The sequence below is a fragment of the Nicotiana tomentosiformis genome, chromosome 7, assembly GCF_000390325.3.
Source record: "Nicotiana tomentosiformis chromosome 7, ASM39032v3, whole genome shotgun sequence".
NCBI classification, from domain to species: Eukaryota; Viridiplantae; Streptophyta; class Magnoliopsida; order Solanales; family Solanaceae; genus Nicotiana; species Nicotiana tomentosiformis.
The window spans coordinates 98,515,686-98,587,774 of NC_090818.1; the positions used below are offsets into that span (position 1 = coordinate 98,515,686).

At 39.0% G+C, this 72,089-nt stretch overlaps 1 protein-coding gene across 3 annotated transcripts; it reads right to left on the reverse strand.

Annotated features, from left to right (window-relative positions):
- Window positions 1-2,875: 2,875 nt before the first annotated feature.
- Window positions 2,876-59,418, reverse strand: LOC104112568 (sister chromatid cohesion protein SCC4). 3 transcript variants are annotated; one of them, XM_070181764.1, is made up of 13 exons: window positions 59,028-59,418; window positions 58,776-58,927; window positions 58,272-58,413; window positions 35,677-35,793; window positions 34,946-35,432; window positions 33,977-34,015; window positions 31,311-31,432; window positions 23,570-23,716; window positions 22,361-22,450; window positions 22,160-22,284; window positions 17,550-17,755; window positions 3,374-3,498; window positions 2,876-3,266 (listed from the first exon to the last, which is right to left on the reverse strand). In XM_070181764.1, the coding sequence occupies exons 1-13, from the start codon at window positions 59,238-59,240 to the stop codon at window positions 3,078-3,080; spliced, it is 2,154 nt and encodes a 717-aa protein (XP_070037865.1). In that variant the 5' UTR covers window positions 59,241-59,418; the 3' UTR covers window positions 2,876-3,077. The 3 variants fall into 3 exon arrangements, 2 of the variants coding, with proteins under 2 accessions (XP_070037865.1, XP_070037864.1); XM_070181763.1 differs by having other exon boundaries at window positions 34,946-35,438; window positions 59,028-59,417; XR_011409878.1 differs by lacking the exon at window positions 2,876-3,266 and adding an exon at window positions 3,577-3,911 and having other exon boundaries at window positions 34,946-35,438.
- Window positions 59,419-72,089: the final 12,671 nt, after the last annotated feature.

The window sequence follows — 72,089 nt, forward strand, 5'->3', positions numbered from 1 at the left end:
GTATTAAGATTTGAGAGTTCGATTATATTGTATAGTGAGTTTTATATTGATACAATTCAATTGTTTTTTATTTGAACATATACTTCGATTTATGACATTGACAATTTAAAATAGCTTTCTACCTTATATATATATATATATATATATATATATATATATATATATATATATATATATATATAAAAGCATGAATACAAAGTTGATGTACCAAAATAGCCCTAAATATTGATCGATTTTTATATTTGGTATTGTATAGAATTGTAAAATTTAATAATGTTATCTGACTAGAATCCTAAAACTTTATGGTGTGTGTCTAAAATTGCTGATTAAGAATGTTTTACTCCTTTTTTTTTAATTAAATTCAAACCACGAAAATGAACTCTATAATGCATTCCCTATTGAACTTGAATTAGAGCACAAACTATGAACTATGAATACGAACTCTAATTCCTATTTCACTGGAACTCTAAAATATTTCATATTTCGGTATTAGTATTTGAGTGAAAATAATTTTCTTCATTCAATGGGATTTAGACTTAAAGGTCATCTGTAAATTCTTTAATGAATATTAGTTTTAAAGTGTGGTGCTGCAGAAAGAAGTTAGCAAAACTCAGTAACTTCTCAAAGTTAGTGTATTTTTCTTTGAAATCGAAATGAGACCGAAAACATGTGTTTTTTACTCTTTCTTTGACATCTTTTTGTGCATGCAATTGATAGGTTTTCATGAGTTTTAATTTTGTTGTCGAATTTTAGTTCATTTATTTACAAAAATATTTTCAGTGTTGTTGTCAAATCTTTTACCATGCATGGATACAATGTTGATAGATCAAAATCCTCCAAAATTTTATTTTATTTTCAAATAAGATAATTGCCCGTAGATCAGAATTAAATTCCTAATATAAATTTGTATGGAATTCTAATACCAATCAAGGTGTCCTACTCATTATTGAAATTCTAAAGCGCCCTATATATACCAATTTTACATAGATAAGAACATTTGGTGCCATCTTTTACCATTATATATATGTCTATTATAAAAGCATGAACACAGTATTGAGAGACTAAAATAGCCTTAAAATTTCGATAAACTTATCATAAATCAATTGGTTATATTGGTAAAAAACACACTAAACTAATTATGAAGTTTTAAATAAATACGGACACTAAATTTCTTAGGTAACAAGAAAATCATCGTTGGGTTATAACACTATATCAAATAGGTCCCAGTTTGCAATACTTCAAATTTGAAAAACGACGTAGTTTTCCAAAATAAAACTTTATATCCACTCCTAAATTTGATTAGTTTGAACTTTGAAGCCTCCAGATTCCATACCTCTCCATGACATCCACTTGCTCTAAGATTTTTTCTTCTTTTCACTATTTTGTAAACTAGGCGTGATGGTAAAATATCCATCTATATATATATATATATATATATATATATATATATATATATATATATATTGATTGATGTTATTATATTAACTTATAATTATCGATATTATTATAACTACAATCAGACATTAACTACAACTCTAATAAGTTGGTTATTAAATGTTGAGCGATTATTATATCCTTTGAAAGCTAATTTATTTCTTCCAAAAAATAATTTCATATTGGATAAAATGGTAATATTTGAGATTTTTCCTAATACCTAGGAATTTAAATTCAACTAAAATGGAATCTTAAGACTAAACCTATTTGGCTGATTTTTCGGAATTTAATTAGTCAACGACTTCTATTGTTCTTAAAAAGTCGGCCAATTCAAAGCAATTTAAAATAATAGTCGGACTAAAAGTTTCCTAATTCCAACACGAAATAATAATTAAATTATAAAATTTAAATACTTCATTAGTCTAGCTTAATTGCAGGTCTTGTGATAAATTTGAAAATATTATTTCGTCGGTTTCAATTTATGTAAACCTATTTGATTGGACACGAAATTTAAGAAAAAAGAGAAGATTTTTGAACTTGCGGAGTGAAATAAGGCATATATAAATTGTGTGTGTATAAATCATTGCATAAAAATAAATTTTTTTTAAATATAAAAAAGAATTAATATTTTTGGCACGGACTAAAACGAAAGTAAGTTCTCATAAATTGAAACAGGAACATCAGTTTAACACCAAAAGCACAGAGCTCCACACGTGACGTGAGCAAGCTTGAGCCTTGGATATATATGGTTTTAGATTTTGAGTCAAACTTTGAGTCAGAGCTTTCAATTTTGAGTTACCCGAGAAAACCTATTAAGTATGTCATTATATGTAAATATATACTCCCTCCATTCCAATTTACGTAAACCCGTTTGATTGGGCACAAAATTTAAGAAAAAATGAAAAACTTTTGAAATTTATGGTCCTAAACAAGTTAAAAAGGGGCTCAAAATATTTGTGTGTTTATAAAAGTTTCTCATCAAGGGTAGAATTATAAGTTTAAACTAAATTGTTTTCAAATTTAGAAAGATGTCATTCTTTTTGGAACAAACCAAAAAAGAAATAGGTTCACATAAACTGGAACAGAGAGTAGTTTTTGTTGTGCAGCAGAGTTCATGTATAGTATAATTGTGTAAACGTTTTCATTTTTTATAACAAACGACCCCTCAGCGTATCTCCGAACCAAACGACCCCTCAGCGTTTTCATTTTTTGATAACAAACGTCAGGTTAATGCTTTCCTCCGTTTATCAAAGTAGCCAGCGACCTAACATTATATTGCGACATTCAAACATGGGATCCTTCTTACATCCAAATTTGTTTAAAATATAGACCATCAAATCATAAGCCAAGACTCATCTAATGGCTTGACAGATTGAGTGAAAGATGACTAGTCCATGCGCAATCAAGATGGAAGAGGATAAGAAGAAACCAGACAAAAAGATTGAACTTGAGAAACTATGAACTGTATACAATAAAGAAAGGTAAACTATCACAATTGGACATCCCCAAAGGCCAGACGTTTTAGTGTATCACTGCACACATCCCTGGAGGAGGAAAAGAGAAGGAAAGAAACGAAGCACACACTCGTCTCTTTCTTTAGTTAACACTTGAAGTAAGACGTACAAATTTACAGGTAAAAAAAGCTACGATTTTCTCTTTCTCAGTCTTCCCATATCAAAATCCATAAGCCTTGTTGATGACGACATAGGAGAAGTTGCTGACAGACCAATGGATTCAGGAATATCCAGATCAACTCTCATAGAAGGGCCTGATATTGCTCGTTTAATATCAATCTCGCTCAGCTGATGGGCTTCAGTTTTTACTTTGGCAATCTGAGTCATGTCAGATAAGTAAATAAGTAATACCTTAAGCTGTCACATTCACAGCCCATTTAATCAGATAAGTTAAGTTTCAGAATAAAAAGTGTAGAAGCTTTTACCAGTTCAATGTGGTGACAGGACGAACAAGCATCAGCAATTCTTTTTTGTAGATCTTCTACTTTCTTTGTTTGGTAATCAAGATTCTCCACTTCATTCCCTTTCTCACCCAGTTGCTGGTATAGAGCTGCACAAGAAAAAAGTAAAAATCAACCAACTAAAATTACATAAAGGCACCAAGAGAAGGGATTTAAGAGATTTTTGCCTTAAATCCAAATAATGTCCTGCAAGAAACTTGTACTAGCAAACTGCACTCTCTGTAGCCACATCTAACAACATCATCCTACCCTCGAAAAGATGAGTGATGTACCACAGTGCAATTATATTAGTGAATCTCAGGCCAAATTATTCTTGCAATATATTTTTGCAGAAAACAGCAGGACTTGCACGATTTCTTTGACTTTGAATGACTTCTGGAGTACTCCATCCTTTATTGGCATCCAGAATAATATCCAATTCATTGTGGACTCTTACCATAATACAAGAAAACTATATGGGTTTACTTTCGCTTTTCGCTGTACAACTTTTCCTTTTCTATTCCTACAAAGATGAAGAAAAATATGTTTCTCTCATCTGATAATAAACAACAATTTTAACCAATACCAAGTCAAAGGACAATTTACTATTGGTGTATATTAGTGTAGTTTAGTTGCGGTAAGAAGAAGATGCTCCAGAAATGTGCCTTTGTGTTTGATAGCTTTACAAATTTAGACCGAAAGAAATACTCGATTACTTCATATTATACAACGTCTATGACATAACATGACCATTTATTCATTATCAGACTGGAGGCCGAGTTGGGTAGCTAACATACGACTAAGTCCACTGAGTATGCAATCTTGAAATCGAATGGGAGGGGATGAAATTACAAACAGGGCATACCTAAATTCATTCAATATATAAGTACTAATATGTGAAGTGCCTTACGTTTCTTCAAATTTTTTGTTGTATCAATATCCTTCAATAACAACAACAACAACAACACTATGCCTCAGTTCCAAACAAGTTGGGATCGGCTATATGAATCCTTGCTGATCGGGTTTCTCTATTTAAATTTATCTCAGGCCAATAATACACACAACATGAATAAAAATAAAAAGTTCTAGAAATTCTCTATATTTTCTACTGGCATACAAATATATAACAAGACTGAAAACCCCTAGCAAGCATAGGACCTAAAGTAAGTGTATTAACACGACTAAAGCATATTCCTAACTAACCGGTAACGCCTATATATATCTTTTTCTTCTATTATGTCACATCTATCACTAAGTTTACTTGGATTCCAAGAGATTGTAGGTTTTTCGAGACAGCTTTGAGATAACTTCCTTCCATGAAGTTTTAGGTCTACCTCGTCCCTTTTTAATACCTTCATTTTACCATGATCTCATACTTACAAACCAATGCATGACTAAACCATCTTAAATGTGTACTACTTGCACCTTCTGAAAAATGTGGCCATTTTTTAACCTTGTCTAATCATGTATGACAATACATCCATCCTAACATCCGCATCTTCACAATACTCATTTAGAGAATGTGTTGGACTTTAGCCGATAACATTCACTTCCACACAAAATTTCTGGCCTTATAGTTGTTTTATAGAACTTAACTTTAATATGCATCATTTTATCACATAACACTCCAATAGCACTTCTCCAGTTTAACCATTCAACTTTGATTCTATGTGTAACATTGTCCTCTATCGTTCGGTTCTCTTGGAACGAGCCTATATATCTGAATTGTTTACCGTTAGGCATCTCAATCCAATCTAGTCTCACCTCTAAACTAGCAATGCATATATTCAGTCTTATTTCTGCTTATCCTAAGAACCATACTCTGTACAATGCTTCTCCATAGTTCAAGCTTTTGGTTGACACCTTCACCGGTTTCGTCAATAGCATAATATCATCTGTACATGGCATACACTATTGGAACCCATCCTGTATAATGTTGGTTAGCTCATTCATAATTTGCGAGAAAAAGTACGGGCTCGATGCGGATCCCAAATGTAAACCCATGGTTATGGAGCACTCCTTCGTATCTCCTACTACGTTCTCATGCTAATGACTACTCTTTCATACAATGTCGTTTATGACATTTATATATTTAATATGAATTGCTTTCTTCTCCAACATCCACCAAACAACCTTTCTTAGTACTCTATTGTATCCTCTACTAGGTCGATCAATACCGTTATGTAAATCTTCTTGCTCTCATAATAATCCTCCATCAATACTCTTATCAAGAATATAGCCATCATTGTAAATCTACCGGGCATAAATCCAAACCAGTTTTAGCCACCATTGTAAATCTACCGGGCATAAATCCAAACCAGTTTTCTATTACTCTTATAGTGCTCCCAAGTCTACGCTCTATCACTCTTCCCCAGAGTTTCGTGGTGTGACTCAATTTAATGCTACGATAGTTCGCACAACTTAGAACATCTCCTTTGTTTTTATAAATTGGAATAGGGGTAGCCTTTCTCCACTTATTGGGCATCCTACCATTTCTTAGTATAGCATTAAAGAGCTTGGGGTAAGCCATCCTACTCCAAGGCATTTCCAAACCTCTATGGAGTTACCATCTGGAGCACAGGCTTTGGTACTCATATTTCTCATGCCATCTTATACTTCTATCAACCTTATTCTACAAGTGTAGCTACAGTGTCTATCATGCACATATAGATCCAAAAGTTTATCCTTGTGGTTCAAGTCGAATAATTGATAAAAATAGCCTCTCCATCTCTCTGTGGTCTCATTATCTCATGTCAACACTTGTTGAGAATCTTTCTTTAGTAACTCTCTTAATAGCCTCCCCCTTATCGTGTCCATGGTTTTGATACAAGCTATCTAGGGCTTCCTCTTGAGCTATTTTAGTAGCCTTCTTAGCTCTCTTATACTCTTCAAAAACTTATCAATCTTCTGTTTCTGGTAAGCTCTTATAGCACTCTCCTTTACCTCTAATAACTCTTTGCGCATCCTAATTCCAGCGCTAGGATTCTCGTGGCCAAGGTTCCTAATCATTAGCCGCATCAAACACTTCATTTGCTACATTTTGATGCAACTTGGCAATTTCTTCCACAGGATGTCCGCCTCCCCCCTCAAAGTTTCATGCTCCATCCTCCTGTGGTTTTCTTGAAAAACTAACTAGTTAGCACGCTTGAATGCACACCATCAAATTCTCAGTTGTTTGCAGGCCGTCTCCTTTCTCACTCTACTCATATGCTTTACATACAAAACCACCAACTTATGTTGGGTGGTCATCATTTTTCCTGGTATAGCCTTATAATCCATACATGTTGTTCTATCACGTCTTCTAGTAGGATAAAATCTATTTGATTATTATTACCCCCACCGAATCAGTTCGGGTTCATGCCGGGTCGTTCTACTACGGAAGCTATCCACCTAATTAGGAGGTTGGTGGAACAGTACAGAGATAGGAAGAGGGACTTGCACATGGTGTTTATTGACCTAGAGAAGGCGTATGACAAGGTCCCTAGGGACGTTCTTTGGAGATGTCTGGAAGTGAAAGGTGTACTAGTAGCTTATATTAGGGCGATTAAAGATATGTATGATGGAGCTAAGACTCTGGTTAGGACTGTGGGAGGTGACTCAGAGCCTTTTCCGGTGGTTATGGGGTTACACCAAGGATCTGCGCTCAATCCGTTCTTATTTGCCCTGGCGATGGACGCACTGACACACCATATTCAAGGGAGGTGCCTTGGTGTATGCTGTTCGCGGATGATATAGTTCTGATTGATGAAACGCGATGCGACGTTAACGAGAGAATGGAGGTATGGAGGCAGGCCCTGGAGTCTAAAGGTTTAAAGTTGAGTAGGACCAAGACGGAATATTTGGAGTGTAAGTTCAGGGACGTGTCGGGGGAAGCGGATGTGGAAGTGAGGCTTGACTCACAAGTCATCCCTAAGAGAGAGTTTCAAGTACCTAGGGTCTACTATCCAGGGAGATGGGGAGATCGACGTGTCACGCACCGTATCGGGGTGGGGTGGATGAAATGGAGGTTAACGTCTGGAGTCCTGTGTGACAAGAATGTGCCACCGAAACTTAAAAGTAAGTTCTACAGAGCGGTGGTTAGACCGGCCATGTTGTATGGGGCTGAGTGTTGGCCAGTCAAGATTTCACATACCCAGAAGATGAAAGTAGCAGAAATGAAGATGTTGAGATAGATGTGCGGGCACACTAGGATGGATAAGATTAGGAATGAGGATACTCGGGAGAGGGTCGGCGTGGCTCTCGTGGATGACAAGATGCGGGAAGCGAGGCTTAGATGGTCCGGGTACGTGCGGAGGAGGAGCCTAGATGCTCCGGTTAGGAGGTGTGAGCGGTTGGCTCTGGCAGGTACAAGAAGAGGTAGAGGGCGGCCTAAAAAGTATTGGAGCGAGGTGATCAGGCAGGACATGGCGCGACTTCAGATTTCCGAGGTCATGGCCCTTGATAGGAAGGTGTGAAGGTCGAGCATTAGGGTTGTAGGTTAGGGGGTAGTCGAGCGTTTCTCCTCGCTGCGCCGGCTAGTCTGATAGTGTTTTGTCTAGGGCTGCTAGCGGTTTTTATTGTGTTTCACATTTTTTTCTGTCTTTCACATTTTGGCCTTTCCATTTATTTGTTGTATTTTACGATGCTGATACTATTTTTCTGGTTTCTGTTGTTACGGATCTATTGTCTCTGAGTCGAGGGTCTCCCAGAAACAGCCTCTCTATCCCTTCGGGGTAGGGGTAAGGTATGCATGCACTCTACCCTCCCCAGACCCCACTAGTGGGATTCTACTGGGTTGTTGTATTATTACCCCCACTCTCAAATATTATCAGGTGACAATCAAGATACCCTTTGATTAATATTTATTTCAATTAGGAAACAAAAAAGAATATTTTTCTATCACCTTGAGGTATCAATTAAAGGGGAAATTCATGAAGCATGCACAATTTCTCCACCATCAAAACAAGAGATTAAATACAATAGAAGTTTATACAATATCAGGTGCTTGACTCAAAAACTATGGGGGGGGAGGGATAGCAAGAGCCCTCGACTAGGAATGGCAATGGGGTAGGACAAGAGATTACTAGTGCAAGGCAAGTGAACTACAACCAAAATTTTAAATGGGACATAGTAGGAAACGTGCCGATTCGAGTATAGATTAAAATTACACAAGCTTCAGATAAATAAATTTTAATCAGACGTGTTAGACAAGAAAAAGTGGTGGGACGGAAGTTGTATCTCTTTCTTCTCTATTCTTTCCCCTCTAATATTTCTGATCATGTTATCATGCTATCCTTCGTCCCTTTGAATCCTTCAAATCATTTGAAAAAGTTATTTTTATTATTATCAGGGTGTATTTCTTTATTTCTTTTTCTCCTCCAAGAAGATCAGAACTGAAAATGCTTGGTTCATTTAATTTTTCTTGGTATATTTTTTTAAAATTAGCAAAAAGAAGAGGAAAAGCATGAACTAAAGGATTGCCTATCATATTTCTTTTGGATGCACATTGACATTAAGAACTTTAAGCCTGTTGGTTTGTGTAACGCAATCTATAAAATCATTAAACACTTCCTTGATAAAGTTATTAGTCCTTACCAATCTAGTTTTCTAAAAAATAGAAGCTCATCAGACAATGCCATTATTATTGTTGATGACCTAATTAAGTAAATAAAAGTGAGTTCTCTCTAACAGCTTAAGCTTTTAGATGAGATGGTCACACACTTCAATATGGTACAAGATCAGGCAGAGGTCCTGGGTTCGAGTCTCACCGCCATCCAATATCAAGAAGAATTTTCACGTGCTTGGCTCATCAAAAAGAATTAAGCCTGTATGTGAGGGGCGTGTTGAAGACATAATTAAGTAAATAAAAGGTGCTCTCTCTAACAGTTTAAGCTTTTAGATGAGATGGTCACACACTTCAATAATTATCCAAGAGCTTATTACTCATTTCAAAAAGAAGACAGGTAGAAATTCTATCTGATCCTAAAGATAGACCTTGAAGAAGCATTCGATAGACTTTGAATGGTCTTTCATCTACCGAATGCTTCACTTCTTTAATCTTCCTGAAAAAATGTCTAGACTTATTATCTCTTGTGTTACAACTAGCTCTATCTCTATTCTTATTAATGGAGGTCATGCTACTTGCTTCAATCCTACAAGAGGAATCCGGCAAGGGGATCCCATGTCACCATATATTTTTATTTTGTGCATGGAGATGCTTTCACATAACATTTGCCACTAAGTCGATATTGCCAAGTGGGATCCTGTAAAGATTAATACTACTGGTCCAGAGATATCTCATTTATTCTTTGCCAATGGTCCAGAGATATCTCATTTATTCTTTGCCAATGATCTTACTCTGGTAGCTAGGACTAACAAAAAGACTGTCAAAATTATTCAGCATTTACTAGATCTTTTCTGCAATTTTTCGGGGAAAAAATCAATGTTACCAAATCCAAGATCATTTTCTCCCATACACTACGCCCCATACAACATAGTCGGTCTGACCACCACTTTGTAGAACTTACCTTTAACTTTTAATGGCACATTCTTATCACACAGGACACTGACCTCCATTTCATCCACCCTGCTCTGATACGATGTGTGACATCCTCATTAGTCTCCCATTTTATTGTATTGCTTAGCCAGGGTACTTGAAACTCTTTCATGGGGATGACTTGTGTACCTAGCTCACATCCATGTACGCTACCTGGGTCACGCTGCTAAACTTACACTCCAAATATTTTGTCTTGGTCCTACTCAACTTGAAACCTTTAGACTCAAGGATCTGTCTCCAAATCCTCAGTCTCTCATTAACACCACATCAACAACAACAACAACATACCCAGTATTATCCCACATTGTGGGGTCTGGGGAGGGTAGTGTGTACGCAGACCTTACCCCTACCTTTGTGAAGGTAGAGAGGTTGTTTCCAATAGACACTCTGCTCAGAAAAACATAAGCACCACATTAATTAAGAGATAGACAAGGAGGGACAATACCAAAAAGCCATGTAAAGGCAGCATAAAAACAACACGATAATAAGATGATCAAAATGAAAGAAAACGACGGGTAGTCAAAGAAACCTACTACCAACAGAATGCGAGAGTGCGTACTAATACTACCGGTATGAACAATCTAGACAACCTACCCTACTACCCTAATCCTCGACCTCCACACCTTCCTATCAAGGGTCATGCCCTCGTCAGCTGAAGCTGCGTCATGTCTTGCCTAATCATCTCTCGCCACTTCTTCGGCCTACCTCTACCTCTCCATAGTCCCTCCAATGTCAACCTTTCACACCTCACCGGGGCATCTGTGCTCCTCCTCCTCACATGTCCAAACCACCTAAGCCTTGCTTCCTGCATCTTGTCCTCAATAGGGGCCACACCCACCATGTCGCGAACAACCTCATTCATAATCCTATCTAACATGTTGTGCCTGCACATCCATCTCTGCTACCTTCATCTTCTAGACATGAGCGATCTTCACAGGCCAACACTCAGCTCCAAACAACATAGTCGGCCTGACCACCATTCTGTAGAACTTACCTTTAAGTTTTTGTGGCACCTTCTTGTCACACAAAACACCAGAAGCGAGTTTCCATTTCATTCATCCTGCCCCAATGCGATATGTGACATCTTCATCAATCTCCCCATCCCCCTGAATAATAGACTCAAGGTACTTAAAACTCCCTCTCCTAGGAATGAATTGCGAGTCCAGCCTCACATCTACTTCCCCTCCCTGAGTCTCACCACTGAACTTACACTCCAAGTATTCTGTCGTGGTCCTACTCAGCTTGAAACCCTTAGACTCCAGGGTCTGCCTCCACACCTCTAACCTCGCGTTCATACCGCCTCGCGTCTCGTCAATCAATACAATATCATCTGCAAATAACATGCACCACGACACCTCCCCTTGGATGTGGCGCGTCAGAACGTCCATCGCCGGGGCAAACAAAAAAGGGCTGAGTGCGGACCCCTGGTGCAACCCCATCATGACCGGAATATGGTCTGAGTCCCCTCCCACCATCCTCACTCGGGTTTTTGCTCCATCATACATGTCCTGAATCATCCTAATGTAGGCAACATGTATACCTCTAGCCTCCAAACATCTCCACAAAACCTCCCTCGGGACTTTATCGTACGTCTTTTCTAAGTCGATGAACACCATATGCAAGTCCCTTTTCCTCTCGATATACTACTCCATCAAACTCCTAAACAAGGTGAATGGCCTCAGTAGTCGAGCACCCCGACATAAACTCGAATTGGTTCTCGGAAATAGACACACTCCTCCTCACCCTTAGCTCCACCACCCACTCCCAGACTTTCATAGTATGGCTAAGCAGCTTGATACCCCCATAGTTATTGCAATTTTGGACATCACTCTTGTTCTTGTATAAAGGAACCATCGTGCTCCACCTCCACTCCTCGGGCATCTTTTTCGTTCTAAAAATGGCATTAAATAACCTAGTGAGCCACTCCAAGCCCACCTTGCCCACTCTTCCAAAACTCCACCGGGATTTCATCCGGCCCGGTCGCTTTGCCCCTGCTCATCTTACGCATAGCCCCCTCAACCTCCTCAACTCTAATCCGCCTACAATACCCAAAGTCGCAACGGCTCCCGGAGAGTTCTAAATCACCCAGTACCATGTTCCTATCCTCCTCTTCATTCAAGAGACTATGGAAGTAGGTCTGCCATCTCCGACGGATAAGCCCCCCATCCAACAAAACTTTACCTTCTTCGTCCTTGATCCACTTCACTTGATCCAAGTCACGAGCCTTCCTTCACTCACCTTGGCTAACCTGAACAACCTCTTATCCCCACCTCGGCCCTCGAGTTCTTCATACAAACGACCAAAATCTGCAGTCTTGGCCGCCATAACTGCTAATTTCGTCTCTTTCTTAGCTAACTTATATTGCTCCTTATTCACCCTTCTCTCCTCCTAGTCTACACTTTCTACTAGCTTCAGATACGCCATTTTCTTGGTCTCCACTTTTCCTTGCACCTCTCCATTCCACAACCAGTCTCCTATGTGTCCACCAGAGTAATCTTTCGAGATCCCTAATACCTCTCTAGCGGCTTCCCTAATGCACTGCCAGTCGTGGTCCACATAGCGCTTGCGTCCTCGCTACTCCTCCAAGCTCCCTAGTCATCAACTTAACTCCCAACTCCTGCGCTTTGGCTTCCGTCAAGGCTCCCCACTTGATCCTAGGTTGGCTATACACCGCCCTCTTCCTCCTGTTCCTCGTGATCTCAAGGTCCATGACCATGAGCCTATGAAGGGTCGTGAGGTTCTCACTCGAGATGACTTTGCAATCCGTGCAAAGACCTCTATCGGACTTCCTGCAGAGAAGATAATCAATCTGAGTCACGGCCACCGAACTCCGGAAGGTGACCAAGTGTTCCACCTTCTTCGGGAAACTCAAGTTTGCTATCACCAAATCAAACGCTCTAGCAAAGTCCAACAAAGAAGTTCCTCATCCGTTCCTATCTCCAAAACCGAAGCCACTATACACATCATCATACCCCCTAGACGTCGCTTCAATGTGGCCGTTGAAATCTCCTCCTATGAAAAGTTTCTCAGTATGCGGGCTACCACGCACCATCTCATCCAAATCCTCCCAGAAACGCCTTTTGACTTCCTCGTCCAACCCTGTTTGGGGTGCATTGATTATGTTCAAAATAAATCCTCCAACAACTATCTTAATAGTCATCAGCCTGTCGTTCACATTCTTAAGCTCCACCACTAGATCATGGAGGTCCTCATCAACCAAGATACCTACCCCGTTCCTGCCCCACGTCCTCCCAGAATACCATAGTTTGAACTTGCCCATATCCCGCGCCTTATCTCCTACCCATCTAGTCTCCTGTATACAAGCTGCATTAATCTTTCTTTTTTCAAGAATCATCGCTAACTCTATAGACTTTCCAGTCAAAGTTCCTATGTTCCAAGACCCCATTCTCAGCCTGGAGGCTCTCTTAGCCCTCTTACCCTACCATCGTTCACCAAAGCCACTATAATCTAGGAGACATTACGCAAACACTACCCCGAAAACAAGCGACAAAAATAAAATGAATAATCGAAATATACTCTCCAACTAATATTGACAAAAAACAACTAGAGGTCACAGAGAAAATGGGCAAAGCTATTATGGGATATACTAAATAAAGATTCAAAAGAAAACTATAAACAAGTAGAGAGCAATATAAAACAGGTAGGCAAAGCTATCACTAGTGCAACTAATTTGACACTGATAGGGCCAACACTTAAGTAAAGATTCAAGAACAAAATTAGAAGAGACGATTAATCTAGAATATCAAAGTATCAAAATAACAGGACAAGAGGATACAATTAAGCTAGAATATCAAAATCAAAATACCAGGACAAGAGAGGAATGATAGAACCTGCATGGCAGCCCCTGAAGTTGATGAAAATCTGACCGACGAGGATGGGTCGCGACGAGCTGGCTGGAAGGGACAATCCAAGACACCTGGAGCAGTCGTTCTTGAGCTTCGATCACTGAGAAGAGACGCACGCGCCAGAAAACCACCTAGAAAGAATCTCACGCGCCGGCGCGTGACAGGATCTACGCCGGAAAATTGACTGGTCTTGACGGACTCGGCCGGTGTTTCCCCACACAAACGCAGGAGGCGAAGGGGAGAGAAATAGAAAGGGGAGAAGCGCCGAGATTCAAGGTTTTCAGCGTTGTTAAAGATAGGGTATTCTTTTAATTTCTCTTTTGCTTCTTTTTAAGTATAAAATCTGTTCTCACGGCGCAGAGAGAAAAGAGAGAAGGGTAATCTGCAATTGAAGGTACTACTAGTTGTGGCCCTTTCGAAATACCATGGGATGTCGTTAACACCATATCGCGTCTCGTTAATCAGAACAATGTCATCTGCAAATAACATATACCACGACACCTCCCCTTGAATGTGTTTCATCAGTGCATCCATCATTTTCTCCCATAATTGTCCTGATGATTTAAGGAATTGGATCACCTCCTGTCTTAACATTAAGGAAAGTAATTCCTTTGAAAAATATCTTTGCTTTCCTATCCAGGACCAAAAGCCTAAGGCTAAAGATTATCGGTTCATCATTGATAATATGAGGAAGAGACTTGCTAGTTGGAAAACAAACTTCCTCAACATTGCTAGGAGAACCACCCTTGCCCACTCTACTATCAATAGTATTCCCAACCATGTCATACAATATACCATATTCCTAGAAAGATTCTTCAGACCATTGATAAGATCCAACGAAATTGCATTTGATCAATTGGAATACCGTCACCCAGTCTAAGGAAAAGCGAATGATAAAAATTATGCTTCACTCACCAGTTTGACCTAGAGATTTATCTCACACCCTTGTTCCCTTTGGGCCAAATTACTCATTAGCAAATACGGTAACATTAACTTCAAGTGTAATAATTCCTTCATTTGGCAGGGTATCTTGAAAGGTTGGACTTACTGTAATAAAGGCATCAACTGGTCTATTGGCAATGGAGATAACATAAACCTCTGAACCTCAAGCTGGATGCCCAATTTTCAATCTTTAAGAAGCAGCCTTATTAGTCCTCTGTCTGCCACTGACACTCTTTTAAAAATTAAATACCTAAGGAGTGATGGAAAACAGAATCTTTCGACATTGTCTTTTGACATCCCGGATCACATTACTAATAACATCAAAAAGCTCACTTTCCCATTGTATTCCCATGCCAAGGATACCCCTCACTGGTCACTTTATAGTAATGGCATGTTTAGTGCCAAGTCTGTCTATAGCATCATTAATGCAGGCACAACTTTTAATATTGATTTTCAATGGATCTGGAAACTCTCGCTGCCAAATAAAATAAATTTTTTTCTTTGGCAATGCTACCATAAGAGAGTACCCACCAGATCCTATCTCAACCTTATAGGCATAAATATTGACCCTACTTGCATGGCCTGTAGAAGTAATCCTGAAACTATCAAACACATCTTCATGGATTGCCTCTAGATACTGGAGTCAGTTTGATATTTATTTTAGTAGTGCTCTCCCTAATGGCAGTCATTGGCTAGATATGGTTAGAACTAGTAAGCATATTATAACTGATTCCTTCCCTTCTGTTTTGGGAACCTTTGGATCAATAGAAACAACAATAATATAAATAACCTTTCTAATGATCTCTCTAAGAACATGTTTTGCATGCGCACTTAACAAGTTTAAATTACTCGCAAACAAGCCTACTAATCCGAAGATTCTCAAAACAGTGCAAGTTAAGTGGTTTAACTATTTTAAGTTAAACATTGATGGAACTTTGTCCAGTATTACTAGTATGGGCGGACCAAGGGGAGTCTTCAGGAATCATAATGGAGACTGGATCTTGGAATTCTCTTATAATATGCGACCTCTGAATCACACCCATGCGGAACTTCTTGCTCTCAAGTTTGGCCTATAACTGGCACTAGATCAAAACCTGTTACCTGTGGAGATTGCAACTGAATCGAAGGAGGTACTTCAGCTCCTTGAAAAAATAATCCCCATTTATAACTCTATTTTATATGAGTGCAGGCCGTTAATGCAACTAACATGGAGTCCAGTGATTCGACACAAATTTCGGAAAGATGTTGAAGACATAATTAAGTAAATAAAAGTGTGTTTACTCTAATAGCTTAAACTTTTAGATGAGAAGGTCACACACTTCAATATGATATCAGAGCAGGCAGAGGTTCTGGGTTCGAGCCTCACCGCCACCCAATATCAAAAAGAATTTCCACGTGTTTCTCTCATAAAAAAGAATCAAGCCCGCACGTGACGGGGCGTGTTGAAAACATAATTAAGTAAATAAAAATGTGTTCTCTCTAACAGCTTAAGCTTTTAGATGAGATGGTCGCACACTTCAACAGGAACAAAGTTGCACATCTCTTGGCTAAGGAAGGATCAATGTTGGATATGGGGAACATCAAACACCATTTTGCAACCCCTCCTTACTTCACAAAGGCAACTATCCAGGGTGACAAGCAAGCTAGCTGTGGTTATAATTTAGCTATCCAGCGTTTGTAATAATTTAGCTAGCTTTGATAACCTGTGTGCTCAAAATAGGACTACTACGTCGAATCTTGTCGGTACTGTCTATACTAGGAATGATGATCCCAATGCGACATCTATTTTGTGAAATGTTGCTATCTAGTAATAAATAAAATTAGTTTTACCCCAAAAAAAAACATTTAATAAAATGGTGCAATTGAACCTAATATTGGGGATCGAACAACTTCATAAAACAAAGTACAAAAATCGTGAGTGACCAGTAAGGAGAAGCGGGTGTGTATCTTAGAAGTTAGAAACAACAAAAAATTACTCATAGCAAAAGCAAATCATGGTTGATTACATGAAATGATTGAGAATTTTTAAATTATATTGAATTATTTCACTTAAACACCGAAAATTTAACTTCAAAACAATCAGCATACAATTTCTACTGGATCTTTCCTTTCACTGGTTGAGTTGAAGAGGCCAAAATGAACATAAGTATCAACAAGCATGAATCAAATATGAAAACGGGAACATATTAGCAAGACTTTGTCTACTCAAAGTTCAAATAAAAATTCTAAAAAAAACTTAATAGAATACTGCAAAGTGAAAAATTAGAAGTAAAAATGAAAGAAACACAAATGGGGCAAGGCGGGTCAGGGAAAATCATCAAAAAATGCTAAGCGAGGCAAGGAAAGGCGGGTTAAAACTTTAGTGGGTTAAGGCTTGCCCTACCCCGGGCGGCTCTGTCACGTGCTCATTTACTTCCTACCCTTGACTACACGAAGAGGAAAAGGAGGTTGTGTACATCTGAAAAGGAAAACGTAGTAAGAAAGGAAACTCAAAAAAAAAAAATCTCGGTATGCATATCTCTTCTAGCTAGGAGGAAAAAGAAAGCTCAATAAACAGGGTGAAGACAAAAAGTTGCATCAAGAGGAAAACTTTACTCTTAGAAATATAGAACTATGTTCACTGAACTACACACATAAATAGGCACGCACACACACACACAACGTATTTTGTAGCATATTAAGGATACCATGAACTCTGTTGTTTTGGCCATTCAAAAGAATCATTTAACCAGAACAAAGCACTAGATATCCACAGGTGACTACCCTTATCCAACAGAAAAAGTAGGTCACATGAAATAAATAATCAAGAGTGTGAAACCTGTCAAATTCGATAGTACCCAGATCTGAGTTGGAATATCATTAAGCTTCTTCGCTAATGTAAGAGAGGACCTCAAAATCTCCCTAGCTTGTACAGTGTCAGTGAGGGCAAGTGCTAAATTCCCCAAAACAGTCAAATATTGTGAAACAAGTTGCAAATTTCCCAAAGTATTATGTGTTGTCTGCAAGCCAAACGCAAGTCGATTTCTGCAGTAAGGTAACAAAGCAATAAGAATAGAACAACAGCAACTACTACGACTATTGCGCTTCAATACAAAGCTAGTTGGGCATACGAATCCACAATACCTTTTCACTCTATTCAGACAGATTGTACTCTAATATTGAATAATTTTGAATTTTCTAACACTAAGGGTTCTCTAAATTTTCTACTAACATACAAAAATTCTGGATAGGTTAAAATGGCTCCTATAAGCACTAGGTACTCCTATAGGAGAGTGAAAAATCTTGAGGGGAAGAGAGTTTTATAGAGCTAAATGTCTTCTCACTAACTTGATACTTAACTTGGTATGAAACTTGATACAAATGAGTTACAAGAGAATACTGTAAAAAATATAGAAATATTAAAGGACGATATGTGGTGCAATTACATAGATAGTACAATCCGACCCCTCTTTTTTAGTATTAGCATTCCAATTTGTGTTTCGAGCATGTCTACAAGTTGATATAACTGTTTTTGACTTCTTGGAAGGGTTCTGGCCTCTGGGTGAGACCGGGCTCGGGGTTGTTTCGGAAAAGTTGGGAATCAAAAACAGCAGCTGAAATCTCTGGTGCATGTGATGGTGGACCAAGTGGTCGCGATCACAAAAAGCAAATTGGGGGTGGTTGGCCAGGCTGAGAAGCCTTCACGGTCATGTGAGACCTGCTGCGAACGCGGAGGGTCAATGATTTTGACCTTAGCGAACATGAGCTGTGGCCCGTGCGAAAAAGAAAAACCTAGGTTAACCAAGAGTTTGACTGTCGTGATCGCTTTAGGTATTCTGCGATCAAGGAGAAGACTAAAACAATATAAATTGAACAGTGGAAGTTTCAAATCTCAATTTTATGTCATTTTCAGGAACAACGCAAAGAGCAAATTAGGGGTTGCTGGCCAGGCTGAGAAGCCTTAGATCGCAGAAGACTAAAACAATATAAATTGAACAGTGGAAGTTTCAAATCTCAATTTTATGTCATTTTCAGGAACAACGCAAAGAGCAAATTAGGGGTTGCTGGCCAGGCTGAGAAGCCTTCTAAGTCGCGTGAGATCTGATGCGAACCCCGAGGGTCAATGATTTTGACCTTCGCAAATGCAAGTTGTGGTCTGTGATCCAAAAAACAAAAACCTGGGGTGACGAGGAGTTTGACCCTTGCGATCGCACGAGGTATTCCACGATCAGGGAGAAGACCAGATCAGAACAGTATAAATTGAATAGTGGAAATTTCAAATCCCAATTTTATGCCATTTTCGGAAAAGGAGAGCTTGTGAGTGATTTTTCTTGGACTGATTTCAACCCTAATCTAAGGTAATGATTCTGTAACATCCATTGATGATTGTATTCGAATCAGTGTTTTAAAAAGCGTGGCTGGGAGGCGAGGCATTGTATGTGATATGGTGCGAGGTGTAAGCCTCGAAGCACTGGGTGTAAGCACCATGAGTCTTTAATTATTAATATTTTATAAATTAATATAATAAAAATAAATATTAAAATAAGGTAAAATTACAAAGGAATTTTTAGAAATTTCAAGAAAATTTAAAATAAGTGATAGAACTACTGCATCTTAAAATGCTAATTCGAATCAGCAATTGATAAAAAAAACTAATCCAAAACTGCTTCATAAAAAAATATCAGACTTCGAAAAAAATTGAATAGAAATTCATAAGCTAACTTAAAAGAGCAAAGCAACTTGAAAAGAAAGAAAAGCAAAGAAGGAACCTACAATAAGAAGCATTGAACCAGAGCAAATCATGAAGGATGATGCGTGTTTGTTTTATAGTTTGCAAATTGAAAATTTTTTCATCAACCGATAGAAGACAAAGAGAAGGAATAAAAATTAAGACCAGGAATAAAGTATCTTTTGACCCGTAAGTTTTCAACTTTTTAGCATGTAATAACAAATTGAATTTTGTGTTTTTTGGTATTAAAATAAAGATTATTTTAGCAATTTTGATCTTAATTTGGAAAGGTTTTCTGGTCTTACGCCCCAAATGAAAAACTCGGTCAACGCCTAAGCATACGCCCAGAATAATGGGGCTTACGTCTCAGGATACTTTTACCCCCTCTCCCCTTGGATCGCCCCAATGCGTTTTTACTACGCCCCGCCCCGAGGCTCACCCCAAAAATATCTTTTAAAACATCGTTTCGAATTTGGTTGAATTTTAACCATAGAAACATGTGATTTAAGAGGAGAAATTGGGGATTTGAAACTTAGTTTTCTAAATTAGTAAATTGAGGATTTGAGTGGGTGATTGGACTCTGATTAATAATCTAATAACATTTACCGTTTAAAAAAAAAGAATCTAATAACATTTATGAAATCATGAGCCAATAGATAATCCGATTCTATATATGGTTTCGAGGTTTGATCGGAGTTGACTTTGACCATTGACTTCATTGGGGGCTATTTGGGAGGTGATTTGGGATTTGAGTGCTTGGGGGGACTTGCCGATTTCGAGGTAAGTGAGACTTTCTGTTGGTTGTCGTTGGGTTTATGCAGTCAAAGTTGGTCCGGATGGCCAAGTTGATCGACTTAAGGCCCGTCTTGGTGCCAAAGGATATACTTAGATATTTGGGCTCGATTACAATGATACTTTCTCTCCCGTGGCTAAAATAGCATCAGTCCGCCTTTTTCTATCCATGGTTGTTGTTCGCCATGGGCCTCTCTATCAGCTGGACATTAAAAATGCTTTTCTTCATAGTGACCTTGAGGATGAAGTTTATATGGAGCAACCACCTGGTTTTGTTGCTCAGGGGGAGTCTCGTGGCCTTGTATGTCGCTTGCGCCCACTTTATGGTCTAAAGTAGTCTCCTCGAGCCTGGTTTGGTAAGTTCAGCACAGTTATCCAGGAGTTTAGCATGACCCGTAGTGAAGCTGATCACTCTGTGTTTTATCGGCATTGTCTCTATATTTATCGGGTGGTCTATGTTGACGATATTGTTATTACCGGCAATGATCAGGATGATATTACTAAATTGAAGCAACATCTCTTGCAACACTTTCATACTAAGGATTTGGGCAGATTAAAGTATTTTCTGGGTATTGAGGTCGCTTAGTCTAGCTAAGGCATTGTGATCTCACAACGGAAGTATGCCTTAGACATTTTTGAGGAGACAGAAATGGCAAGCTGTAGACCTGTTGACACTCCGATGGATCCGAATTATAAACTTCTGCCAAGAAAGGGGGGCCGCTTAGCGATCCTGCACGATATAGGCGGTTGGTTGGTAAATTAAATTATCTCACAGTGACTAGACTTAACATTTCCTTTCCTATGAGTGTTGTAAGTCAGTTTATGGATTCACCTTGTGATGGGCATTGGGATGCAGTTGTCCGCATTCTTCGATATATAAAATCGGCTCCAGGCAAAGGGTTATTGTTTGAATATCGAGGCCATGGGCAGATTGTTGAATATTCAAATGTTGATTGGGCAAGATTACCTTCTGATTGACGTTTTGCGTCTGGATATTGTGTTTTAGTAGGAGGCAATTTAGTGTCTTGGAAGAGCAAGAAACAGAATGTAGTTGCTCGGTCTAGTGCAGAAGTAGAATATCGAGCAATGGCTATGGCAACATGTGAGCTAGTTTGGATCAAACAACTGCTCAAGGAGTTAAATTTGGTGAAATCAACCAGATGCAACTTGTGTGCGATAATCAAGTTGCCCTTCATATTGCATCAAATCCGATGTTCCATGAGAGAACTAAACACATTGAGATTGACTGTCACTTCGTCAGAGAAAAGATACTCTTAGGAGATACTGCTACAAAGTTTGTGAAGTCGAACGATCAGCTTGCAAATATGTTCACCAAGTCCCTCACTGGTCCTCGTATTAGTTATATATATAACAAGCTCGATACATATGATTTGTATGCACCGGCTTGAGGAGGAGTGTTAGTTAGTTGTTATGTAAATAAGCATAGTCCTAAATGGAATAGGAGTAGTGTAAGTATTGTATACTATTACAAATAGGGGTACTTGTATCATAGTTAATGTACATCAATAATATAATTTTCCGATTTATTAATTCTCACAGATATGAGGAACTAGCTTGAGAGTCCAAAAGAGCTAGAAGTTGTACATAGTTATACTTGGTTGAATAATTTGTTTTTCTTTTTCGACAAAAAAGAAAAAAGAAGATCGGCTTTCGTTCATAGAGAATCATATTATGTTGTGTATTCTCTACTTTTTGGCATACCACTTGTATATGGGAGACATTATTAATAAAATTATTTTATCTTATAAAAAAGGCTAGTAGTCATTACTGAGCTTTTGTACGGTACTTAAGCATACCATTGCAGAGAAATAGAACATGGCTTGGTTTCCATGAAATAGCCTGAACTCAAAAATCCAAATCAAAACACAAGAATCACCAAAATGAACATTTTTGGTTAAGAGATCTACCTTGCTTCTTGTAGATTTTGCTGCCTCATCAGCAGAAACCCATGAGCAAGAAGGACACTCGTTTTCTCTCGCACTCCGGTGAAAGAATCCATCACTCCTAAAACTGGTCCAATCATATCAAGGGCCTATTGCAGAACAAAAGTTCTCAGCAAACAGAGTTAAAAAAAAAAGTATCTCCATAATAGCAGGAACTGTGCGAACCTTTGCCGAGGATTCAGCATCTCCCATGCAGATGTAAGAGATTGCTGCATAAACACAACACATGGCTTGCATTGATTTGTTCTCACTTAGCTGCACGGAAAAGAATATACTCATAAAAAGGAAAGACATAAGGAAAAAGAAAACCTCTTTCTCAAACTTCCTACGGTTGACCAAATGGATTTAGTAGCATAAATGGGGCAGGAATGGGAGTTAGCAGCCAACCTACAGAGGAAAAGGTGAGAGAAATATGCTCATATCTTTTTCTTAAAGAAGCATCAAGCAGATACAGAACTATCCATAGAAATAGAAGTACTAAAAATGGAATCTTTGACCAAGCCGGTAGAAGTGAAAAAAGGAGAAAATAAACCGGCTGAAGTGAAGAAGGCAACTTTATTTTAACGGTGTTGATCCATTTACATTGTGGTATTCTCCAAGAACTTCCACAAACACTGGTTAGTATCTATTCAAGACTGAAGGTTGAGAGAATTTGTTGAGACCGACGAACATGACAACGCCCTATAGAAACGTCCTCCAGGATTTGTACCTCAAACCCTTGCACAAATAAGAGTATTAACTTTCAACTTCTCCTCATCTCCTTTTAGTGCGGACACCTATGTGTTAATAGGAGTTCAATCTACTTCATCCTTAGATGTACCTTTTAAAAACGAGAGAACTTCCAAGCATTTTCTCAAACTTCTTTTTTAAACATTCACTGTACAAGCAATTTTTCACAATTGAGCTCAAATTAAATACTTTTTTATCAGTAGCTCGGTCTTTTTTCATCAGGATATTTTTTTGAGCTCAAATTAAATTATAAGTTACCTCTATGATCAAAATGCAATTTGTTATCATCTTTTATATGACACAAGCAAAACGCAACAGTTAAATTCTTTATAATATCTGTATTTCACTTTTACAATGGAGTTTTCGAACAGTCAGACTTTGTGATATTACACTTCTGTCCTACAGCAGTACGATGCAAAGAAGTCCATATGCATCAAGAAGCATAAATCCAGATGCATAACTCAAGATAATCTGTCTTCCATAAATCAGTTGTTGGTTAAGTTTATCCACACGAGGGAAAAGGAATATAAGAATAGTGAAACTATCTTATCTCTATCCCAAAAAATAATAAGCACACAGCTGATTTATACTCTTACCAAAAATTACTGGAAGATTCTTTTGATATGGATTCAAATTTATACATACCCTTGAAGCTTCAAGGAAATGACAAATTGCTTCATCATAGCAGCCGACACAATGTGCATACTGTCCTCTAAGCATTTCAATAACACACTCACAAACTTGTAAAATTGTTGGAAAGCGAATATACCAATTTCTCATCTGCATCAATGCCTAAATTAAAACAAAAAGATTCTATTAGCCTTTCCATATATAATTAACGCATGGTATCACATTATATAAAGAAAGGGTGAGAACACAATTAATCACGAGTTCCTGTACAATGTACAAATGGTGTAAAATGAGGCACATATATTTTGTGTGGTTATAAATCATTGCATAAAGGTAAATTGTTTCTAAATGAGGAAAGGGGTCATTCTTTTTGGCACGGACTAAAAAGGAAATAGTTTCACATAAATTGAAACGGAGGGAGTATTAGAAAACGAGGTGACAAAAAAAAAATTGTCAACCTGTATTTTATTTACATTAATGAAAAATAGGTAAAAAGAATTTTAATCATGCATAAAATTTGAAGGGGCAATTTTGTCTTTAACTAAGCATATGCCTGTATTAATAATTTTAGTATAGCTAATACCACGGTTTGCTATGTATTAGCTATATATAGGATAATACCAAATAGGGTATATAACTAATGCTTGTATTAGTTATACATTAGGTTGAAAAACTGTACCAAACAAGGTATTACTAATACACAAAACTAATGCATGCATTATTTTTTCTAATGCACTCTACCAAACGACCTCTAAGTGTATATAGCATTACATATAGAGTCTCACATTGGAAATAGGTAGTATATACTATGTAAAGTATGTGTATAAATAGGGCTCGGAGTAAGAATATAGTTGAGACGCATTATCAATAATAACTTTCGGCTATTTGTCACATGATATCGAAGCATCAGTAAGAAAATGTTGTTGTGCATCACTCCGGCGACATCCCGGAAGAACAGCAGTCAATGTGCAATTGTCCGGTGACTTGCGAAGCTAACTGCGCTGAAATCAGTTTGAGGGATTGTGCAAAATCCAACACCACCACAAGGTTCCCCTATCACCCGCGACCAAACCCCAGTCAGGCGCTCCGGTATAAGACGCCATACGTAATGTCACACACCGCCGGCAGTTAGGGTACCAGCGAGAGTGACACTTCATGCGCCGTCACGTGAGATCTTTTTCCAGCATTTTTCAAGTTTAATTTTTCTTTTGTGGTGGTCGCATGTCTTTTCTAACCTGACCCATTTAGATTTCGTGAGGCAGAAGTCACCGGAACAATGTTTCCGACTATACGGTTGATTTTACAGTTGAAATCTGGCGAGCTCTCTGAATTTTGGTGTTTTTGGTGTTTCTCTCAAAGATTTGTTTACTAATAAGCATCTTAGACCTCTCTTCAATCTAACCATGTCTCTTGGACTTGAAGCTTTTAGTTCCAAGAATATGGGAGTTGGAGATTTAAGTCTTATGATTACTTTAGAATCTTTAATGGAAAGTTCAAACTACTTAGCTTGGGCTTCATCGGTTGAGCTGTAGTGCAAGGTCTAAGGTGTTCAAGATCACTTATACAAAAAAGACTAGCGATTGAGATGAAAAAGCCAAAGCGCATTGGGAGAAAATTGATGCCCAGTTATGGAGTCTCCTATAGCGATCCATTGATTCCAAGTTGATGCTCTTGTTTCGTCCATCTAGACGTATTAATCAGTTTGAGAAAAAGCTCACACTGTGTATACTAATATCTCGTATCTATGATGTAATATCTCAGATGACAAACCTAAAAAAATTTAGAATTGGATATGTCTACTTACTTGGGACAGGTACAGGCAGTTATGGAGGATATTGAGAAGCTGATGCCATTTTTTGCCAGTGTTGGGAAACAACAAGAACAATGACAGAAGATGTTTGCAGTTTTTACACTTGTCGGACTTCCTAATGACCTCGATTCAGTACATGATCAGATTTTAACTAGTCCGAGTGTTCCTACAGTTGATGACGTATTCTCTCGATTACTTCGCATTGCAGCAACACCCAGTGACTCATCACAAACAATTGACTCTTCTGTTCTTGCATCTAAGAAAATCAAACATCTCAGGCTATGGAAAATCGACGATGAGTGGGTCGTTTTGGAAGATCTCGACCCAAGTGTAGTTACTGTAATAAGCTTGGACACACTCAGGACGTATACTATTCTTTGCACGGTCGACCACCTAAAGATGTTCGTGTTGCTCAAACAGACATTGCAGTTAACTTGGGGTTTTCTTTATCTGTAGGAAAATGTAATGAATTCCTTCGGTTTCGAGCAAGTAAGCAGACATCTCCCAAAGTAGCCTTCGTTGCTCAGACTAATGCTTTTGTTGCTCGTATTTCCTTCGCTTGTGTTTCACAATCTAATATTCTTAGACAATAGGTCATGGACCCAGGTGCTTCTGATCAAATTTCTGGTAATAAATCACTTTTGTCAATTGTGGTTTATTCACAGTATCCTCCGACTGTTACTTTAGCCAATGAGTTCCAAACAACAGCAAAAGGAGTTGGACAAGCTACTCCACTATCCTCTGTCACTCTAGATTCCGTTCTTTAAGTCCCTGACTAATCTTTTAGTCTTGCATGTCTGCTTTACATGCGTGTGGTACTTGGAAGCTTGTTTCTCTTCCTTCAGGTAAATCAATGAGAAGTGTGCGAGCAATCTCAATGAGGTGCCTATTCTCTCTCTGCTACCCCATTCTGTTGAGGGGTATACGTACAAGATGTCTGGTGAATTATTCCCTGAGAAATCATAAACTGCTGAAATTGAGAGGATAGTATTAAGGCATTATACTACGAAAGATGCGAATAGAAATGCCAAGGCATGTAACTGGACAAGTTGTGGAGGGATTGAGTGAGTTTAGGTAGTAAAGGCCTTGTGATTCACGCCCGGTGCCAATTGTCTGTCCCGTACTGCGGTCATGCATACAAAAGAAGCATCAATAAAATATATACCACAATGGAGGGCACGAGTCAACCGACTAACAGATGCAAGACTAAAAGGACAGTCAGGGACATAAAAGACAAAATCTAAAGTGACAGAGGATAAAGGATTAGCTTGTCCAACTCCTTTTGCTTTTGTTTGGACTTCATTGGCTAGAGTAACATTCGGAAAATACTGTGAATAAACAATATTTGAAAAAGTGACTTATTACCAGGATATATGATCAGAGGCGCCTAAGTCCATGACCCACTGTCCAAGAGTAGTAGAGTGAGAAACACAAGCAAAGAAATTACCAGCAACAGAAGTATCAGTTGAGCAACAGAGGCTACTTGTGGAGGTGTCTACTTAGTTGCTCGATACTAAAGGAACTCATTATATTCCCCTTCAGATAAAGAAACCCCCTGGTTACCTGTAGTCTCGGTTTGAGCAACATGAGTATTTTTAGGTGGTCAACCATGCAAAGAGTAACACACCTCACGGGTGTGTCCAAGTTTAATACAATAAAAATACTTGGGTCGAGACTTTCCAAAACGGCTTCCTCCTCGTCTATTCTCCATAGTCTGAGATGCCCGATTTTCCACTGTCTGGGATGCGAGAACAGAGGAGTCAGCTGTCTGTGATGAGATCACTGTGTGACTTGGCGCTGCAGCAAGGCGAAGTAATCGAGAGAATAATTCATCAACTGTAGGGACAGTCGGACCAGCAAAAATCCGGTCGCATACTGAATCAAGGTCATTAGGAAGTCCAGCGAGTGTAAGAACTAGAAACATCTTCTATCGTTGCTCTTGTTGTTTTTAAACACCAGCAGGAACTTGCATCAACTTCTCAAATTCCTCCATGACTGCCTATACTTATCCCAAGTAAGTAGACATATTCAATTCTTGTTTCTTCAAAGTTGCCATTTGTGATATCACATCATAGAAATGAGATATGTCATTAGTGTATAAAGTACGAGCCTTTTCCCAAACTAAATGACATGTCTGGAATGGACGAAACAAAGGCATCAACTTGAAATCAATGGATTGCCACAAAATACTACATAACTGAGCATCAATCTTTTCCCAAAGTGCTTTGGCCTTTTCATCTCCCTCACTAGTCTTTTTGATTAAGTGATCTTGAACACCTTGACCTTTACATCACAATTCGGCAGATGAAGGCCCAGCTAAATAATTTGAACACCCAAGTAGTGGTTCAGAAGTAATCATGAAGGCTGAATCTACAACTCCACTGTTTTTGGAACCAAAAGCATCCAAATTGAAAGACATTATTGGATTGAAGTGAGTTCTAATTGACCAAATCCGTGATCAACTTCAAGAAGTCATGAGAATAGCTTCAGAAGATCCCAACAAAACTAGGAAATTGCAAAAAGCACTGCTCAAACTGGACAGAATACTGTTCACGCCGGAAAATTTATTGTAGCTCACCAGAAAATTCCAAAGTTGGAATCTGTAGGAAATAGTACTAGTGGACTCGGAATCACTGTCCAAGTAAGCTGTCCCGAAGAAGTTTTGTCGGAAACTGGCCGGAAGGTGGCTCATGCGCCCGGCGCATGTAGCATATCTCGCCGGAAAATCCCTGTTTGTCCGGCGCGTGAGGGCGCCTGGGGAGGAGATTTCCGGTGGGGTTTGATAGGGTTTAGTCGCAAGACTACGATGGACCTTGTGGTGACGTTGGCTTGTGCACAATACTGATAAATAGTGACTTTGACGCAAACAGTCAACGGAAAAGTTGCACGGTGAACTGTTTCTTCCCGGAATCGGTGGTAGATTACACAGCGACTATTTCGCACTATAGCTTTGATACCATTTGAGAAAAAAAATATATTACTGATATGTTTAACTATAACACAAGGACCCCTATTTATAACAAATACATTAATCCTATTCCATGTGGAACTATACTCATTTAAACAATTACTAACCATCTAACAGAAACAACGGATATTTTCTGGGTCTATCATCTTTAAGAGTTGGTGATGGTAGAAAAATTAGATTCTGGCAAGATACTTGGTTCGGCCCTTCGCCTCTGATGGACACTTACCCTGGACTCTACAGATGCTCTTTATGTCCTAACTCTACCACTGCGCACATCTGGCAAAACTCAGGGTGGTGCGTTATTTTCAGAAGAGATTTCAACGATTGAGAACTAGAGGACTACACACAATTGTCACTTCTCCTTAACGGTGTTCCTCTGGTTTCTAAACCAGATTCCTGTTCCGGAAACCTCACCACAGAGGTATTTTTTCAGTAAGGAGCTACTATTCTGCTTTGTTATCCACTTCTCCCTCTTTAAACCTTGGACGTGGGAAACTATAGGGAAGAACAAGGCCCCCTACAAAGGGCAATCATATTCTTGGCTTGTAGCAGTGAGAAAATGCCTCACTCTTAATAATCTACAAAAGCGAGGCATCTCTCTATGCAAAAGATGTTCACTGCATAAAGTAGAGGACGAGGATGTCAATCACCTCTTTATTCACTGCAAATTAACTAGTCAGATATGGTATTTCTTCTTTACTACTTTGGGCATAAAATGTTCTCCAAGATCTACTGTGGATTTTCTTTTTGTTTGGTGGAAAAGACGTATGTCTAAATCATCCTATAAAATCTGGAACACCATTCCCTTAGTCACCCGGTGGGTTATCTGGAGGGAACAAAATGCTAGAGTTTTTGAAGATAAGATGGAGAATGTGGTTAGCCTCAAACATAAATGTATATTTTTGCATAATTTGGTGTAAAATGAGCTTAGCATACATTTTTGGGTGTAATTTCTTCAGCTTTGCTGGCTATCAATTGTACTTTTAAGTTACCAATTCAAAGAAAAAAGGATGAAAAGCAAGAAACTTAGAAACACAAAGCAGGGGAGCAGGGGAAAAATGGCTTCTATAGTAACTCCGTTCCTCTACATGTTACCAGTCGCTGGTTAGAATACAACAAGAGAAATGCATCAGTTTCTTATAAGCGGGCTAACAAATAGTGTTAAAGACGAAACGCAAAGAACAGTCAATTAAGCCCGGAAAATAAGAGAAAAGAAGAAGATATGTTGAGAACTTGATGATTTGATGACTACAAAGTACACCTATTTATGATTGTTAACCACAAGACAGATATGATATTAGCCCAATGTGGGATAACATCTAACAGAACTTAATATTTCCAATATTCTTACATGCCCACTAAAACTTAGAGCCCGTTTGGATTGGCTGAAAAAAAGTGACTTTTAAGCACAAGTGCTTAAAAGCACTTTTTATGTGCTTGAACTTGTTTTACAAATAAGCAGTTACGTGTTTGGATAGAAGTGCTTAAGCTAAAAAAAACTATTAAAATGTTTGGTAAACAAGTGCTGGTAAGCACTTTTTTCTGTTAAAATGACCGAGATGCCCTAAAGTTGTCAACACTAAAAATAAGCTTATTGATGCATTTTTAATTTTAAATTAACTCAAATGCAGATTTATTTGTGTATCAATTCAATTTAAGTTATAATACTGATTAGATAAGATTATTTTAATTAATATAAAGTACTTATTGGGTAAAGCATTAATTAATAATTGTAATTAAAAAATATACTTAAACTATATAAACAATTCATATAAAATTACCCACAAAGTAAATAAATTAAAGTGAAGTACTTTTAAAAATCGAAGAACCACGTAAAAGTTACTTTCTTGCCTTCTGCTTTCATTTTTGGTTTTGCAAATGAATCAAAAATGGAATTTGAACGAGTTAGAAAGTTTTTGAAGTTGAGAAACAAGTATTGCTAATCAGTTTAAAATACTCCTGAGGTTATGATACCAGTTAGGAAGAAATGGGAAGAAAAAGAGACGGGTTAGAGGTTTTAGTAAGAGAGGGTACTTTGGTAATAATAAAAGTATGTAAGGGATAATAGGGTAAATTACTTGGTCAAACTCAAGCAGCTTTTAAACCCAAAAAAATAAGTTGGGATAAACCAACTTATTGCTTTTGGCTTGTTTTTAGTTTTTTGGCTTAAAAGCACTTGACTTTTTGTCTCTTAAAATGGGAAAAACAACTTCAGCTTGTTTCTTATGAAAGATTGAAAGTAAATGCTAACCATGATAGATGCCGAAGAACCTGTTGGATAGTATCATTGAAAACTTGTTGGAAAAGCTTAAGTCACCTGAATCTTACTGGAAAAGTCTTAGCAGCTAGAATCACATTGAAAAGCTTTGATCACAAGCATTTCGACCAGAAGTTACTTAAATTAGTCGACATGGTAGTTGGATGTGGTGCTACCAGAATTATCACTGCGAGAAAGCGTGGTGCCATTGGAACGGAAAAGACAGTGGTGTCGCTAGAAGAGTTACCAAAAAGAGGAAAAAAGACAGAAAAGCTTTAAGCGGGCATACTGTATAAGGCTGCAGCCAGCAAATGAAAACTACTTAAGTCTCTAACAAGATCGCAGATGATATGTGAGAAAATAAAAGAGAAGATATAATTTTTATTTGATTATTTAATGAATACAAAACAGCTACATAGGTGTTAAACACAAAACACATGATATTGTCCGTTGTGTAGAACATCTAATAAATACGTACTTAACAATTCTAATACTCTAATCTAATTCCAGCATTTTAAACCCTCAACATTCTTGACAAAGCCACTCTTCTCCACTCGTGGAAACCCATGATTTTCACTGGTACAACGTTTTAGTAAGCTACTACATTATTAACCTCATTAAAATTAGTAAGCTGATTACATTTCATTTTTTAATAAATACTCCAGAGAGCTTTAAGATATTGTATGTCAATGAGCAAAATAGACAGAGATAGAAAGCAAACCTCTTGCGCTTCAACAAATTCAGAACGTGTAAGATCAACTGCTACTTTGTTTTCAAGGAAGTGCATTCGGAGCATCAAATAGACACTAGAAATCCAAATGGCAGAGTGTTGCAAATCTACTTCTGGCTCAAGAAAATTGCAGAGAACAGTTGTAAAGCAATGTAAGAAAATACCTATAGCATGACACACTGCAGAAATCACATGTACCAACAATTTAAATAATCACTGACCATATTATGAAATCCCTTTCTTCTCCACAAAATTGAAATTTTGCATGGTGAAGTGGACTATTTGTTAGATGCGTATTGATACGCTAAAAAAATATACAATCATAATGATGTAGAACCAATAAGGAGAGGAAGGAGATAAGGCCGGGAAGGAATGAGAAATGGCAGAACGGGGAAGAATAGAGAGAGCACGAAGAGAAGTACGAGAAGAAGATTGAGAAAAATGAGAGAAAGAAGAGAGAGAAAAAGAGGGAGGACAAAGAGATAGAGCAAGAAACCATAATCATAAAATCAATCTATATAATATTATATAAGTCACCTCAAAACAAAGTACAGGAGGGTCTTATTTGTAAGCTAGAGATTTTAAACAATTTAGAACTCTTGCAACTTAGCAGCGGATAGTCTAGTATACATGTCAAATGGGAGCAACCTGCAAAGGGACAACCCGAAGCCTGTTCAGCCCCCTTCTTAAGGGGCCTCGGTTGGTTAGTGTTCTATAGGGTTCCATGACCTCCCCTCTCCAAGAATCCGCATAAAACTAGTGCCAAACCCCCAGGTTAGAGAGCTCGGAGCGGCCCAGAACACAAAAAATAAACCTTCAAAATTGTCGGATCCCTTGGATGTGCGACTATGACGAAGAACTTTCATCTCATCTATTACAAAGATTGGACTAATGCAAGAAGAATGTATCAAGATATACTCTCAGATACTCTGACTCGCAGGAAGAGTTCTCCATGAATGAAGGTGAAGAAATGTTATGCATTAGTAATATAGTATGTCTCAACTTAAAAGAATCTTCTTTTTTCATATTATTGTTTTATAAAACACAATTAATTAATTTCATGTTCAATAAAATTTGAGATTCTTGTTTTATTTTTGCAGTGTACAACTTATTTTTACAGCATTTGTTTACATAGAAATATAAAGGGCTAGTCCACATTATTCATTTACTTGTGTCATTGCTGGATACCTCTGTTTTAAAAGGCGTTTCTGGGGCGAGCCCCGGGGCAAGGCGTACCAAAAACACCCCGGGGCGATGGTGTGGGGCGAAAGTCTCAAGAGGCGTACGCCCGGGCGTTCGGGGCGCGTGTTTTTAGTAAGGAGTAAGCCTCAGAGACTTTTTCAAATTAAAACAAAATTTGTTGAATTAGTCCTTCATATAATACCCAAATTCTCAAAAGTCAGTTTGGTAATTACTCAAAAGGTTTAAAAAGGAACTCAAAAGTATTAAATTTAAAAGTAAAGACCTTTTTATTGATTTAAGCCCTAATTCATGGTTTTCCCAATTTTTTATCTTGTCCGCTAGTCTGCTAATATCTCCCAAAATCAACGAATATTTAATTTTTTTTACAAATACAAAGAGAACTACATTTTTCTTCATAGCAGCAAATTCAAAATTCAAATTGCAGGTTATTCATCCTTTTTGTTCCTCCATATAGAAAACTTTATTCTTTGACTCAAATTACTTGTGCTTGTAAGTAACGTATAATAGATTGTTTTGATTAGTTTTTTGTGGAGATGGAGCACACATATATATAGTTTTCTTCAATATTTATGCAATTTTACCTGTTTATAAATATTTACTGTCATTATATTATTTTATAAAATATTAAAAACTAAATACCTATGGGGCTTACGCCCCGCTGAGGCATATGTAAAACGCCTCGCCTTACGCCCACGCCTTTTAAAACACTGCGTGGATACTTGAGTTCAATATAACACTTTTTTTGAGAAAAGGGTAACTTTTGAAAAGAATTACACCTGAAGCCTATTTTGTCCAAACCGAGGAACCGAGCCCAAAACCGACCAATCCGAACCTTTTAAAAAACGAAAAAACCGAATTAATTTCGGTTGGGTTTTCAGTTCACCTAATCAAAAACCGAAAACTGAACAAACTAAATTGAACTATTTGAAAACTGAATTGAACCGATTGACACCCACCCGTACTGATATCAAATTGTAGGTTGTAGCATTATTAATAGAAGAAGGGAGAAAAGGCAGGAGAAGGAATGATATTGAGGAGAATGAGAGAGGAATGAGAGAAAGAAGAGAAGGGAGAGAAGAGAACGAGAGAAGGAGAGAGAGATAACCAGAGAAGTTGTAATACCAAATGAGCAAATGTTAATCAAGTCCCATCAAAACAAAGTACATGAAATCCCTATTTATAGGATATGGATTTTAGAATATTAAAACTCTTGAAAATACTATAATTCTATCTCTATCCAAAAAGATAGGGCTCAATAAGACCTTATTTTTAACTATCATTCTTTCTAGCTAGAAGATAGATTGATTATCCTTAATTGATAGACAGGATTTTATTTCTAACTAAAAGAGAAACAAAACCAAAGATAGAAAATAGTGATGATGATATCTAAATGATCTACATCGCTTAAGGAAGATAAACATCAACCCATCTAAGATAGAAACAAGCGCGCTTACCTCTCACTCCATCACTAATCCCAAGCTTTTCTAGCTCCTCTGCATGAATATAACAATTCAGAATTCAGATATAAGAATAGAATCTAAACCAGATGGAATAAAAATAAATTGCTAGAACGCATTCTCGAGCTAAGGGCTGATTTGTGTGTTTTTGCAAAATTTCAAGACAAGTACGAAAACTTACAGGCTCTACCAACAAGAAGATACGATATTGAAATTTAACAGAAAGGTTAATAGTAATTTCCAGTTCCTATCTAAATACGACATCTAGCTAGGCCCAGGGCAAGGACAAAAAATTTACAGTAAACCCCATGAACAAACTGCTAAGACTAGAGAACCTATAGAACAAACTTTAAACAATAGTTGTTTCAGTTCATGGACAATAATGAGTTCACTTCACGCAGTCTTAACCAAAAATGTAATTGCTGGAGGAATGCTCATTTAGATCAGTTGATTCAACATTGTTGATACCTTCTCTAGGATAGGTTTCTATCTTAAATTATAGAAGATCCTCAAGTAACTTAGTTCCAATGTTTAAGAAATTAAGATGGTCAATTAGAATCATGGGAATTACAAACAATTTCAAGATTTAAGGAAGATTTAGAGAAAAAAAAAATTGGCCAAAAATTGAGAGTTTGGAGCACACTAAGTTGACAGTATAATTTAGTAGTACGGCGAGTTGTGACATATTGTACCAACCCGTGATTTGCTAGACCAAAAGCATTCATCGTCGAAGTTTGGTTACATGGTAAAGAATAAAGGTTGGAAAAAAAATCACTTAATCCTCCAAATATGGAAACATGCATGACAGATCTATTACCCCGAAAGTTAAGGTTGCTACCCAAAGCTGCCAAGTGTGATGAAACCCATAGACCAAATTAGGAAACCAAGTACTAACTATACAGAAGGCTGAATGTAAAACAATGTGAAAGATATAGAGCCTAATGCACCCAGCTTCACAGAACCAACCTTGAATAGTTTGCAGGCCAGACTGAATCCTCTTTACACACTCCTTAAAAAGTCCTTTTGGACGGTTAAAAACAACTACTGTAAGGTCTACCAGCGCATAAATAGCACCTTTAGGTAGCCATTCTCCATCAATAGGAGGTGGTGCCAACTCAAGCTTGTCTTCCCAAGTCCGTCTCACACTTCCAAAGTATATCGGTTCAGAAAATTCTTTGCCATTTCCTGTTAAGTTATTAAGTTGCTCCTCAAGGTGAGCTTGTCTTCCAGAGAGAGAAGATCTGTCTCTGTAATTCAAATCAGAACGAGAAAGACTTCCATTGACTGCATCAAGCTCCTTAGTCAGTTCCTTGATCTGTTGTGTCCTCTGTAGATCACACTTCATGGCAGCATCCAATTTGTCAACATGTTGAGCAGCATTCTTGTAGTCGCATATCCGGAGTAGATAAAATACATGCAACAGCTCGTTGTAAAATAGCAAACCAAGGCATTGCTGTCTCTTTTAAATTCGAAAGAAGAAATAGAACATCAGTTGACTTCAAAAGCCCTATTTTCAAAATCAGCATTCATAAAAAGAATTGTATGAAATTGTCTCAGTATTGAATCCATTCAATATGTAGATTCAAAAATGTTCACAAGTGAAGCTATTGTAGTAAAGAAAGGAACAAATGTTCCTATTCTCTGCAAAAGGACTCCACAGCACATACACAGAGAAAGAAGTAAAGCACTGGACTCACTTTTTCTGATTCAATAGATTTCCATATTACATTGCATCTGTTGACAGCATCTTGAACGGAACTTTCATTCTCCCATTGCATGAGGTGCACATGCAAGATTGAAGTTGCAAAAAACATCTAGTACCACGAAGAAGCGAAATAGTGAACACTACAAATAACCAGATCATAAGGATATAGTTAATGACTCATATTGATGACCAAACAAAAGCTAGAAATCATTTGTATCAAAAATATAGGTGTCTGTCCTTGTGATTTAGAACACGAGTCATGGAACAATTACAAACAGACACACCTGGCACTAGGTTCATGATTACACTGGAAGGACTCCAAGTGGATACATGCTTGCTACCATCAGTTTGTTTCCCAACCAACACTTTTAGTTCTTTTTTCATTTCACAACCCATGTTTGGACACTAGAGTACCTCAATTGGAACCAGAAAAGGACAACAAATATATAATAATAAATTTAAGATTAATTACTCTATGTAATAGCAGGAAACGCTGAAATCCCAAAAGCTACAAGAATTAAGAAAAACAAAACGTTCGACCGTCTCCAAGAAGCAGTATGAGGTCAATTTGTGAATTGGAGGACGAAAAGAGAATGAGAGAGAAACCTGTTATTGAGACATTCTGTACAATGTAATGATAATTGAAAAGTCGCGTTGCAACTCATGTAATGTAAATACTTCTAAATATCTGGGCCAGTTCTTCCATGATCATCTATGTTATGACTAATGGAATTTATAGAATTTGCTATATTACACAATCCTTCAAAACCCCCTTTAAGGTGTGGGATACGCACCGCATTTGATCAATTCACTTAAGGTGCATTGACCACAACTACACAAAGAAGCATAGGTTGGTCAGGGTTTTTAGTCACAATCTTTGGGTTACATATATATGCATGTATGTGCATGGCTGCATATAGATATGCACCTATTTAAGTAAAGTAATAGGGATGTTTGCTATTTATCGTGATATACTTGTGCAATAAGATAGGTATTTACACAAATTATTCATATTTCTTTTGGTTCAGTGACTTCTCAATCAAGTATATACACACACATGCATCTCATACTCTATATATACTAGTCGTATCTCAAAACCCATATCCGTACTCTTAACTGCATCCTTGAATCATAAAATTTAGGAAATGACAAATCTGACTTCTAGATCTATATATGTATCGGACGCTTGCACCCGCAGCCAAGTAACATAGAGAATGTGTTCTTAACGGATTCTATTTGTAACTTGCGATGGGATTAGGTTATACAATAAAAGATCTTTTGTTTCATGCACAAGTTATGCATGCATTATAATGCAAGGATTGTAATCCAGTGAATCACATTATTGGATTATTGTAGTTGCTATCGCATATTTGGTTTTTCATACTTAAATCTGGATATATCCATTTAAAATGTGTCTTCTTTAAATTAGATAAAGTTTTGTTTTCAATAATACCTTGACCTATAAAACTAAATCCCGTATCCAATCTAATATTAGTTTCTAGTATCATATGTGACACTACTACTGTTTCAGTTCATATAACCCTATGTGACTTCACACGGAGTTGAAGAAAAATAAAGACTTTTGGAACTTGTGATCTTAAACATGTCAAAGTTTGTGTAGCTATAAGACTTTTGAAACTTGTGGTCTTAAACAATCCATAACATTTGTGTTATTATAAAAGTTTGTCATTAAAGGTAAAATGAAAAATTTAAGTTAAATTGTTTCAAAGCTATGTAGACAAGGTGGGTTTCTTTGATGGTAAGCACCCTCCACTTCCAACCAAGAAGTTGTGAGTTCGAGTCACCCCAAGAGCAAGGTGAGGAGTTCTTGGAGGGAAGGATGCCGAGGGTCTATTGGAAACAGCCTCTCTACCCCAGGGTAGGGGTAAGGTCTGCGTACACACTACCCTCCCCAGACCCCACTAGTGGGATTATACTGGGTTGTTGTTGTTGTTGTTGTTGTTGTTGTTTCAAAGCTAGAAAGGGGTTATTAATATTAAAACGAAATAGGGTCACATAACTAAAACAAAGGGAGTAAAAATAATTAGTATCATAAAATTAAAAATTATATATAATTTTTTTATAAGGAAAAAAAAAATTAGGTATATAATTATAAATTTTAAGTCTATCAAGTAAAAAAAAATTGAAGGAAAATTAAAATTAGGTATATTAAAATATGAGTAACAATAAATAAATCTTGCATTGCTCTTTTTTTTTTTTGATAAGGTAAATTGTATTAATCAAAAGGGAGAAAAAACTCCCGTATACAAGAAGTATACAAAAAGTAGAGAATTTACATCAGAACATGATTCCCTACAAATGACGCCCAATCTTCTACACAAGCAGGGGCTACATGTGTGCACCAAAAAGCGATCAGAGATAAAAGACTATTCTTAAGATGTGAAAACGAAGACTCAATCCCCTCAAAAACTCTCCTATTTCTCTCTCCCCAGACTAACCACATGAGAGCTAACGGGGCGAACTTCCACGCCTTTTGCTTGCTTCTTCTACGGAAACCGGCCCAGCTATATAGCATTTCCATAGTGTTTGGCATCACCCATTGAACACCAAAGAGATTCAGGATTGCCCTTCATAGACCCCAGGACACAGGGCAATGCAGCATAAGATGATCAACTTCTTCCCCTGAGCTTTTACACATGTAGCACCAACTAACATGTGTAATTCCTCTCTTTCGCAGATTTTCAGATGTCAAGATCACTCCCCTCGCTGCTAGCCACGCGAAGAAACACACCTTCGTGGGCGCCTTAGGAATCCAGATCGATGAGTATGGGAAAGTAGCCTACTGTCTCACCAACATACTCTGGTAGAAGGACTTTACGGTGAACAAGCCATCATCACGCAACCCCCATCTCCAAGAATCATAAGATGGATGGGGCATATCTTGCCCGTATAGCAGTGCCAATAAATTTTGGAGCTCCGCAATCTCCCAATCTTGCATGTTCCTTCTAAAAGAGAGGTCCCATACTATCCCCCTTCATGCTCCTTGCGTATTTGTTGGACCATCAATTCCTTCTGGTTTGAAGCTCTGTAGACGTGTGGGAAAGAAACCCTCAGAGTAGCCTCTCCACACCACTTGTGATTCCAAAAGCTGATTCTCCTTCCATCTCCCACCTTGTAAGTGATGCTGCCATAGAAAGCTTCCCAGTTCTTCATGATGTTCCTCCACATGCCACACCCGAACAGTGTTGTGATTGCCTTGGTCCTCCAACCCCCTCCCGTGGAATCATACTTTTCTGCTATGACCTCCCTCCAACCCTCTTTTAAACATCAAAATTCTGTTATAAAGAATTTCTCATAATGAATCAATACTACAAACATTATTAGAAGCAATTGAGAGATATGAAGAGATAATTAAATAAAGGGCATTTTTGTTATTTACTTGTCTAATACAAGCATTACCAATACGTAGTTTTTCATATTGAGTTCAATGTAAAATAAATACGCCAACTGCAACTAGACCTGTCAAGTGGTCCATGTCGACCCACAAACCGACCCATGTAACCCCCTTAAAATAGGCCCCTAACCAATCCCCAACCCTCTAACCGGCTAGACCCCCTCACTTGAAGGGCTTGACCAAGCCCATATTTTGACCCATTAACCTAGCCCAATCGGAACATGGCCTATGGTACCCGGGCCGAACCGACCCAGTAAGACAAAATTGAAAAAAAAAGGAAAGAAGAAAGGCCCCCTGCCGCAAGAGTTAGTCAAATTTATTTGAATACCTATTTTTTCCAAAGTCGTATTGTAACGAAAATTTGTGATATTTTTTATGAGAATTAGTCACTTTCATTTTTGTATTTCAAGTTTTCAATTAGCCAATTTGCAAGAATGTACATTTTTCATCCAAATTTCAAATTTGACCATTATTAAAGGCCAAACAACTAGATAGCTCCTTAAATTTGGCACAAAATGTCAATTAAACAACTCAACTTTGCCAATGACTAGTTGGACACCTCAATTAGACAAATATATCTATTATGAGCTTTTCGCTCAACGAAATCAAACCCGTGTAATTTACACATTGATGATATGTTAGATAACAAATAAAGTACAGGCACATGTCATTAGCAGAAAAAAATAAATTAGGTGTCATTAGAAAAAAATCCAAAAAAATAGATTTCCGCCTTCCCACTTCTGTCCTTATGCTTCTTTTTCACAGAAAAAACCAAACAAACTACCTACACCTCCCAACACTCTGCCCCTTCTTATTCTTCTTAACAAGAAAAACGAGACAACATTTGTCCCCACCCTTCATCCCCCTTTGATTCTTCTCCTTCAGAGAAAATCAAAAAAACCTTTCCACCTCCGCCACTATTATCTAATCCACCGCCATTAAGGAATCTCCCAAACGGCAAGGGTGCAACAGCCTCTACCATCACTAAGGGATTCTTCTTCTTCTGTTTTTTCCAAGTGTTACCTAGTTCTAAGGCATCCTCTACCATGAAAGCCCTTCCCCATTCCCCAGATCTTCCGCCTTCTTCACCCAACATATTTTTGAGAATCTTCTGCACTAGCTTGCTCTCAGTGGAAATAGTTTATGGTTGAAGCTCTTTTAATGGAGGTGTTGCAAGTGTTGAGTGTATTTGTGGTGGCTGGTTTTGCGTAGAAGAGGATGAAGTCTGACGAGAGTGGTAGTGGTAGTGCTGGTGGTGCCATTGTTGAGATTTTACCGAAGAAATCAAAGAAAAGTAAAACGTGAAAAAAGAAAGCCATGTCAGCTCATTGTAAGCCATTTACGCGCTTAAAATTGCATGAAAAATACATTCAAGCTATGTCAGACTTCTATATTCACGAGACACATTCCTGCCCAGTTGAGGTGTATCCGATCATTAGCAAAACTGAGATATGTGCCAAGTTTAAGGGGTTAGATATTTAGCCATTATTATTTTTTGAAATGGTATGTAGTATTGATGTCAAAAGCAGCACTAAGAAGGGATTGCATACTAGGCCCTCTTTACATTCTTGTTCCAACCCCTCTTATTCCAGTTCAACAAGAAATCTTTAGTTGCTCTTGGCATGGTCAATTTCAAAACCCAAGAGACTGTAGAGCATTTGCCACACTAGAGATGTGACAAAGCAGTGCAAAAACAAGTGGTTGTGGATTCAGCTTGTTCTTTGCATAAATGGCATCTGTTAACTAATTGTATTCTCTCTTCTTTGCGGCTTATCATGGGTCAGGCACGCTTCTCTAAAGACCAACCACACAAAACACATGACCTTAACTAGTGCATTTTTTCCTCTACCTCGTCTCATTAGGAGAATCAATAGCATTCCTGGTAAATGGACCTTGGGCCTAACAACCCCAAAAGTTGGCTTATGAGGTCAGGATTGCCCAAGACCATATAAGGAGACCAAGAACCTCAAATCCCACCGATGTAGGACAACTCAACACACACACACACACGCACACCCCCACGCCCATGCCTGCAAACTAGAGCGTGGACAACAAATGGGGGCCCAACATCGGTAACAATAATTGGGATGGACCTGGCTCTGATATCATGATAAATGGACCTTGGGCCTAACTCAACCCCAAAAACTAGCTTATGAGGTGAGGATTGCCCAAGACCATATAAGGAGACAAAGGACCTCAAATCTCACCGATGTGGGACAACTCAACAATTCCCACTTACCCTCCGGTATGACTCGAACCCACAACCTATTGGTTGATGGTGGAGGTGCTCAACCACTAGAACAAACCTCACTTGTCCTTGAACTGGTCCATTAGTTTCCAAATCTGTTTACAAGATCCAAAAAGAAATCTGATTGTTATCTTTGACAAGCATCTTGCAACATGAATTAACTGTGAAGGAGCCACTGCCTTGTCCATTCCATATGAGTTTGCCATCACTATTGTTGAGGACCTGAAATGAAGAGAATGAGCTGAAAAATTCTGAAACTTCTCCCAGTTCCTAGTCATTGAAATTCCTCCTGAAAGTGATTTCAATGGTAGTTTTCCCTGCTTTGTACTAGAGTGAGATTGGTGCTCACCGTAAAACTGTAGAAGGATGGGAATTGATCTTTAAGAGGGGAATGACCTAGCCACTTATTTCGCCAGAAGGAAATTTTTCCTCCATTTCCTATTTTGAAGCCATGTTCTGTACAAAATCAGGCCATAGTGCTCTAATGCTTTTTCCACACTCCAACTCCTCTTGGTGGTGGTCCCATGTTTGAACACCATTCATTCATTTGGTCATATTTCACTGCGATTACGGTAAGAAATAATGGGAAAATTACATTATTGATAATCTTAAGTATTTTTACAATAGCCCTATTTATATGCAATGTTTACATAGTACTATATAGCTACTTTCCGATGTGGGACAATATATATTACTACTATCTATCTTATCTCCCCTCAAGCTGGTGCATATAAATCATATGTACGGAGCTTGTTATAGATGTGACTAATACGAGGACCAGTGAGAGATTTGGTGAAAATATCTGCAAGTTGAGTATTCGACTTCACACACTTAGTAATAATATCCCATGAGAGTATCATTTATCTGACGAAGTGACAGTCAATCTCAATGTGCTTAGTACTCTCATGAAACACCGTATTTGATGCAATATGAAAGGCAGCCTGACTGATTATCACACACAAGTTTCATGTGATTGATTTCACCAAATTTCAATTCCTTAAGCAACTGTTTGATCCGAACTAGCTCACATGTTGCCATAGCCATTGCTCGATATTCTACTTATGCGCTAGACCGTGCAACCATATTCTACTTTTTGCTCTTCCATGACACCAAATTACCTCCTACTAAAACACAATATCCTGACGTAAAACGTCTATCAGAAGGGGATCTTGCCCAATTAGCGTCTGTGTATTCCTCGATCTGCTCATGACCTCGATCCTCAAACAATAGTCCTTTGCCTAGGGCTGATTTTAGATGCTGAAGAATTCGAACAATTGCATCCAAATGACTACCACAGGAAGAGTCCACAAACTGGCTTACAACGCTCACAGGAAACGAACTTATAACTGTGAGGTAATTCAACTTACCAATCAGCCGCCTATATATTGCAGGATCGCCTGATGGAAACTTGAATAAACTCGGATGTCCTAAACATCTGTGAATTAGGTTTGGAGGATCGTAACTGGACATGTTGTGGATGAATTGAGCAAGTTAAGGTAGTAAAGGCCTTATGATTTACGTCCTCTGCCAATCGTCTGTCCCAAACTAAATGACATGTTCAGAATGGACGAAATTAGGGCATCAACTTGGAATCAATAGATCGCCACAGGATACTACATAACTAAGCATCGATCTTGTCCCAAAGGGCTTTCGCCTTTTCATCTCTCTCACTAGCCTGTTTGGTTAAGTGATCATGAACACCTTGACTCTTGCACTACAACTCATCAGAGGAAGCCCAAGCTTAATAGTTTGAACTTTCCATTAAGGGCTATGAAGTAATCATGAAGTTTGAATTCCCAAAACCAGTATATTTAGAACCAAAGAACATCAAATCCCAAATGCATTGTTGGATTGAAGAGAGGTCTAACAAAATATCACCAAATAACAGAAATGATCAATTGTATCTCGCCGAAACATGCGAAGGAAACATTCTACCTGCCGGAAAAAAAAAATCACTACAGCTCAAAGGAAAATTGCAAAGTGATCGGAATAAAAAGAAAATAGTATGGATAGGTTCAGAATCACTGGACGACCAAACTGTCTTAAAGAACTTTTGTCAAAAACTGGCTGGAAAAGTGCTACACGCGCCAACGCGAGTCGGAATCTCGCCAGAGAATTTTCTGTTGGCGACGCGTGAGAGGGGTTTTGTAGGAGAAATTACGGGTTGGTCACTTCTACCTCGTGGTGGTGTTGGTTTTTGCACAACATTGACGAATAAGAACTCTAGCGGACAGACCTGCGGTCACCGGAAAATTTTCCGATTAACTGATTTCTTCTTCCCGAATCGCTAGTATTTTTTTGAACAATGAATCTCTCACAGTTGCTCTAGTACCATGTGAGAAATAATGAAAAATTATATTATTGATAATCTTAAGTGTTTTACAATAGCCTTATTTATATACAATATTTATATAGTACTATATAGCTACTTTCCGATGTGGGACAATATATATTATTATTAACCATCTCACAATTATGTTCCTCCATAAAGCATTATGTTCCACACTAAATCTCTATAACCATTTCATTATAAGGCTCTTGTTTTATACTTTCGGGTTTTTTTATCCCTAGTCCTCCTTCCTCGTTTTTTCAAATAACAATACTTCACCTTACCAAGGGAAAAACCTTGGAATCTTTATTTTCTTTCCATAAGAAATCCCTTCTCAACTAATCAATTCTCTTTTCCACCTTAACACGCATTGAAAAACAAGACATAATGTAAGTTGGAATTAAATCCAAAACACTGTTTATAAGAATCAAGCGCCCCCCAAGAGAGGTATTGTTTCTTCCAATTAGACAATCTCCTTTAGCACTTCTCCAACATTCCTTGCCATATTGATTTTGCTTTGTGTTTTGCCCCTAAAGGCAATCCCAAGTATTGGGAGGCTTTCTGTTTGACACCCAAGAATAGTGGCCAAAAGCAGCAGATCGTGAATTATGTTTAATCGGAAGAAGCTTCCTTTTGACCAATTGACAAGTAGCCCTAAAACAACTTCAAACACATTAAGAACTACTCTCAAATACCTAAGTTGTCTCACCTTGGGTTGGAAAAAATGAGGGTATCATCAGCATATAACAAATGTGAAATGGAAAGAGCTATTTGTTGTCTTCTATTCACTTTATTCACCTTCAGCAGAAGCAAACTCCAGCATCTTATTAAGACTTTCCATCATCAACAGAAAAAGAAAAAGCGAGATCAAATCCCCTTGCCTAAACTCCCTTTTAGCCATTATTAAAGCATGAAGTTTTTCTTTCAATTGTTATTCTTGTATTTGTTTCTTTGTTGAGTGTTTACTTTTTTATCTAACAATCTAATTACGTGTCACGCCCCAAGCACCGGGTGCCAGCCACGCCTCCCCAGGTTTGGGCGTGATAAAGTAATATTAGAGCAAGTCGTGTCCTAGGGAGTCTAAAAAATCGTACCTATTAGAATCTCACCTATGAGGTGTGTTGCGTGCCACACTTATAATTGAGAGACTACATGGCATTTAGGAAATGTTACCCTTCTTTCGTTTCCGGATCGTGCCATAGAGCTGAGTCGTAAGAAGTCAGTATGAAGCTTCCGCCGAATTGTGTATGCACCAGAGGTGCAAGTATCACAGTAGAGCTTTAAGGCGTGGATGTAAATTCCAACTATGTGGAAGGGAGGTTATGAAAGTGACAGAAGATACGATGCGAGATTGAAAGGTAAGTAAGGTAAAGGTGAAGAAGGTATGAGATACTCAAGTGCAGAAGGTTGTGAATTGTCTAGACTTCAGATAGAGGGCTAGAAGCACCGTGATTCAGTATCCAGAAATGATAGTGGTGTCGTCAGTAGCATATCTTCCAGCCTATGGTTTCCAGGTACCGAGAGTTCTAGTTAAGAGAGTAAAAAAGAGTTAGATACAACGTGATGTCTTGCTTGAGGTTCCAAAATAACATAAGGAAATCTATGGTGCTAGCAAATAAAAGGAAGGTTGCAAGTAGTATAGATAGATAGATATGTGTAGGTAGCAAGCTAAAGTATGGTAGGGCGACAAGGTTTTAGGTAGATAGGAGTAAGGATAAGAAAAGGTGGGTGAGAAGGTGAGGAAAATAGGTAAGGCCTCGGGATTAAGCCCATCAAAACAAAAGAGCTGATGGTTTTCGTAAGTTATAGAAAGATCAGTATAACGTGAATGAACTCGGAGAAGTTTAATAGCATGTTTGGCCAAGTTTTTTGGGGGGTCAAAAGTGTTTTTGGCCAAAAATTGAGGTGTTTGGCCAGCTTTTAGAAGGAAAAAAGTGATTTTGCGGAGAAGCAGAAGCAGTTTTTGAGAAGTAGAGAAAAGTAGCTTCTCTCCAAAAGCACTTTTCTGAGAAGCATTTTTGAGAAAAATGCACTTAGAAGCAGTTTTCAAAAGTTTGGCCAAACACTAATTACTGCTAAACAAAGATTTTCAAATTAATTAGCCAAACACAAACTGCTTCTTACCAAAAGTACTGCTGAGAAAGCACTTTTCAAAATAAGCTGATTTTAGAAGCTTGGCCAAACAGGCTATAAGACTAGGAGCATTTAGAAGAGATAAAATGCTGCCCTGGTAGTAGAATAAGAGTGTAATTGTGATAAATGATAATAGGATGACGTTTAGGCCTTCGATTGAGTAATGATTCAAAGAGAAGAGATTTCATGAATTGCACGGGATTAGAATACCCCCATAAAATGAATCATGTTGGGATGCTATGAAATATGGTTATTGAAGTATAGTATCGTTCCTAGGTGGATCAAATAACTTCAGATGTTCCCCGATGAGATGTGAGCCCTAGTGACAATGTATTACGTAAGAGGTTTCAAGTTATCAGTGGTAGATTATAGATCAACATTAAGGTGAATCAACAATACATGGATAAAAGTTCCAAAGTATGAGATGAGATTAGACTGTCATTCTTAAGATGAACAGTAATGAGGAAGCATTAAAGGACTTAGTTTATACATATAGGATAAGCAGCGAGAGAGTAACCTGGAGTTGGCTAGCAGGCCTCGGTAATAATAAACCGAGGTAAGTGTTATGGTATAGTATGACCTATCTAGATGTAGTAAATCCATAAGGATAGATAACCAAGGCTATGAAACAAAATATAACAATAGTCGTAAGTTCGATAAAGTACCAAGCGAAGAACTTCAGTACACCTATAGATGCCATGTTCACAAAGTGAGGCCTACAAATTGGCTAAAAACTGGAAGAAAAGGGAGAGAAGAGTCGCATAGGCACGCATACAAGGACAGAGTCGTAGAGGCTGCAAGACAGAAGGTAGCAACAGTTACGAGATTGAAAGAATTCCGACCACATGTCGTGGTGTGAGAAAAAGGCCTAAAGGGGGGAATGCCCTGGTCTTTGGATTTATTCACAAAACAGTTACTTAGATGACAAGGACAATATTAAAGTATTCGTAAGAGCCGTAGGTTATGAGACTGATAAGTGCATCAGCCAACATTCGAGGACGAAAGTTCCTAAGGGGGAAGGATGTAACACCTCGTACCTTGGCGTTAGGATGCGTCGTAGTAATCCATATGAGTTGGAGGGGATTAAGGTCATACATGAGGTTATAGATGTCAGACCTCGTAAGTTTGACAAAACCTGGTAGTGTTATGCTTTATGTTATATACATGACATGAGGGAGTTTATAAATGAAGCTTTATTTATTATAAAAATAGAAAATATTTTCTCATAAGAATAGTTATTTTCTCCCGTTTTGAGAAGTAGTAGTACAAAACTTTATACTCTTTATATTTGGCTGGAAAATTCAGTATTTGGAAAATATATTTTGTGCAATACTTAAATGAGAATTTTGGATAACTATTAGGGGGCATCATCCACGTGAGATATAGAAAGTTGGCAGCAAGTTGATACATATCCTTGTGCTTAAGGAGGTGGTGGCAATTTTTAAAGATATGCGTTAAGTTGTATGTATCAAAGGGGTCCATGTCAAGAGAAAAAGTGACATTTACACCTTTTATCTCACTTTGTTGAGAATGCTATTAAGTAACAAAATTATGTGGCATTTAGTGATTTTCTTTTTTAGTAGTAGCAACGCGTCCCATTCTTAGCATCAACAAATTTTTGGTTGAGATTTCACTTTAGGAAACTTAGCGATACTCTTAACCATGAAATACAGAAACTCTACTCCACACGAGATTTTGTTCACAAGTTTTACAGTAAATTGGATATTACTTCGTAGTGAAGTAAGTTACGGGAAGCTATCAAGAAGGTGACCCAAGTTCGATCCAACGTCTACAACCTTCTACGAGCTTGTATGTGCATTCGAGGTTAGATGTTATCAGAAGGATTGACTAGTCGTAGTCATCCAAAGATGGATTTGAGATATGTTAAAGCTAATCCTTCCTTCTTTTGGCATGATCCAAATAACGAAACGTAAACGTAATGTTATTCCAAAAATGGTTCTACTCTTAGTAGTTAAGGATGCCTACGTTATTCATTCCTGTAAAATGTAACTCAAAGCATGTCTAAGTATGTTTCTAAGTCCCTATTGAGGCATACGATAAAGATGTTAATGTTCATAATGTAATGTTATATGCATCTTCATTTACCACCGAGCTATGGCCGGTTGGGCAGTTATGCATCCTCATTTACCACCGAGCTACGGCCGGTCAGGCAGTCATGCATTTACCACCGAGCTACGATCAGTCGGGCAGTTACCACTGATCAGTTGGGCAGTCATGTTACGATATGGATAATAGTCCCAAAGAGAGGCATTAAAGGTGACTTTTCACTTGAGAGGGAAAAATCCTGAAAGATGCAGATTATCTAGTAGTACTATCCTATTCACTATAAGGTTTTGATGTATTTCGCTTGTAGTTCATCTATTACCAGCAGCCTACTAATTTCAATCAAATACTCTATAGGGTGGGTGCTATTAGTTCCATCTCTTTCAGTAAGTTCTCTTCTACCCATCAAACTGGCAAGAATTCAGATCAATCCAAAAAGGACTGGGGAATAATGTTACACGGGGACCATCATCCTTCGTATACCACAAAAGTTGTATGGCAAGTGAAACTGATATGAACCCTGGTTCTAAGTGCCATCGCAACAGTGCCTCCTCGGAAAGTGTCAGATCTGGAATAACGGGTTTCAAACCCTAGAAACCCAATGCCATCGCAACAGTGCCTTCGCAACAGTGCTTTCTATGGCCGAGCCTCTTCCATCTCTTCTTCTTCCTAATTTTCCACCACACCCATCAAGAGCCAAGCTCCCCGCGTCCAAACCCCAGTAAATTTCTCCGGCAACTGAGCCCTCACGCGCCCTCACGCGCCCTCACGCGCCGCCAACTCGCCTGTTTGTCTGGCGAGCTTTCAGCCACGCGCCGGCGCGTGTGGCCTTTTCCGGCGACTTTTCAATTTTTTTCTTCAGACAGCCTCTTCTCGAGGCATTTCCGAGCCATCCCGTGCCAGTTTCAACAAATTCCGACGACTTTTTCTTTTTTCGGCCTTTAAACCCCAGTTTCTGACGATTGTTTCCTTTGTTCAGTACGAGAAAACCTTCCTCCCTTCATATATACTGTTTTCACCCACTGTGAATACTGTTATCCCGACTATTGAGGCTTTTTCCGGCCAGTTTTTCCGGGACAGCCACATTTAGAATATGATGGATTGTACAGAGAGAAGCTCTTTTTTCTCTCTAGAATCTAGAAAACTGGAAAACATGTCTTTTATGAAAGCTGTCTCTTGGCCAGCCCTAGAACTTGGGGGAAGATGCCATCGAAAGCTCGACGTAGGACAGGAGCCGCACTTCTCGCTGTCCGAGGAGTACACTCTCAGGCGCAAGGGTTTCTTGAAATCTAGTCTCATTGGGTCTTTCTCCAAATGGGTTGGTTCTCCGGAGGCTGTTAGGAACTGGGCAGCAGAGGTATGGAACGTCAAGGACGGGCTGAAAATATCGCAATTGGGGGACACTCAATATCTCTTTCGTTTTGTTGACAAGTCTCAAGCTTCGGAAATTCTTGTCAGAGGAAACAGGTGGTTCGATGGGAACTTTTTAAATCTAGACAGATGGGTGGAGCATGATGGGGTGTCTTGACCCTCGCTTCACTGGCGAAACATTGGTGGTCAACATGGTGGGTCTCCCGGTGCATCTTTGGTGTCTTGACCTATTCAAGAAGATAGGGGAAATCTGTGGGGGTTTTATTGATGTCACTTGCAGTTTACACGATCTCTCGCGAGTGAGGATTGTGGTGAGGAAAGGGGGCAGAATCCCTGTCTCCACTGTGGTGGAAGATGGCTACTTGAGTTATAGGGTTTGGTTGAGCCCTGAATTTCGCCCTATCTTTATGTCTGCGATAGCGACGGAAGAAAAGGGAAGGTCAGATATAAGGGAGGGGAGGGGAAATCAGTCTCTGAGGGGAGGGGAGGGTTCACCGGATCACTGGATTAAGCCGGAATCAAACGTTAGATCGAGAAGAGACGGGAGGTTTGAAATCGGGGGAGAAAGACAAAATTTTAACAGGAGGAGGAGACGTGAATGGGTCAGTGAGGCGGACTGGAAAGGCAGAATGGGACGGTCCTCTTCTACTTATCATAGGGTCGGGCATGTTTTCAGCAAGTATAGGCCTGGGCCTCCTCACATGGGCCCAGCAACTTTCCCCAATTCCATTAGAATTGATCCTAAGGGGCCCAGTTTATCTAAAGCTGCGCATGATAAGGCTCCTAAGCATATAGGAACAGTCGTTCCTCCTTCCTCTGGCCAAGGTGCTTCACCCAGTGGCACTCCTTCACCGAGCTCTAGTGACATGTGCCCCTCTACGGTGGCCGCTGCTGCAGGGGCAGAACCGGCGAAGGATTGTGCTATTAATCCACGGCCCCCCGCCTCTGATGGACCCGGTTCCATCAATCCCTCACCAGCTCCTGGGCTTAGTTGTGCTGAGGCCACACTTAAAGCTTCTTCTTCTTCTAGGGAGATTGTTGAGCATGCCCCTATTGATGTTAGTGTCGGACCAGTATTTTCAGTTAATATGCCGCCAAGGGTTCCGTGCTCTCTTCCGCCATGCTACCCTACTGATGGTTCTGGACATTCCTATAGCAGCGGGGTGTTAATTTCAGAGGTTGCTGACCCCCAAGGAAACGGTGAGACCCTTTCGGAGGTTAAAACTCCTAGTGCTAGCAATGATATGGTCTTGTATTCCTCTGGTAGTAGCAAGGAAAGGGCACATATAGAAGAAGCCTGCCCAATTTCGTCAAGGATCGGAGGAGGGGATATGTCTTTTTGGATGGAGGATAAACTATTAAACTTTGGGAAGTTTCTAGGTGTTTCTGTTGAAGAGAAGGAAGATAGGGTGTTAGATCTGTTGAGGGAGATTGAGCAACAATCTCTTTACGAAGTTGCAGGGAGGGAGTTGGGTAAAGGTGTTAAGCAAAATAACTTAGGGGATGTGGTGTATCAGAGAAAGGGGCGAGTGTGTGACAAAGAGAAAGGGACCTCGGCTAGGGGGGTGGGAAAATGGGGGCTATTGTTGCTTATGAAAGTTAAGATCCTTTCATGGAATGTGAGGGGGATGAATGACCCAAACAAAAGGGCCATCATCAAAGTGGGAGTTAGGGAGTGAGGTGCCAACCTAGTTTGTTTTCAGGAGACCAAAATGGAAGTTTTGTCGGATGCGATCGTGAGAAGTGTCTGGGGAGGTAGCTGGGTGAAATATGACTGGGTCCCAGCAGTGGGAAGTGCCGGGGGCATCCTACTTATGTGGGATGATAGAAGCTTGGAGGTAAAGGAGATTAGGAAGGGAGTTTTCTCTTTGGCAGCTCTCGTCAAAGACAGAGTGAGTGGGGTGGAGTGGGGATTTGGGGGAGTGTATGGGCCGGTAGGGGAAGGGTCCAAGGTGTCTTTCTGGGAGGAACTGGCCAATATTATGGGGGAATGGGACATTCCATGGGTTCTAGGGGGAGATTTTAACACTATTAGATTCCCGGAGGAGAGATTAGGGGGTAGTGTGATTTCGAGGGCCATGGAGGAGTTTTCTGACTTCATCAATGATCACTTTCTCATTGACCTTCCTCAGTCAGGGGAAAGGTTTACTTGGGCCAGGACGGAGGATTCCAACTCAAAGTCTAGAATTGATAGATTCCTGACATCTCCCTCATGGAATGAGCTGGTGCCGAATGTGCTGCAGATTCCTTTACCTAGGTTGACTTCAGATCATTTGCCTATTTTGCTAGATGGATGCAGAGGGAGGGGGTGCGTGCTCCCTTCCGATTCGAAAACATGTGGTTGAAAGTGCCAGGATTCTGTGACAAGGTGAAAGAATGGTGGACAAGCTATGGGGTATCAAGGACACCTTCATACCGTCTTTCGAAGAAACTCAAATTGCTCAAGGGAAATATTATTAGGTGGAATAAGGAGGTTTTTGGGAGGGCAGAGGTTAAAATGAGGGAGCTTATGCATGAATTGGGGGATTTAGAAAGAGGGGAAGGTGCGGGGAGGTAGACGAATCTGAGAAAGAGAGATTGGGGGAGGTTAAGAGGGAAATAGTCGAGTTAGCAATAACTCAGGAGACTAGTTGGCGGCAAAAATCGAGGGCGCTCTGGCTAAAGGAGGGGGATTCGAATACCAAGTATTTCCATAGGGTGCCGGTCGCAAATCGAAGGAGAAACTTCATAGAGTCCTTAGTTGTGGATGGGGTGAGGATTGAGGGAGAGGAGGAGGTAAAAGGGGCGATAGCGGGGTTTTATGAGAACTTATATAAAGAGGAAGTTAGTTGGAGGCCGACTTTGGGGGGAATAGAGTTCAACCATATAGGGAAGGGAGACAGCGAGTGGCTAGAAAGGGTTTTCGAGGAGGAGGAGGTGCACGAGGCTGTGTCGTGTTGTGCTGGTGATAAGGCCCCCGGGCCTGATGGTTTCTCCTTGGCTTTCTTTCAGCTCTTTTGGGACACCATCAAGGGGGAGTTGATGGAAGCCATTAAATACTTCCATGCGAATGGTGTTTTCGAGAGAAGTATTAATGCTTCCTTTATTACTATTGTGCCTGAGAAAGAAGGTGCATCTTGTATCAGAGACTACAGGCCTATTAGTCTAGTGAGGAGCATTTACAAGATTATTTCTAAAGTGCTTTCCAACAGACTTAAGAAGGTTCTTGACATGACTGTTTCGTCCTCCCAGAATGCGTTTGTGGAAGGTAGGCAGATCCTGGATGCTGCCTTGGTGGCAAATGAACTTGTAGACTCCAGAAGGAAAAATAGAGAATCCGGCTTACTTTGCAAGTTAGATCTTGAGAAGGCTTTCGACCATGTCAATTGGAAGTTCCTGGACTTCATTATGATGCGGATGGGATTTGGGAAAAGATGGAGGGGATGGATAAAGTTCTGCATTTCCTCAGTCAGATTCTCTGTCCTGGTTAATGGTAGCCCGTGTGGTTTCTTTGGCAGCTCCAGGGGTCTCAGGCAAGGTGACCCCCTATCCCCCATGTTATTCATTCTAGTGATGGATGCTCTGAGCAAAATGATGGATCGTGCGGCGGGCGGAGGTTTCTTGAGAGGATTCTCAGCTCCGATTGGGATGCTCAGTGCCCGAAGAGTCTCACATTTGCTTTTTGCGGATGACACATTGGTTTTCTATGATGCCGATATGGATCAGTTGACCTACCTGAAGCAGGTCCTGCAGTGGTTTCAGTTAATATCAGGACTCAAAATCAACATCGGCAAGTGTGAGATTTTCCCGGTAGGTGAGGTTACTAATATTGATGCCTTGTCTGGTGTTCTCAGATGCAAGGTAGGCTCCCTTCCCACTACTTACCTAGGCCTCCCTTTGGGCGCTTCATATAAGGATACTAAGGTTTGGAATCCAGTGATCGAGCGGGTTGAAAAAAGATTAGCAGGGTGGCAGAAACGGTATTTGTCAAAAGGAGGTAAGGAAGTGCTTATCAAAAGCACTTTATCGAGTATGCCCACCTATTACTTATCCCTGTTGCAAGCACCGGTGAGCATCACAGAAAAACTGGAGCGACTTCAAAGTAACTTTCTGTGGGATGCGGCGGATGGAATTAGAAAGTTTCATCTAGTGAATTGGCAGACAGTCATTTCCCCAAAGAAGTGGGGTGGATTTGGAGTGAAAGATCTTAGGGTATTTAACAGAGCTTTAATGGGAAAGTGGCTGTGGAGATTCGGGGTAGAAGAGCATGCTCTATGGAGGGAGGTCATAGTAGAAAAGTACGATTCAACGGGAGGGGTTGGAGGACCAAGGCGATCACAACACCTTTCGGGTGTGGCATGTGGAGGAGTATCATGAAGAATTGGGAAGCATTCAGTGGCAACATCACTTACAGGGTGGAAGATGGAAGGAGAGTCAGCTTTTGGAATCATAGGTGGTGTGGAGAGGATACTCTGAGGGTCTCCTTCCCCACGTCTTCAGAGTTTCAAACCAGAAGGAACTGATGGTCCAACAGATTCGTAAAGAGCATGCAAGGAGCATGAAGGGGGGGTAGTATGGGACCTCTCATTCAGGAGGAACATGCAAGATTGGGAGATTGCGGAGCTTCAAGTCTTGTTGGCACTGCTATACGGGCAAGACATGCTCCAGCCATACTGTGACTCTTGGAGATGGGGCTTGCGTGGCGATGGTTTGTTCACCGTAAAGTCCTTTTACCAGAGTATGTTGGTGAGAGAGGAGACCAATTTTTCATACTCCTCGATCTGGATTCCTAGGGTGCCCACGAAGGTGTGCTTTTTTGCATGGCTAGCGGCAAGGGGAGTGATCTTGACTGCTGAAAATCTCCGAAAGAGGGGAATTACACTTGTTAGTAGGTGCTACATGTGTAAAAGCTCTGGGGAAGAAGTTGATCACCTTATGTTGCATTGCCCTGTGTCCTCTGCATTGTGGAGGTCAATCCTAAATCTTTTTGGTGTTCAATGGGTGATGCCAACCACTGTAAAGGAAATGTTATATAGCTGGGGCGGTTTTCGTAGAAGAAGAAAGCAAAAGGCGTGGAAATTCGCCCCGTTAGCTCTCATGTGGGTAGTATGGGGGGGAGAGAAATAGGAGAGCTTTTAAGGAGATTGAGTTTCCTTTTTCACATCTCAAGAATAGTCTTTTATCTTTGATCGCTTTTTGGTGCACTCATTTAGCCCCTACTTGTATAGAAGATTGGGCGTCTTTTATAGAGAATCATGTTCTGATGTAAATTCTCTACGTCTTGGGTATACTTCGTGTACACGGGAGTTCTCTCCCTTTTGATTAATACAATTTACCTTATCAAAAAAAATATATAAGTATAATTAGTATGTATATCATGGCCCTCAGTGGCACTTCAGAGGTTCAGGTTGATTCTTATATCTCTCTCATTGATGTCAACTTATTGTTATGTTTCAGTTCTGCCTTACATACTTGGTACATTATTTGTACTGATATCCTTTTTGTTGTGGACACTGCATTCATGCCTGAAAGTGTAGGTATCAGTTTGACGAGCCCTCATAGTAAACGAGGTTAGCATTCAGCGAAGGATCGGTAAGACTCCACTTCCTTCAGAGTGCAGCCGAGTATATAAGTCATCGTGTCAGAGTTTTGCTACAGACTTACGGGTAGGTTGGGGCCCTATCCCGACCATATTTCGATGTCAAAAACTCTTAGAGGCTTTGTAGACACACATTCATTATGTACAGTATGTCAGAGGACTTAACGGCACGTGTGTATTCATGTTTTGAGTACGACGGATCGCGGATACAGCGTTTGCCCACTTACGGTTATACATTATGAGTTGTGGCCATGTTGGCCCATGATAGTTACAGAAAGAATGAGTTCAGCCAACTCGACCTATGTATGTTCTAGTTTTAGTCGAACGATCATGAGTTACAGAGTGGTTCGCTCGGGCCAGTACGGCACCGGGTGCCAGCCAAGCCTCCCAGGTTTAGGGCGTGACATTACGATAATCTATTAAACCAAATATAACACATAATAAAAAATATATGAGATAAAAAATAAAAAAATTATAACCACTTAACACGCCCAGTCCGATTTGACCCGTTAAAAGGGCTACGGATCAGAGGGTCCGACTGAGTCCAAGGGTTTCATAAAGGGGTCGAATCCGAACCCAAGCCGTTAAAGGCTTGAACCGGACCAGCCCAGACCACGACCAATGGGTCCAACCCTTAACGAATCGAGTCGCCGAGTTTAATATGTCTAATTGCAACAAAGCTAAAGAATGAATTATCATAACAAAGAGTAAATCCAAACATGGTAGTATTAATGCAAATTTTAGTACCCATTATTTACAACAATACATCTAACATTCTAACCAAACAACCATTTCGGCCATCTCATAAAAAACAGGCTACTTAAAAATTATGAAAACAAAAGGCAATGTCTTAATGTAGTTATGCCACCTCATGTTGATTGTGAGACTCAAATTGTTTCAATAATGTAGATGCTTCTGAAGTATATAGAACGGAAATCTTCTCACTATGCCAAATGACGACATAAATGCTAAGCTAAGTTACCTAAACGGACTTCGGATCCATCTATCTCTCTTTCTCTCGCTTCCCTCCAATCTCTCATTAAACCATAAAATGCTTGTCAATTCCTCTAGTGTTAGTAAGAGAAATTATTGTCACTTGAAGCGATACCAACACAAAATCAAGGGTGAAGCGAAACAACTTTAAAGAAGCGTGTGCTTCAACCAGTGAAGCGTAAAGTGACTATTGCAATCTGAACGAGAAGCCATCGTTTCTTTGAATGTGACATTAAAAGATGTGATAAAAAAGAGATATACGACCTGTTATTTGATTACTAGGATTTCTCTCTAGATATGCTTAAGCATTTTCTATATTTTCCTTTTCTTTTCTTCTTGTTCTTTGGTCTGCAACGACTCTTCCACTATTCTTTTCCTTTCTTCATTTGCTTTTTTATTGTTGTTTTTTGCTCTTCAATATGACTATTTTCTTTTTCATCTTTTGTGTGCAAGTCTTTTACTTCTAGTACTTCTGTTGTTGGACTTCTCTTCTACTTCTCACTTACAGTCTCTCTTGCAGGCAATGATTCTTCTCCTCTATTTTTTTGGTTCTCTACTTATTTTTCATTCTCGGTTCGTGATTTATAAGTTGAATGTAAGGAAAATAATTAAATGGATCTTCGCAAATTACTACTAAAGCAGTTAATATGAAATTAATGCTCCAAATTAGTTTTTAAAGGCATGGACGAAAGTTAGGGATATTTATACCTAACACAGGACAAGGCGTAAGCCTCACGAATTTTAATTTACTAATTATAAGTAAGCAAAAATAAAAGATAAATTATAAAAGTTGCATAAAACAAGGACAAAATAATTGAAAATTCAAAAAAGTTGAAGAATATATGGGCTATTAATTCAATGATCTAAACAAATATAAGTGTAATGCAAAAGTGTAAAAATTATTTATATACAAAGCAATAACAACATCATAGCAACACAAATATATTCTAGAAATTGGGTTCCACAATTGATTTCAACATTTTTAAAACATTTTCATCAAAAAAAAATCAACTTGTATTATTCATATTTTAAAACGTTTCTTAGTAAACATTTGTTTCATTATTTTTTAGAAGGGGCATTTGATTTATTATTTATTTCTTTAAAATAGAAAAATATATGGCAATGCATTAATTTATAAAACTTTCAACAAAATCAACACGTCATAAATCTATATCCATTTCAATTCTTTTACTTTCTTTTCTTTTTATATTCTCTAAAGATAATAGTAATTATCCACTCTAGAATATTCTTCTCTTTCCTTTTAATCTTTACACATACAAAAACCATAAGTATATATTTTATGGAGAAAAAAGGGAATGAAGCATTTATTATTAGGAGAATAGAGAGGAGGGAGTCCCAGGACATGTTGCATTCTCATTGCTTCTTTATGCTACCTACATCCAGGAAGCTCTATCTTACTCTCTTTCTCAACCATCTTTCTTCTTCTTGTTCTAATTGCAAATAAATCATTCATTGTTTCCAACTTATAAGATTCTTATGTATACAATATGATGGTGATTGCAAATATAAAACTAGATAATTGTATGTTGGATACTAGAATTAGTAACGGTAACTGCAATTTTGATGCTATAAGTAGTAAATTCTTATATGGCACTGAAGGGTGTGGCCTAGCCGACTCTCTTTCCTGCTCGATGGGTTAGCGAAGTGAGATGAAAACATAGGAGACCAGGGTGCACATCAGCTAGGTATTGGTGAACAAAATTACCAATACCTATGATGGTGGGAGGAAGAAAGTACCCAACGGAACAGCCTAGATTCACGCAAGCCAACCAAGACACCACCCCTTATTAAAAGAAAGTAGTAAATCATATATGTTATGTAATTTTTTAAATTGTGTGTCTTATTTCGAAGAAGCGAGTGCTTTGTTTCTCGCTTAAAGCCCCAGGTGTCTTGCCGCCTTTTGCACTATTTGCTTTTCAAAACACTGCTTCCTCAAATTCTCTTGACCGTTAGTGCATTACTTTGATTTCTGATTACTTTGAAGCTTTATCAACATACAATTCCAGTAACTTGCACACATAACCTCATCTTACAGATAAAGGGGCAATGTTCACAATTTCTCAGATGTAATCATTGAACTCGGTACATTCTTATCTATACTTTTGTCAAAATCCAAGCTTCACGTCAAATATGTCTTGCGACTGTTGTACAGGTAAATACTCAGTAGACATGGGGATTAAAGGCTTCAAGTTTTGCATTGCTGATACATATACGGGAACACAAAAACTATAGATGCAAATACAATAATCCAATGCCCAAGATAGCAATTAAGAAACATTAAAAGCAAAAACAAAACAAAACAAAACAAAAAAAAAAAAAGATATCAGATCAAGAATAAGAGTACAGTAAAAATACTGAATTTGCAGCTTCAAAACTTTGCCACTAGGCAACATCAAACTGATTTTATCTAAGATATTGTGCAGGCTGTATCTAACCTGTAACTCAGGATAGCACATTTGAGTTGCACAGATTAGGCCGTTTTCCAGCGCGGAGATTGAAGCATGATGATCCCCCTCAATTGTAAGAGCATTGGCTAGCTGAGAATTGAAGTTGCAGTACCATAACCTCCCAGAAAATCTTCAAGCAAGTAGTGTGGTTACAATCACAATAAATCCAGCACATGCAAAGTCAAAATCAATAGTTCAATACAGACTTAAAACTCAATTGCGAACTTTTTTAGAGTTGACTACACTTGCTAAACCATAGAAGATCACAGTTGGTAACTGTGCCCTAATCTGTTTTCTTCTATTTGGTAATTCCCACCCAATAGTGGCTTTTCCACTCCCCCTTTGTGACTCGACTCTTAACTTCTTGCTTAGAAGTGGAGGACCCATACAACTAGCTCTCTCGTCATAAACACTAATTCTACTAGCTTTTGCCTATATATGTGCTGTACCAGCCATCATCAATAGTAATACAAGGAGTAAGAGAAGGCATACCCATCTTCAGAAGTTGAAATAAGCTCTAAACCCTTGTTCAGTATCTGTTTTTGCGAAGGAATAGCCCCCACTAGCTGGTAACACTGGCTCAACAAGCTATATGCTCTGCACTTGAGCTCAAAGCATGACGGAATTGACTTTAACAGCAATTGCTGAACCCAATTACAGCATAGTTATTCAGTATCCAGCACTAAAAAAAGTTATTAAATTCCAAATTACAGCATAATTGTTGCTGTTAAGCACATGACTTACAGAGCGTTCAAGGTGGGCTTTGGCATGGTTGACATTATTGGAGTGCTTAAGAAGGAGAGTGGCGATCCGAAGCCGAGTTTTAATTTCGACAATAGGAAGGAACGAAACGTGGCTTTGACATATAGCTTCTAAGCATTTCACGGCTTTTCCAATTTCTCCCTTCTTCTCCTGATAATCTGCGAGTCCCCACAGTCCCTCCGCCACTGCTTCCATTTTTTCAAAGTTCCTAGAGTTACCTGTGTCCTTACGCCACCTTTCGCTTCCCCTTCGCCGCCGTCAACCGCTATATCGCCGGAGGCTTAATTAGCGGTGAAATTTTTCGGGCATTTCAAATTGGGGATTTGTCTATCTGGGTCAACCCGTTTGACTTCCGCAGTGAAATGACTGGACAGTGACCCTTGTAAATCGGACTATTTTGGACTTTCTTTTAGATTTCGACACGCGCGATTATTCTTCTTTTTCATATGTTTTTTATTTTAATAAACAAATTGATTTTTCTCTTTAGAGATCAAATATATAGATGTAAATTTGTTGAAATTCACTTGACAAAAATGTGCATTGCACAGTAGATAATATTTTTTCTATCATGGTATTGGAAAAATTACTCCATGAATCTTAATTACAAGATTCATGTTAAAACAATAGGGAAATATAAAGTTTTACAATAAAATTAATGAAAAAGGGTCAAAATACCCTTGAACTAGTGAAAATAGAGCAGTTATACCCCTCACTTCACCATTAATCAAGTGGAGCAAATATGCCCCTCCCACAAACGGACTCCACATCATATGTAAATCAGCATAAAATAATATTTTTTCTTTCACTTCTTCTACTTTCTCCTCCAACTTTAATTCCATTCGCTTCTCTTCCCCCGCACTCTACTCCGGCTCCACCACTTCTTTGTAAAATTCCTGTGAATTTTTTATTTTATTTAGGCTAATTGCGGAGTAAAACTAATAATTAAGAGAAATCCAATGTGTGTAGGGCCTACACGATGGCATAAGAACGGTTTGAATATTGTGTTAGGAGAATAAAGTATTACGGAAGTGATTTATGATCTATGGAAAGCTGTGCAACCTGATAGGTCGTTTTATGAGTACTAGCTCCATTTTCTGTATTCCGAGACCTCTCATAGCTTTATTTGATGAGTTATGATTTGCGTATGTGGTCCGTGTCGTTTTTCGAAAAGCTAATATGTGAAATTTTAAAGAAAATGTGGTTTTTGACTTAAATGAGGTTTGAGTTGACCACGGTCAACATTTCTGGTAAACGACCTCGGATCGGTATTTCGACGATTCCGATAGGTTCGCATGATATTTTTGGACTTTTACGCATGGTTGGGTTCCCGGGTGACCCGAGGGTGTTTCGAGGCATTGTGTGAAAATTGACAAAAATTGAGTTTCATGTTGAAAATATTGAGTTTTGATTATCGATTCTTGATATTTGATGTTATTTTTATATTTTGAGGTAGTGAGTGAGTTTGTATGGTGTTATTATACCGGTGTAAATGTTTGGATTGGAGCCCGAGGGGCTCGAGTGAGTTTTGAATGGCTTTTGGAAGGAAATGAACTGTTGTTGGGAATCTGGCAATTGCGAGTCCCGCTTTTGCAAAGTCGAGCTGGCAAATGTGATAACTGGGGAGGGACTGTGATCTTTGCAAATGCGAAATAGCTATCACAATTTCCAACTAGTGGCCATCGCTTTTGCGATGGAGTTGTCACAAATGCGACCGGGGCATGGGTTGGGCTGCCTTCGCAAATGCGAAGGTGGAATCGCATTTGCGATTGTGGGGAATCTGCAAATGTGAAGGTTATGTCATTTTTGCGACCATTGTTTGGCTGGGACACTATTCGCTTTTGCGATTGTCGCAATTGCGACATCTACAACTGGGTAAAAGTTGGGAAAAATGAGACTTAGCTTATTTTACGTCATTTTTCAATCCTATACTCCATTAAGGAAATTTCTTGAGAGCATTTTCTTCCCAAATTCATTGGTAATCAACTTTAACTGGTTTTCCATCAATTCTCATTACTTTTTCATGAATTTCTTCATCAAATCTATGAATTTCACGTATTCGGGCTCGGGGTGAATGGATAATCGGAAATTGATTCGAATCTCGGATTTCGACCACGTGGGTTTGGGTTGACTTTTTGTTGATATTTTCAAATATGATCAAAATTGAACCTTTTTCATTTGTGCGTAGTTTCTAAAGCTTGTTTTGGATTGTTTGAATGATATTTGACTAGATTTGGTTGGAGGCTTGTTCTAAAGGAAAAGCCGTAGTCGATTGTTGATTCGTTCCGAAAAGTGGTAAGTGTCGTGGTTAACCTCTACTTGAGAGAATTAGGAATTGATTGGTCTAGTTGTTACTTGATTGATGTGTGGGGATGGAGTATATGCAAGGTGACAAGTGTATATGCGTCGTAATTGGTTAAGCATGCAGGGCGGGCTACTTAATTGCATGTTTTTATTTATATTATGCCTTCTTTTATTCCATGTTATTACTCGTTCTGTGCTTTAATTGCTACTTGCCTTTATTTGTTAAATTCATGATTACGTTCGATGCATGCCTCAATTTCCTATATGTTTCCATGTATCCATGCCTTCACTTATAGACCGCCTTTACTTGCTTTATGCTTTTATATGTTGTTAGCTAGTCATTTTTACTTGTCTTATGTCTTTACTTGTTTAGTTGCCTTACTTGGTCCATTTACCTCTACTATGTACGTTGAACTGTCTTAGAGACATTATTTGTTTGGTTCCCTTTTGTGTTACATTGTGAGATACACAATAGCTGGTTGTAGTATTATTTGTATATGTGGAGCGGGTTGAGTGCGAAGTTATATTATGATTATTCTTGACTGTTGATTTCGTTACTGTATTGTGCTTTGAAACTGAGCATTGATGACATTCTGGGGCCCTCTATTGTGTATTTCTTATTCCAGTTTCCATGTTAATTGATGTTCCACTATTCCGTTATTTTTTCTACTTATACTCATACAGATTTACAATGAGTGTCTTGTCATAACCTTGTCACTACTTCGTCCAGGTTAGGTTCGGCACTAACGGAGTACATGAAGTCGGTTGCACTCATACTACACTTCTACACTTCTTGTGCAGATTCTGGTGTTGGTCCGAGCGGCGCTTAGTTGAGATTTATCCGGACTCATTTCATCAGGAGACTTGAGGTAGAACTGCACATCACTCGTAGACCCTGAAGTTCCCTCTTTATCACTATATTGTTTGTTTTATTTCGGACACTTGTATTATTACTTCAAACCCTATTTGTAGTACTTTTAGCAGCTCATGCACTACTGACACCAGTTTTGGAATTAGACTAGACAGCGTGTATATGGATTTTATTATGCATTTCCAAGTTTTACAACTTTACCTTTGTAATAATCTGCTTTTAAAATTGTTAAAGTGATTTGTTGCACCTTATTTTGGACAGGTCAAAACAATATATAACTAGTGGTTCTTCTGAAGTTGATAAAAGAGTTGCCACCTAATATTTAAGATATATTAGGGTACCTATAAGTTTGTGAAAATTATTATCCTAATGGTCTGCTAACCGGTGAGATTTGGGTAAGGGTTCTAGTTATTCTAAGGGGAAGGGGTTATGCATCCCTTAAAATCTACTTGAGGTAGATCCTTAAACTTGGGCTAGGCTTGGGAAAAGAAATATCTATATTCTGGTTGATTAGTGGTTATAAATTGCTAAATGGGTGTTGTAAAAGTGAGAAAATGCTTAAAGCTTATTTTGAAATGCGTCTTGTTTCCTTTTGAGAAAAGATGGTCTTTGACATTTAGAAATAATAATATTTCTCTAAAATCTTCCTATTTATATTTGTGCAAAATGAGATGTATTACGCGACAAAAGAGTATACCTTGTCTATTTGTTGAAAGTAGTTTTGGGGGCGAAAGACTCCGTGTATTTCAAGAGAGGTATTTGATTTTCTTAAAACAGAATCGTTAGTTTCACTGGTTTTGGAAATCAATGCGGTTGCCTCAGTTTGCTTTGAAGCAGTTTGGCCTATTTCAGAGATCTTTCAAAGGAATTTCTGTTTTGACTAGCATTGAATTCCATTTCCTTTAAATCTTTTCTGGGCCCTATTAATTGACTAAAACCAAAGCAAACTTTAGTAAAGGATAAACGAAAAATAAGTTATCGAAAAACAGTTTACCTTTGGAACCACTCAAATTTTAAAAGGATGTTAGGGTCGTTTTGAGGTGATTAACCATAGTTACCCCTTTTGTTTATCAGATTTTGGCTTGCCCTAAGGCCAGCCTAATCAATCACAAATATTCAATAGCAACGTTAGTTATCCAAAGACAATACAGGAAAATAAATAGTGACAATTTCTATACAAGTAAAATGAGGAAATTGGATTCTTCTATTGGACTGTCAAGAGCAAACCAGGCCCAGATTGATCCTAAAGCAGCGGCAAACTTCAGCAAATAAGGAAAGCAGCCAAGTTCTGGAACTTGGGTCTGAGTTGCAAATGAACTCAGCAGGACCAGTTCAAACATACATATAAAAGAACAAGAAGATAATTAGTGTATATTAATATAAGGTAAAATAAGATAAAATCATAACAAGTAAATAAAACTCTAAAGAGTACATTAAGGTTTAGTTTTCATTTGTGTCAACCCTGTGAAGATTATTTAAGGTTGGTGACCACCAAAGGCTTGGGGTGAATCATGTTTTATTTATGAAGTCCCCCTATGTACCCCTGACACTTTAGAGTTCAAGAAGGTCTCATGGACCCCGAGCAATGCTTGTATCAGGGAGGTGTACCTCAACCACAAAACCAGACTCACACCCATATACCCCCAGTCATTGACTTCTTACTCTTCCTTAAAAGTTTAGACACAAATAAAGATTAACTCAACATCTCAACCAACACATATCATAAAAAGAACAAATACAAAAGGTTCATCCACACAGAAAATGCCAATTTGAAATCAAACAACCATATTTAGCATTGTAGCTATCATTAGAGTACCAATCCATAATCAAATGAGGTCTGAACACAATATTGGCCCTTAAGTACTCTTGACTGAACACAACATATAAGAACAAGTCATAATAGATGGATCATTGAAGTTATGATAGTAACGAAGGGCCTTAATGTTGAGTCTAAGTATCACACCATGCACATAACACTTACGAGGATCAATAATCGAACACAGTCAAACACGAGTCACAAACAAAGAAGGTTGATGACATGATGTTAGTAGATATGTTCAATTATGCCTTATTAAGTAATTTAAAGTATCATTGAGTGACAAAGATGATCATATGCACTTGTTCTGTCAATTCCACTAAAGGTTCAACATTCCAGGATCTCCTTGAATAGGTCCAGATCACTAGAGCAGGTCAACATATATCTTAGCAATTTTCTAAGCAGTTTATAGCAAGTATACATATAACTAAGACCTTACATCATAAACACTTACGCTAACGGCCTTGTTCAGGATTCCTAAAAAGCCTATCAATCAACCAGATCATCAGAGACATAAATATAAATAGGAGAGTCGGCTTTAGTCTTTATTTAGACCTATTGGACATGATATCTAGTTGCGATAGTGTGTAGGCTATAAGTTACCAGAACCACACAACTCTCAAATTCACGAGTGAGTGCTTCTTTAAACAATGATGTCAAATAGGCACGAGATGACACTCACTTTAATTGGTAAAGGTAAGGCAAGTTGATCACATCAAATTATCATTTTGGGTATGTGGACAGGTTTACTAACAAGGCATTCCAACAAAGCTCAATACATAATATATATATATATATATATATATATATATATATATGTTGTCATGATAGGTAATTATGAATCTTTTTATTAGAATAATATAATATCATGATCTAAGTTTTTCAGCTAGAGTTATTTAGGCAAGCAGATTAATATGAGAGCATGGGCAGAATCATCAACGAGAATCATTTAGTAGTCTAAACTACACCTCATGATCTTAAGGATTGAGGTAAACAAATGGTGCAGGCATAAGGGTCTTAGCTAGTTAACACAATGGTTTAAGCATAAAATTTTCTCAAGCTAAGGGCATGCAAAAGTTTATAACTTGACTAGCAGAAACAACATGACAGATGTAAGAACAAGTATATGAGTCAATGAGGGTCATTCAATTAATACAACAATACAGGTTTCATGTAGCTACAATCACAGAGTTCAGGCAATCATGAGATGGCAAACAATGACACCCATAACATGGCTGATCCTAATAAGTTATATTTAGATATGTGAACAGATTTACTAATACACCAACAAGGTTCATTATATGATTCTTTACTTCAAACCATCATAATAAACACACATGAATCACTTTATTACAGTATCATAAACAAGTTGTCAATTAGAGTCAAACATATCAACATGAGAGTATGAACAATGATGAGAACCATTTCATTGAACTAAAACGATGCAACACAATATCACAGACATGGGGATTAAGATAGCATAGTGCAACAGGTATTAATAGGCCACCAAGAGAGGTTCAAAAGCTTGATTCACTCAACTTAGTCAACATGATAGTATGTATATGGCTATCATTCGATTGACATGATGGACCACATAATTATCAACATAAGGGTCAGCTAATGTCACGACCCTAAGTTCCCTCTGTAGGATGTCATGACGACACCTAATCTCTAAGACTAGATAAGCCTAAAAACATACAGAATAATTGAAATAACAACTTAGAATCTCAAAACTTCAACAATTACATAAATAAAATCTGTAACTCAATATGTACAACTCCCAAAACCTGGTGAAATATAAGTCACAAGGTCTAAGTAATAGTACTGAACAATCATATACATCACTATCTATAATAGTGTAATGAAATAAGGAAAAAACATGATAGAAGGGGACTCCAAGGCCTGCGGACGCGGGCAGGTGTACCTTGAAGTCTCCAAAGCAAGTTCAGCTCACTAATACTAAGAGTGATAGGAAGTACCTGGATCTGCACAAAAAGATATACAAAAGCATAGTATGCGTACACCACATCGGTACCTAATAAGTGCCAAGCCTAACCTCGGTAGAGTAGTGACGAGGTCAAGTCGAGGCCCTATCGGAGATAATAAGAAACAAGACGAAAGATATAACGATATAATGGTAATGATAATGGAAATGAAACAATAAGGAATTTATGGAAAGTTAACAACACAGAATCAAGGCAGTTAATACAACACGGAAGGAAACAAGGATTTACATGTTAAGGAAAACAAACAACCAAGACAAATACATCAAATAGAGAAAGATCAACAAGGGCCACTACCGAGGTACCACCTCATAGTCCCAAATCATAAAAGTAACTAATAGTTTTTCCTTCTATCATAGCGGGAGCCTTTACATTTAGTTTTAAATTTTTTTTTTCCGAAATAGCATCCCGCGTTTTATCCCACCTTATCACACCGCATAGCTTCTAGTAGTTCTCCTACTAGCCACGCATATCAAGCCCACCTTATCTCATTGCATGTATTTCAACACTCAGACCTTATACCACCGCATGCGTATCAATATCACAACGTATCACAATTCGCACCTTAAGTGCCCAATATCACAACTTGCTAGAAAAACCAAACAATAGCAAAAATTTCACAATAAGGAAACCCACGACTCAACCACAATGTACACAAAGTCTCAACAATAACAACCGGAGAGTAACTCAATAAATTGATATTTTACAACTTACACTCTGCCTCAATAGGAACCACGGCCTTTGAAACTCACTACCAAATTCAACGGTAAGATATTCCAAGAATAGCAATTTCAAGTAAGGATTCAACAGTTAAATAATGAATATGAAATAAAAGAAAGCAAGTAATTCAACTAAACATGTAGGAAAAATTGCAAATAAGAGATAAGACAAGTAGACATGTGAAGTTAGACTAAATATGATGACTATAACATGTTAAGGTAACTCAATTAAAGTATGAAAATAATCTACATAGCTAAAACCAAAAATTTCAACATTTAGCCCGTGTACACACTCATCACCTTGCATACACGGCTTCCACATATCACAATTATCACAACAATACCAAATCCTAAGGGAAATTTCCCCCACACACCCCTCCCCCCCACAAGGTTAGACAAGTCACTTACCTCAAACCACGCTAAATCAATCAACTAGAAGGCTTTTCCCTTAATTTTTTAACTCCGAACGACTCGAATCTATCCAAAACAATTGCATACTATAAATATAACTATAAGAAACTAATTCAAATAATGAAATTACGATCTTTGCAAAGAATTGAAAAATCGACCCAAAGAGTCACCCTAGGCCCGCATCTCGAAACCCGACCAAAATTACAAAAGCCGAACACCCATTCGATATCGAGTCCAACCATACAAAAATTATTCAAATCCAACCTCATTTCGCCTTTCAAAACTTAAAAATTTAGCCTAAGGAGTTTCTACCATTTTTTCCCAATTTCCAACTCCAAAGCACCAATTAAATGATGAAATTATCAATAGATTCATGTGAATTAATCAAAAACGAGTTAGAATTCCTTACCCCAAAGTTCTCTCTGAAAATCCCTCAAAATGTTACCTCAAACAGAGCTCTCTACGTCCCAAAATGAATTATGAATCAACCCCTCGAATTTTCCTTTTTTCTGCCCAACGATCCTCGCCTCTGCGACCTTTGTGTCGCTTCTGCGATGCCGCATGTGCGGAAAAACCATCGCAGGTGCGGATTCCACTTAAGTCCAGGGGTTCCTATTCTGCGGTCAATGGCTCGCACCTGCGAGCATGCTTCTGTGGAGAAAAAGCCCGCACCTGCGGTCCTGTCCTAGCCCCTCCTCAAATTTCGCTTCTGCGGAGAAAGGGTCGCGCCTGCGGAAGCACATCTGCGCTCAGGCGTCCGCACCTGCGAACCCATGCATGGGATGGGCTCCTCTACTTCTGCGATAACCAAGGCGCACATGCGTGTCCGTACCTGCGGCCAGACCCTCCGCAGGTGCAATGACACCAGAACAACAGAACTTCAACAAAATACTAAGTCCTAAAATGATCCGATTTTCATCCGATTCTCACCCGGGACTCCGTCTGAATATACCAACAAGTTCCAAAGCACATAACAGACCTACTCGAGGACAAAAATCACATCAAACAACGTAAATTCTATGAATCGTAACCCAAATTCAAGCCTAAGCAATTATGAACTTCAGAATTATGAAACCAACGTCGATTTGTACCAAAACAACTCCAATTGACCTCAAAATTTGCACACAATTCATAAATGATATTACAGACCTATTCCATTTTCCAGAATCAGGATCCGACCCCGATATCAATAAAGTCCACTCCCGGTCAAACTTTCCAAAATCTTCCAACTTTCCAACTTTCGCCAACTCACGCCGAAACTACCTACGTATCTCCAAATCAACATCCGGATACACTCCTAAGACCAAAATTACCCTACGAAGCTATTGGAATTTTCAAAACTCCATTCCGGAGTTATCTTCACAAAAGTCAAACTATGGTCAACTCCTACGACTTAAACCTCCAATTTAGGGACTATGTGTCCCATTTCACTCCGAAACTCACCCAAAACCAAAACCAACCACCCCGACAAGTTACATAACCACAATATAGCATAAAGAAAGCATAATTTTGGGGATCGGGGTTAAATACTCAAAACGACCGATCGGGTCATTATATCCCCTCTCTCTTAAAACAAACGTCCGTCCTCGAACGAGTATAGAGACATATCTGAAATGGTGAAAAGATGAGGATAACGGCTACGCATATCATGCTCGATCTCCCAAGTTGCCTCCTCGACTGGCTGACCCCTCCACTGAACCTTCACTGAAGCAATGTTCTTCGACCTCAAATTTCAAACCTGCTTGTCCTAAATGGCCACCGGCTCCTCAACATACGATAAATCCTTGTCCAATTGGACTGAGCTGAAATCCAACATATGAGACGGATCGCCGTGATACTTTCAGAGCATAGAAACATAGAATAATGGATGAACTACAGCTAGACAAGGTGGTAGTGCAAGTTGGTAAACCACATCTCCAACCCTCTCAAGAATCTCAAAAGGTACGATATACCTAAGGCTTAACTTTCCCTTCTTCCCGAACCTCATAACACCCTTCATAGGAGAAATCTGGAGCAAGACCCGCTCCCCAACCATGAATGCAATGTCGTGAACCTTCCGATTTGCATAACTCTTCTGTTTGGATTAGGCTGTACGAAGTCGATCTTGAATCAATTTAGCCTTTTCCAAAGAATCCTGATCCAAGTCTGTCTAACCTCATCCGGCTCGAACCAACCCACTGGAGACCCGCACCGCCTACCATATAAAGCCTCATACGAGGCCATCTGAATTCTCGACTGGTAACTGTTGTTGTAGGCAAACTCCGCAAGCGGCAAGAACTGATCCAAAGAACCCCCAAACTCCATCACACATGCACAAAACATATTCTCCAATATCGAAATAGTGCGCTCGGACTGTCCGTCCGTCTGAGGGTGAAATATTGTACTCAAATCCACCTGTGTGCCTAACTCATGCTGAACGGCCCTCCAGAACCGCGATGTTAACAATGTACCCCAGTTAGAGATGATAGATACCGGCACGCCATGAAGCCTGAAAATCTCGCTAATATAAACCTGAGCCAACTGCTTTGAAGAATAAGTAGTCACCACTGGAATGAAATAAGGTGACTTGGTCAATCTATCCATAATTACCCATACTGCATCGAACTCTCTCCAAGTCTATGGGAGCCCAACAACAAAATTCATAGTGATTCGCTCCCATTTCTACTCTGGAATATCTAACCTTTGAAGCAATCCACCAGGTCGTTGATGCTCATACTTCACCTGTTGACAGTTTAGGCACCGAGCTACATATTCCATTATGTCCTTATTCATCCGCCTCCACCAATAGTGCTGCCTCAAGTCCTGATATATCTTGGTGGCACCCGGATGAATGGAGTACCGCGAACTATGAGCCTCTTGGAGAATCAACTCATACAATCCATCTACATTAGGCACACATAGCTTGCCCTGCATCCGTAATACACTGTCATCCCCAATAGTGACCTCTTTGGCATCGCCGTGCTGAACTGTGTCCTTGAGGACAAACATATAGGGGTCGTCATACTGACGCCCTCTGATACGATCATAAATAGAAGACCGAGAAACCACACAAGCCAAAACTCAGCTCGGCTCCGAAACATCCAATCTAACAAACTGGTTGGCCAAATCCTAAACATCCAAGGCTAATGGCCTCTCTGCTACCGTTAGATATGCTAAACTGCCCAGGCTCTCCGCCTTGCGACTCAAGGCATCGACCACCATATTGGCCTTTCCAAGATGATATAGAATGGTGATATCATAGTCCTTACGCAACTCTAACCACCTCTATTGCCGCAAGTTAAGATCCTTCTGTTTGATGAGATGCTGTAGACTCCAGTAGTCGGTGTAGACCTTACTAGAGACACCATACAAATAGTGCCGCTAGATCTTCAAGGCATGAACAATAGCTGCTAACTCGAGGTCATGGACAAAATAGTTCTTCTAATGCACCTTCAGTTGTCTAGATGCGTAGGAAATCACCTTACCGTCTTACATCAACACCGCACTGAGACCGATATGCGATGCATCATAGTACACAGTGTAAGACCCTGAACCCAAAGGCAACAACAACATTGGGGCTGTAGTCAAAGTTTGTCTTGAGCTTTTGAAAGCTCGCATCACCCTCCTCAGTCCACCTGAACGGAGCACCCTTCTAGGTCAATCTGGTCATGGGTGCAGCAATAGATAAGAAACCCTACACAAATCGACGGTAATACCCCGCCAAACTAAGAAACTCCGGATCTCCGTCGCTGAAGATGGTCTAAGCCAACTCTATACTACTTCAATCTTCTTCGGATCTACCTTGATCCCCTCACTCGATAAAATATGACCCAAAAATTCTACCGAATCAAGCCTAAATTCACACTTTGAAAATTTTGCATATAACATCTTTTCTCGCAAGGTCTAGAGCACGATCCTCAAGAGATGCTCATGATTCTCCCAGCTCCGGGAGTACACCAGAATGTGGTCAATAAACACAATGATAAATGAGTCAAGATAGGGCTGGAAAACACTATTCATCAAGTGCATAAATGCTGCTGGGGCATTGGTCAGTCCAAAAGATATTACAAGGAACTCGTAATGATCATACCGAGTCCTGAAGGCAGTTTTCGGGATATCTAGCTCCCGAATCTTCAACTGATGATAGCCTGAACGTAAGTCAATCTTGGAGAACACTCTGGCACTATATAACTGATCAAATAGGTCATCAATACGTGGCAATGGATACTTGTTCTTCACTGTAACCTTGTTCAACTAGCGATAATCAATGCACAAGCGCATAAAACCGTCCTTCTACTTTACAAACAATACCGGAGCACCCCAAGGTGATACACTAGGCCGAATGAAACCCTTATTAAGCAACTCATGTAACTGCTTTTTGAACTCTTTCAACTCTAGTTGGGTCATACGATATGGAGGAATAGAAATGGGCTTAGTGCCCGGTAACAAATCAATACCAAAATTAATGTCAGGTGGCATGACCGAAAGATCCGCTGGGAATACATCTGGATAATCCCTCACTACCAGAACTGACTCAACGGTAAGAGTATCAACACTGACATCTCTCACATATGCTAGATACATATTACACCCCTTCTCAACCATCCGCTGAGCCTTTAAAAATGAGATAACCCTGCTAGGAACATAATCTAAAGTACCTCTCCACTCTAACCGTGGTAAACCTGGCATAGCCAACGTCACAGTCTTGGCGCGACAATCAAGAATAGCATGACAGGGCGACAACCAATCCATGCCCAAAATAACATCAAAATCTATTATACTGAGCAGCAATAAATCAGCTTTGGTCTCAAAACCACTAAGGATAACTAAACACGTCTGATACACATGGTCAACAACAAGGGAATCTCCCACAGGTGTGGACACATAAATGGGTGAACTCAAAGAATCACGGGATACACCCAAATATGGAGCAAAGTAAGATGA

What these genes read in the sequence shown, in the direction of transcription:
- LOC104112568 (XM_070181763.1), bottom strand. Translation starts at nt 59,240, where the DNA reads ATGGAAGCAGTGGCGGAGGGACTGTGGGGACTCGCAGATTATCAGGAG. An exon ending in AATCTATTGAATCAGAAAAA is followed by an intron (nt 35,439 to 35,676) that starts GTGAGTCCAGTG and finishes CGAATTTAAAAG; the next exon opens with AGACAGCAATGCCTTGGTTT. An exon ending in ATGCTGAATCCTCGGCAAAG is followed by an intron (nt 22,285 to 22,360) that starts GTTCGCACAGTT and finishes GTTCTGCAATAG; the next exon opens with GCCCTTGATATGATTGGACC.